Source organism: Calypte anna, chromosome 26, assembly GCF_003957555.1.
Source record: "Calypte anna isolate BGI_N300 chromosome 26, bCalAnn1_v1.p, whole genome shotgun sequence".
NCBI classification, from domain to species: domain Eukaryota; kingdom Metazoa; phylum Chordata; class Aves; order Apodiformes; family Trochilidae; genus Calypte; species Calypte anna.
The window spans coordinates 3741427-3809466 of record NC_044271.1 but is presented as its reverse complement, the minus strand read 5'-3'; the positions used below and the strand labels follow the sequence as shown (position 1 = coordinate 3809466).

The 68040-nt window shown below is 51.0% G+C and overlaps 4 protein-coding genes across 16 annotated transcripts in view; 1 reads left to right on the top strand and 3 right to left on the bottom strand.

Annotated features, from left to right (window-relative positions):
* Positions 1-20545, bottom strand: part of IGFN1 (immunoglobulin like and fibronectin type III domain containing 1) — a 30604-nt gene extending 10059 nt beyond the window's left edge. For 2 of the 9 annotated variants that reach the window (XM_030465685.1, XM_030465684.1), the window contains exons 1-13: positions 20198-20543; positions 10466-10532; positions 9747-9866; positions 9272-9411; positions 8937-9036; positions 8063-8110; positions 7472-7517; positions 7139-7313; positions 6441-6554; positions 5385-5556; positions 4219-4491; positions 1585-3393; positions 496-620 (exon numbers count right to left, since the gene is read on the bottom strand). In XM_030465685.1, the coding sequence (XP_030321545.1) occupies positions 496-620; positions 1585-3393; positions 4219-4491; positions 5385-5556; positions 6441-6554; positions 7139-7313; positions 7472-7517; positions 8063-8110; positions 8937-9036; positions 9272-9411; positions 9747-9866; positions 10466-10484 (3141 nt within the window). In that variant the 5' untranslated portion in view covers positions 10485-10532; positions 20198-20543. Of the gene's footprint in view, positions 1-495; positions 621-1584; positions 3394-4218; positions 4492-5384; positions 5557-6440; positions 6555-7138; positions 7314-7471; positions 7518-8062; positions 8111-8936; positions 9037-9271; positions 9412-9746; positions 9867-10465; positions 10533-15033; positions 15206-16294; positions 16381-18670; positions 18795-20197 lie in introns of all 9 variants that reach the window. The other 7 variants (XM_030465689.1, XM_030465686.1, XM_030465683.1 and 4 more) reach the window with 7 other exon arrangements.
* Positions 20546-36156: 15611 nt separating this feature from the next.
* TMEM9 (transmembrane protein 9) lies at positions 36157-42558 on the top strand. 3 transcript variants are annotated; one of them, XM_030465649.1, is made up of 6 exons: positions 36157-36202; positions 38060-38161; positions 38866-38957; positions 39398-39506; positions 39973-40104; positions 41385-42558. In XM_030465649.1, exons 2-6 carry the CDS (start codon positions 38066-38068, stop codon positions 41532-41534), a joined length of 579 nt encoding a protein of 192 aa, XP_030321509.1. In that variant the 5' UTR covers positions 36157-36202; positions 38060-38065; the 3' UTR covers positions 41535-42558. The 3 variants fall into 3 exon arrangements, with proteins under 3 accessions (XP_030321509.1, XP_030321511.1, XP_030321510.1); XM_030465651.1 differs by lacking the exon at positions 36157-36202 and adding an exon at positions 36337-36362 and having other exon boundaries at positions 41385-42292; XM_030465650.1 differs by lacking the exon at positions 36157-36202 and adding an exon at positions 36479-36556 and having other exon boundaries at positions 41385-42292.
* A 616-nt stretch (positions 42559-43174) lies between these two features.
* On the bottom strand, positions 43175-49718 carry LOC103533529 (alpha-1,6-mannosyl-glycoprotein 4-beta-N-acetylglucosaminyltransferase-like). 2 transcript variants are annotated; one of them, XM_030465675.1, is made up of 4 exons: positions 49392-49718; positions 46200-46330; positions 45804-45951; positions 43175-44954 (listed from the first exon to the last, which is right to left on the bottom strand). In XM_030465675.1, exons 1-4 carry the CDS (start codon positions 49426-49428, stop codon positions 43816-43818), a joined length of 1455 nt encoding a protein of 484 aa, XP_030321535.1. In that variant the 5' UTR covers positions 49429-49718; the 3' UTR covers positions 43175-43815. The 2 variants fall into 2 exon arrangements, with proteins under 2 accessions (XP_030321535.1, XP_008497614.1); XM_008499392.2 differs by lacking the exon at positions 49392-49718 and adding an exon at positions 48468-48577.
* A 2796-nt stretch (positions 49719-52514) lies between these two features.
* On the bottom strand, positions 52515-65642 carry TMEM183A (transmembrane protein 183A). Of its 2 annotated transcripts, XM_030465474.1 has the most exons (8): positions 65510-65642; positions 64684-64773; positions 62149-62304; positions 59732-59891; positions 58115-58295; positions 54434-54514; positions 53695-53850; positions 52515-52992 (listed from the first exon to the last, which is right to left on the bottom strand). In XM_030465474.1, the coding sequence occupies exons 1-8, from the start codon at positions 65604-65606 to the stop codon at positions 52807-52809; spliced, it is 1107 nt and encodes a 368-aa protein (XP_030321334.1). In that variant the 5' UTR covers positions 65607-65642; the 3' UTR covers positions 52515-52806. The 2 variants fall into 2 exon arrangements, with proteins under 2 accessions (XP_030321334.1, XP_030321335.1); XM_030465475.1 differs by lacking the exon at positions 62149-62304 and having other exon boundaries at positions 65510-65633.
* Positions 65643-68040: the final 2398 nt, after the last annotated feature.

The window sequence follows — 68040 nt, the reverse complement described above, 5'->3', positions numbered from 1 at the left end:
GCCCATGCTTGAATATGATACCTCAGAACTTCTCTAGTACCATCTGGATCCCCACAACTGGAATTACTCTTACATGTTGCTTTGGAACATAGAGTATATGTCTACACTTAAGCTTCAGCACTAATTAGAAAGGATACTCTTTGAGTTATGCCTTTTGAAGATTTTCCCTTGCTTTTTGTGTGTATCTCAGTCACTAAGGAGAAGAAGAGAAGAATTGCACTGCAAGGAGGAGATCCCCACCACCTCCACCCATGAAATAGAATGAAAAACACAAAGCCTCCTCTTGTCAGCAAGAATAGAAACATTTTGCAGCAGGAAGGAGAAGAAATCTTGCTGGGTTTCTATCAAGCATCCTTGATAGAATCATCCTGCAGAATCATCCCAGGTCCATACTCAGACCCGAGTAGGATAGGCAGAGGGAAGGACACCCTGACAGGCAGAACCAGAGAGCAGAGCATCACTAACCAAAGGGAAGAGGAGCTACTGGACACCTACCTTTAGTCCATCTTTATACCAGGTTCCTGTCACATCATGTTTACTGACAGTGAAGGAGAGCTCAGCAGACTCCCCCTTCAGGACAGTGATATCATGTAGACCTTTGCTGAGAAAACACCGTGGGGCTGAGCATGCAGAAAAGAAAACGTTGAGAAGACACTGAGTGTTATCAGAGAGAAATGCACTGATGGAAATGCATGTGCAGAGAAAAGACAGATTTTAAAAACCATACATACTGCAGCCACAGCAGGCTTTTGTACCACAAGACTGTGGGCCAGCTGGCACAAACCCATTGCACTGCAGGGACATGCCAACTGCTCTGCATACAGCATAGCATCAGCCTGATGGGCAGTGGATTCATCACAAATCACATTATCCAGCTACAGCTTTGCTATTTTAAGGCTATGCTAATTGTCCTGGCTTCCTCTACAGCCAGTGGGAAAAAATAGGCTACTCCTAGTGGGATGTGGATACACTACTCCATCATTCTCACCCTCTGCACTGCCCAGTCACTTCCCTCTAAACAGCCCCAAGTCACATTATTCTCTACTTCCATATTCCTCTTCCCTTTCCCAAGTTCTTCTCCATTAACAGCCTCATCCCTTCCCTAACACACACCCCACCTCCTTAAGCACTAACTCAAATTCTGTTGATTTTCTTTCTTATTTATATTTATGTTTTGGTTGCCTTGATAATTTCTGACCTGTCAGCAGTTCCCTGAGGCAAACATTCCCCTTTCATTATATTTATGAAGTTTCTAATTTCTACAATTTTCACACCATCATCTTGCTGGGGTAACCAAATGGCTGCACAGACTTTACTCTCCTTTTGCTATAGGCAACACCTTATTTCTGATGTTAGAAAAGAGACATCTAACAAAAGAACTTCTAAGGCAGTTTGATCTGAATGACTTGTGTAAGGTCAAACAGTAAATCAGTGGCAGAAATAGGAACAGGTCACAGTGAACCCAGACTTCTACACACAGCTGTATTTGACTGAGCCATAAAATTCAATTTCTCTCCAGGATTTATGATGTGAACATAAAAAAGCAAAGGTCAGCAATACAGAAGTCATCAATTAAACACATACCTTTCAAATTATCTAGGGTGTAATTTCTTCTTTTTCCAGTACTTTCTGTGTTCCTCAAGAAATCATTTGCTTTAATTTCAAGGTCAGATTCCTTTATTCTCTGGTTGATGGAAAGAGGGCCACCAAACAGACTTGATGTTTGACCTAAATGTGATGAACCCTGACCAAACCCACCTGAACTCCTCATGCCAGCAGATTTCCCTACTCTCCCAGAGGCAGAATGTTCGTCATAAAAGGAGCCCAACCCTCCTAAATCTCCATCCTTGCCCCTGGCATCTCCCTGACCTGAATGTGCATCTTTGTCCTGATTTTTTCCTGATCCTCCAAGATCACTGGCAGTGCCCTTTCCAGTTTCACCTTCAGCAGAAGCTTTGCCAGAATGTGAATCCAGCCCCCCTTGGCCAGCAGCACCTCCCACACCTTCTTTACCATAGACTGAACCTAACTCCTCGTCATCAGCTCCCAACCTTCCCCCAGCACCCACACCAGCCCTGGCTCCAGCTGAACCACCCTGAAATGCATCTCCTGACAAAAAGCCATCTCCTCCTGCTTCACCCTCAGCTCTGCCCAGCGAGGCATCCCTGCTGTTCTGGGATCCCATTCCTCCTTCTGCACCTCCCAGAGCACCTCCTGCCACACTCCCATCCTTTCCATATGGAGACCCAGCTGCTCCTGCACCAGCCACACCAGCTCCACCAGCACCAGCCCCAGCTGGGAGACCATCCTTTCCATATGGAGACCCAGCTGCTCCTGCACCAGCCACACCAGCTCCACCAGCACCAGCCCCAGCTGGGAGACCATCCTTTCCATATGGAGACCCAGCTGCTCCTGCACCAGCCACACCAGCTCCACCAGCACCAGCCCCAGCTGGGAGACCATCTTTTCCATAGGGAGATCCAGCTCCTCCTGCACCAGCCACACCATCTACACCAGCACCTGCTCCAATTGGGCGCCCATCTGGACCATACAAAGCCCCCATTTCCCCAGAACTGGCACCTGCACCAGCTATAGCCTGGTCTCCAGCTGGAAGACCATCTGGGCCATAGAGCAAGCCAGACTTTCCTGTCTGATCTAGATGACCACCAGAATGAAGTATCTGGCCATCCTTGCCAAACTGAGTCCCTTGTTGTCCTTCTCTGTTTATACCAGCTCCAGTTAGCAGATCATCCTTGCCAGAGGACTTCATTCCTCCTCCTACATCCATACCTGCAGCAGTATTTCCAGCTCCTGGGCCAGTCCTGCTGAACAGATCACCCTTACCAGCTCCCATTCCAGTCAGATCAGGATTGAGTTCACCTGAGACAGAACTTCCATCAGCAGGACCTGATCCCCCAGCACCCCCAACACCAGCTCTGTAACCACCTAATTTACCATCCTTGTCATACTGAGAGCCCATGCCTTCTCCATCCATATCAACATCAGCACCACCCAGCACACCCCCACCTCTGCCATCCACAGAACCTGCTCCTCCAAATTCACCACCAGTACCTGCTCTGTCTCCCACAGAATCCTTGCCATGGAAAGGCCCTAATCCACTTTTGTCCCCTAAGCCCAAGACACTACCATCATTTGTCACCAAGTGCCCTTCCTTTCCCAAAAATCCCTGGCTTCCATCAGCATCAATGGAGTGGCCTTCACTGCCACGTTGACCACTTCTGGCCCAGCCATCTCCTCCCATGCCAGTGTCCATAAGGTGATCATCACCAGCACGAGGTTTCTTGGCCCTGTCTTTATCTGGCAACGTTTCTTTCAGCCAGTTGGATTCCTCTCCTTCACCTTCTTCATCCTGTTTCCTCTTTCCTTTGGCATCTGTGTGGAAGATGAATTGGTTAATTGAAGGAGATACAATTTACATTGTTCACAGGAAAAGAGAAGGGGGAAAAAAAAGAACAAACAATAGTTCATATATTGCATCCAGAACCAAAGAAAATGTGTTAGCATTTGTTACCATTTGATTCTAGGGCATGGAAACATTTAAATTTTAATTTGGCTATAATCCCTATTTTTTTCAGTGGCATGTTCAGACATCATTATACATTTCTTAGCTAAAGAGAAAATTAGTTTTTGTGGAAACATGCTTATTAAAACGAACAAACCAAACCAAGTAGGAAAACAAGGCATATTTCCAGCATGACAGGTCTGAGAGGGGCTAAGCTTATGTTTGGGACTCATTAGTCCCAGACTTCTCTCTAGAGCCCTGAAGGAGTTACAGAATATCCCACAGATGTTTGGAAAGAAAACCACCAGCAAGTTAGTAGTGAATAGTACTGGCAACACAAGACTGAAGTCTCCTTAATCCCCTGCATGTTCACTGTGTTCACACAGCAACAGCTTCTTCAAATCCACACTTTGAGATGTGGAGTATTTTTCTCTAACAACCAGGGAATGGGCAACTTCATAGTAGCTGCAAACAATTCACTAGGACTTGTCAGTCCCTAATAAAAATTGCCTCATCTGATGAGGAAAGGGACTCTAACCAGACCTTCATTTTTCCAAATATAATTTAAGAACTCAAGGCTCTATAATAAACTGCTGAGGAAAGAACCATCCCAGTGAGCAACCAGGCAGTGATTGGAACATTATTTTGTTCACACACCTCAAGCCACCCCCCGGGCAGAGCCCAGTGTCACTTACACTCTACAAGAAGCCAGGCCTTGGAGGTGCAGGTCCCAGTGCTGAGCACATACATGCCATTGTCAGAGGTCTCGGTGTTTTTGACTGTCAGCTTGTGGGTCAGACCATCAGGTGACACAGAGATCTGGTGCTTGTCACTGTTCTGCAGGACCTGGGTTTTGTGCAGCCACACAGCATTGTGGCAGGGGGTGCGCAGGATGCACTCAAAGTGTGCATCTTCCTTCTCCAGACAACGCACGTCGCTGAGAGGCTGCTCAAACCTCACAGGGATGGCTGGGATGGAAAAGGCACAGAAGCATTCTGGTTGGAAAGGATCATTAAAATCATCAAGTTCAACCATTAAGCCAACACTGCTGACTCCAGAGCTAAACCATATTCCTCAGCACCACATCCAAATGTCTTCTAAACACCTCCAGAGAGGGGGATTCAACTACCACCCTTGGGCTCTCTGTTCCAGTGGTTAATAATCCCTTCAATGAAGAAATTTCGTTTAACATCCAACCTAACCCCCCCTGGCACAACTTGAGCCCAAAAGTTCCTCTTGTCTCATCCCTTGTTCCTTGGGAGCAGAGCCCGACCCCCCCTGGCTCCAACCTCCTCTCAGGGGGTTGCAGAGAGCCACAAGGTCTCCCCTCAGCCTCCTCTGCTCCAGGATCAACACCCCAGCTCCCTCAGCTGCTCCTGGGCAGAGCTGAGCTCCAAGACCCTTCCCCAGCTCCATTGCCCTTCTCTGGACACTCTCCAGCCCCTCAATGTCCTTCTTGGTGTGGGGATCAAGAACTGACCCCAGGATTTGAGGTGCAGCCTCACCAGTGCCCAGCTGAGGGGGATGATTCCTGCCCTGCTCCTGCTGGCCACACCAGAGCTGGTACATGCCAGGCTGCTCTCCATCCTCCCTTCTGGATTGTTGATAAAGATACTGAACAAGACTGAAGTCAGGGCCACACTGGGACTTAAACCCAGTCCTTGGGACTACAAATGCAAATCACCCTCCTGCTCTTTTTCACCTGGGTCTTAAAAGGAGTCCTTACATGACCACACACAGTCTTCCACAGTTATCAGGTTCTACTGCTGAGCTTTGCATACACTCCTAAATCAAATTTTCCAGCAAAAAAATAATTTCTTGTTACAGTTGCACACCACAGACATTTAACCAAGTTCCTTACCCTCAGGGTCCAGTGCAGTTGAGAAAACAGGAACATCCTCCACTCTGACTTGGTACACGCCTGCATCTTCAGGCCTCACATCATTGATAACAAAACAATATTTTTTTCCAATCTGCTTCATGTAGTGCTTTCTGTACTCATCCCCTGTTCCATATCTGAGTCTCTCACCATCCTAAGAAGAGAAAGAGCATATTCCTAAAGACAAGGCACAACTACTGCAAGGCATTTCAAACTAATCAGGCCAAATTTGTACTACTACAACAGCAGACTGTCTGATTGTCTGTGAATAGTTCTTTGCTGGTTTGTGTAAGGGTTTGAAGTGACTGTAACTTCACAAAGGATTTCCTTGGCTTAGATCTTAGCATCCTCACAGGTGGGTAAGCAGAGTTCACCACTTCTCTGTCTGTAAGGTGTTACCTTCCCCTGATCGAGGCTGTGGGGACTGCATGGCACCCCTTTGATTCAGGAGGTCATAGAGTTACTCTGACCTCCTCTTTAATGAGTTTCTGTTCCCCCTACCAGAGTTTGACTGAAACGTATCTTCTGGGATAAACACCCACAAAACTGATCACCTGGGGATCACAGGGGAGTTGGAATTAGAGGATCTTTAAGGTGCCTCCCAACAGAAACCATTCTGTGATTCTATGATAACTACAGAACTTTTTACTTCCTTGAGATTTTCTTCCACAGGAGTGAGTTATAGTGGAACAACACACTGAAGAAAGTGAATAAAATCAGTGTGGTTTTTCCTGTGATGCTGCAGAATTTCTGCAGCCTGAAAGTGACAGTTTCCTCTTACCAGGAAAGCTTTTGAAGTCAAAAGGATGTTTGGAACTGTTCCCCCTGTACCTGGATCTATAAATCCCAAGTGACACTCAGCACCAAAGACCACCTGGACCTCCCCATCATCACTTCTCCCTAACCAATCAAGGATTCTGCACTGGACAGACAACTTTAAGAACCTTATTTGCTCTTGGCCACTGCCCAGCAGATCAAGAATTCTCTATAGAATTCCAGTGGCTGCTATGAGCTGACCAACTTCTCTCCCCCTCTCACCTTGAGCAGATAAATTTTGCTGTTACTGTCCTTCAGGTCCATCTCCAGACTGAACGTGGCTTTTCCCTCATTGTCAACTCTGATGTGTTCAAAGTTTCTGACACTGTGTAGTAACTGCAAAGAAAGACACAACAACCTAGTGAATTGTATGACAGAAGTTCTTCAGCTGTTTTTATCTGCACAGTAAAGAGCTACCTTTAAGTATACATAAGAAACACCTGTATCTTTCCACATTTTCCTCCTGTAGGCAAATTATATTTTACATGTTACCTCCTGGTCATTCACTCACCATGCAGCCACTGTCTGCTCAGTGGCTATATCAGCCACTATCTGTCCCTGTATGTGAAGGAAAGTTTGGACTCTCAGGCTTATATCCTTTAACTTTGAGTTCCAAATTCTCATCAGGCAGCTGAATGTAGATTATAGACACCTAGGTTAGTAAAAGCAGTGCTCTACAGTCAGTTTCTCCTAAAAATTATGAAGTGAACTTCAGAAAAGTCAATGGCATTTTCATCTGTGTGACTACAGAAGTAGAAGTTCTATAAAACACTGTTATACATCATTCTCTGTCATACAATAAATTTTCCTCTGCAAAACCATTTAAGAAGGTTTAGCCTATTTTCAGAAGCTACTGCAGAACTACAGGACTCTGAAGTTTGTTAAAAATCATTTCTTTCCATGGTTTCAGTATAATTTACCTGTTCTTGTTCACTCTCTGTGTCCTTCCTTAACTCCTGCAGCTTTTTCAACATTCCACGGAAGTCAACAATTCCATATTTCAAGCAGATTTTCTCATAATCTCTTCTGTCTGCATGCAGCAACAGTTGCCAGACTTGTTCCTTGGTCAAGGCTTTTTGTTTTGGTGGTGGGGGCCTTAGAACCAAGGGAAAGAATAAGTCTAAACATTTTGACAGACAAGATGTCTTGTTTTTCTATACTTCAAGGGTTGCAACAAGAATTATTGCCTTGAAGGCTTCTGAAGCTGTCCCCTGTCATCAAGGAACAGGTAGGAGGTGTCCCAATGGCCTTACCTCCTCTTCAGCATCTTCCTGGATGCCTCAAGCTGCTGCTTTAACACTGTTAAAGTGAAGGGAAACAACAAACATTCAGATATCCAACACTGTAAGATACACCCCAAAAAAAGCAGATAATGCAGAACAACCACTAGCAGGCTGTTTATCTCCAGGGATTTTTTCACATTTTACAACAAAAATTTTCAAAATCCTGAAGCTTTGAGCCAGTTTTCTCTGCCATACTCAAGTCCTTTGAGGACACTGAATCTCATTGCTTCCTAGAAGGCTTTCCTCTCTTTCTTGAGAGGACACACTAGAAGCCCACTCTTTTCCAGTTAACATGTTGATCCAGCTGTATTTGACATCACAAAATCCTTTTCTAGCACAAAATATTCCAGAATCACTGATTAGAACAGCTCAAAGCCATGTCTAAGAGAGTGACCTTACTCAAAGAGAAATAGCAAGCAGAAAGAGATGACAGAATATTAAATTAATTAATCCTTCTCTTATTTTATTCTTTACAGGTTTGGGGTAGTAATAATGTGATAGAAAAAGGACTATTAATTATGCCCCACCTCCCCACAGAAAAATAATTTTGCCTTAACTTACCATCAGCAGGATGAACAGGAACATATTTCGTTTTCCTCTTAAAGCCAACTGATATTTTGTAAGAGAAAACAGGAAAAACAAGCCATAAGCTGAGCAAGACACCACCCAGGCTAACACCAGTAACCCAATGAACTATTAAAGCTCTGCATCTGTTAGCAATGCAAGAGGGTATCTGGATTTCCTTGTCTATTTAACATTGACTCCTAGCAATCTCAGTCTATAAATGCAATATTCCTATTGCAATCAACTCTGTCCTTATGGGATACTCCATGCAGTGGAGGAGACCATTTCTCATGGTTTCAGCAATGGGAGGAAATATGAACATCTTGGTTTGCAGATGGGGAGCCAAGGTGCAGGGATTATCTGGCCAGATGCAAATTGTTGCCTTCTAAACTTGAGAGGAACAGAGGAGAAATGGACAATTCCAACACAGCCCACCTCCTGCTCAAGTACATTCCAAGAACAGCTCAGTTATATTCTACCCACAAAGGGCCCTTTTCTGTCCACTGACAAGCAAGGGAAGCAGGAGACAAGTAAAGGGGACAGCACAGACACATGAAGTGTGATGGATCCCTCCCAGAAGATTGATTCATTCAACATCATAAAGAAAGGACCGAGCCAATTCAACACTAAATCCACAGTTCCTGGTCATGGCCCAGTGCAGTGACCACACCACCACTTCCTTCCCCCTTGCCCCACAGCTCCTACTGTCATGAAGCCACCAAAGAGGGGGGAATCACAGAAGATCTCCAGTCCTCAGTGAGGGGAAAACCAGACCTGCACACTAAGGATACTTGGACAATGTCCTGGGCACCCACCCCCAGAGGAGAGCAAAGCCTTGGGACCTTTGGGGCACAGAACCTCTCAGTCCTACCTTGTATGATCCTGAGGCCAACAGAGCACGAGGCCTCCCCGTATTCATTGACAGCACAGCAACGATACAAATCACTGTCAGATGCACTGAGGTTTTTGATCTTAAAAAGAAGAAGAGTAAGAGCTCACAGCTTCAGTTCACACACCTTCTGCTTTTAACAACACAGCTACTCCATGGCAGCTCAGATCTTTCTTCTGTTCCCAGAATGACTCTAAAAAGCTGTTTGCTTATCTTTGTGTTGTCTCTGATCTGGTGACATCTACAACCATCTCAGGTTTGCCCTTTTTAAAGCTTTCTCTGTCCCATGAGTCTTGTCTGAAAGATTTCATCTTTACCTGCAGAATGAATTCACTTGTGGCAGTATTGAAGAATGTTTCACATCTGGCAGGATCACCCATTTTTCCTTTTGTGCGTGTCCATTTCACCTCAGGGGCTGGGATACCTTTGACCACAGCTCTGAAAATAGCATTTTTACCTTTGAAAAGAGGCAAGAAATCAGTTGCTTAAGACAAGCTTTGACATGAGGACTCTTATGCCAGGTACCTTACATTATCAATGAAGTGATGCCCAGAGTGAGCCACCTCTGTGCTTTTAGGCAGACACATTCTCCAACAATATTGTTTTCTATTTGCTTTTCTCCAGAAAAGATGCCTAAATGACCAGTTTAAGTTGCATTAGATGCTAAAATGACTGCACGACATCTACTCTTTAGGAAGTAACTTGATTTAACTATGGTAATTTTTTCATGTAGGTGAGATGTGGAGCCAAGGCTCCAGGTCTGTGGCTGTGACTGCTTTTCAGGAATCTCACCTTCCTGCAGTGTCACAGAGACAGGTTTCTGCACAAAGTCAGGTGTGCTGCATCCTTTGGGAATCTCCTTGACAAACTGGGTGATAATAACACCTGGCACAGAAGATTTCTTGTATATTTCTGGAAAGGCAAGGAAAAAGACATTCAATTAAGAGAACATGTTTGTCCTTTAGAAATAAGCTCTCAATCTGCATGGCCACTCTGTAGAGCAGAAATGGTTCCTGCTCAGCTCCTCCTGGGCTACAAAGGACCCATCCATTTTAGTATTACAGGCTGTGAAAGCATTTCCAAAGCCTGGAGCATCAGGGACTGTGATTTTCTGATGATTTATAGCACAACAAGGGCCTGAGTGGGACAATCTGCTATGAGGATCACAATCCTGATTGTCTAGGTCTAGTGAGTATGTGGTCAGAGAATGTTTTATATCAGTTATCATTAAAAAACAAACAAAAACTCAAAACAAAACAAAAACAAAGGAAAAAACAAAGTAACAACAACAAAAAAAAAACAACAAACAAAAAAACCCCAAGCAAACAACAACCCAAAATCTGGCTTGAGAAGGACTGTTGCAGAGGTCAGCAGACCCTGATGGGCCAGGAGCTGGTGCCTCTCCCTGTGCTGGGGACAGCCAGATACCCAACTGCCAGACAAGAAAATCAGGTTGGGTTTAACCTCAGGGGCAGCCCAGGAGGTTTTCATTGCTGTTTCTGTTCTCTCACCTTCCCGATGGCCGCTCATGATGCTTCACTCAGCTTCCTATGGTCAGCACAAAGAGACTTCAGACTCCTGTGAAAACCAGAAATCATTTCATTATTTACAGTTCAGCAGGGAAAGGTCAGACCTTCATGCTACTCATTTCTATCATGCAGCCTTCCCATCCTCACTTGCCACATCCTTGCAGCCAAGTCAAGAAGGGCCTGCCAGCCAACACACCATGCATGTCTGTTTGAAACACATCATGTCATGGTTTGGAACCAACACAAACCAGGCAGGGTTTTTGGTTTTGGTTTGGTTCTTTGTTGTTTTGGTTTGGTTTTTTTTTTACCTGTAGCAGGGCTACATGGAAAATGTACACATCTACCAGAATCCCCTTCACCTCTTCCATTTCCATGTCATCTGGCTTTCCTCCAAAGACCTCCTCTCGTGTTTCAGGCAAACATGACACCACATGGCACTCACGTGGTGAGGCCTGATGGATGGCAAGAGCAGTTGCTGAGAAGAAAGACACGGTGATGGATGTCTAAACTGGGCACGAAGCAGAAGCACATCCTGATCTAAATTAGCTTGTCTAAATTAGCAACAGACCTGAGAGCAGACTATAAGCTACTACTTTAGAAGGAAATGGAAAAGTGTAAGCTTGGCATTAAGTCGTTATTGTTGTAGATCACTCGTGTGACCTTCTCCCAGAGGTGTCCCTGTATTTCGAAATTGGTCAACATGTAATGCAAAACATCACTGCCCTGCAAGCAAACTCTGGGGCAGATTCCTTGTCATATGAGAGATGCTCACAAACTATAGAGTTACTGAGGCTCTGAAAGAGCAATTAGATTAGATTCCCATGTGGAATTAACACTGTGTCTTGATTTACCCTCTGCACTCCTTCAGTCAACACAGTCACACAAGAACATGCAACTCTTTACAGTTTTAAAACAGACTTTGTCAGCTCCCTGATGATCTGAATTCTGTTCCCAATCCAGACATTCCTCCAGCCTAATGTTGTCACCCAACATCTGGTGAAACCTCTGGGGAGGACCTCAACATCTCCTCATGCCTCTGGCTGCATTATCAGTGTAATATTTTGTTTCAGCCAAGGGCAAAAGACAACTAAGCTAAAAAACCAGAATTTGTGCTGCACGTCCCATGGATAGGCCAAGGAAGGTGTAATTCACAGAACTTATGGGTCAGATTCTGAACCAAAAGGATAAACTTTGTTTTTCCATTAAGCAGCAGTTGCAAATAAGAGCACAGACATTTCAGCACAACATCATGGGCTGCACTGCTGACCTTAACACAAAGCTGATTTTAGGGCTCTGCACACTACAAAACTCATAAATAATTGATTACTTGGCAAATCATTCTCTCACCCTCACTGACTTCAGTGAAACAGCATGTGAAACAACAGAAATGAGGATTGACCCATGGGACTGCACGAGTGACAGCCAAGTCCCCACTTTCTGTCACCTCCCAGGTCTGGTGCGGGTGATTTTGTTGCTGTCCACCACAACAAAGGTTTTACATTTCAATGTGCCAGCTTTAGTGTGTTGATATTTTGGCATATTACATAGTTACTGCTGCAAACCCTTGGCAGATGTTTTAAGAACTGCAAATGAAGGGAATGAACAGCTGTGGGAGGGAGAAGACACAAAACTGAAGTGGAAAGAAGAGGATTCCAGGGTCAGCCTGGCCTGCAGCTGGCAGGGCACTGCACAGCAAACAGCAGAGACCTTCAGGGACACTTCATCATCCTCTGCTGATGGACTTCATTCGTCCTCCAAAGTACTGAACCTTATTAATAGCAAACGTTATAATCCTCTAGTGCCTTTCACAGCCTTCTGTCCTCCTAAACACGTCACCACTCCTGGAGCTGAAAGGTTTATTGCTCACAACTTCTGACAAACATGAGCACTTTGCACCCCAAGGCTCCAAGTTCTTTTCTGTTACACTCCCATCTCTTCTTTGCTGCTCCTGACTGATGCTGTGGGCAGCACTGAGGTGCATCCACACTGAAAGGGGAACGAGGTCCAAATTCTCAGCTCTAAAACCATTGACAAACTTTTTGGGGTTTTTTGTCCCCAAAGGTACCATGTGAGAGAGCTGTTCTCACCCTGGTGGGACTGGGGACAGGAGTTAACATAACTGCAGGCTCTGGAGAGATGGCCACGTTCAAATCCAGTTGTTAAAAAAACAAATACTGACAATATTTGTACAGGTCACAACAGGCCCCAGGAATGAAGCCTCATTCCACACAACATGCACCATGTGCACTGTGCAGAGCCTGCTGAGTTTACAGGGCCTTAAAGATTTCAGAAATTCACTTGGATTAAAGATAAGCTCCTGTGAGTCCTTAAACTCCTGTGAATTCTTGCCCTCTGAAGAGTGAAACAGAGTGTGCTAATGCCACACACTGACTGCACAGTGCCAGGATGTAGAAGAGAACATTCCTTCAATGTAATTAATCTGAGCACATCACATTTTCTAGTGTCTTCTGTGTTAAATAAGGACCAGAAAATAACACATCAGCTGTCAGAGTTATTCAGACCCTGCCCTGCTTACTTTTCAAATTTCTATTCCTTTGAGAGGTTAATAAGGACAGGTTTGCTTTGACTTCAGTTCAAACTTAGAAAAGGAAATCACAGCATTTTTTTTTTCATAAATGAAAGGCAGCACAAGCCTGCTAAAACTTTTCACAGTGCAATTTGTATCTTCACTCAGAGATGCTTGAAACATAGGTGTCCACAGTAGGATCAGTGAGGCTGCTGTTCATTCTACAGAGGCAGAGGATTCTTCCCAAAGGAAATCTCCTCCTCAGGTGGAATGCTGCAGACAGCTCCCCCCAGCACACCAGGGATAATGCTGGAAGCAGCTCAACACCCTCCCACCTCTGGAAAACACACCACTGCTCTGCATTTGCCTTATTCAAGCAACCAAGACCCAGCTATTTCCCCCCCAGGCAGAAATCTGCTGCTTTTCAGCTGCAGAGACATCCCCTTTGGAGAGCATGGCCAGGCTTCCAGAGCTTTGAATGCTGAGCATGAGAAAGCTCTTAACTCCTGACAATATTTTGAACCTTCCAAAATAAACCAGAGAGCCTGACGGCGTGGGAGGTCTGCCCTTCATCTTGTCTACCCATCAATCTGTCTGGATGAGACAGAGCAAGAGCTCAGTCCCTTTTGCAGTGATAGGGCCATAAATCAGCTAAGTGAATAAGTAAAACATTTGGGAGTCATAGGATTTGATGGTATTCGTGGTGTCACAAGTAGTTATTTACGAGGTTCAGACAGCAGAACACACAGAGGAGGTGTGTGAGAATTGCTGGCAGAGCCTGGTGAGCAAAATCAGCCAAAACTGCAGAGAAGTGACAGGCAGAGAGTGGTTCCTACAGAGGTGATGGGTCCAGGGGCATGGGGTGTGCCACAGACCCAGTAAACGTACAAATGTACAGACCACAGTAAAAAACTATTCTAATTATCATTAGTGTAATCAGCAACAGATACAGCATTCTATTTCTCTTTGTAATTCACAACAACCAGGACAGTCCCAGCACAGCAAATGTCATAAAAATACTGAGCTGTTGTGTGCTCAGCCTCAAATTTTAGCTCTGCTTTGCACCAGAGACACTCCCTGAGAAGGGGGATCTCTCACCTAAGATTCCTCTTGTGGCTTTGGGCTTCCTTTGTTTGTGTGTTAACTTTTAGTAGTATTTTGAGCTTGAATTATTTCAGAAGATTTTTTAAAGGAAAACACCAAAGACTTTGGTTGGAATAACAGCACAGAAGGCCAGAAGTGCAGCTGCATGAAAACTTCCTAGCAGGTGACAGAGGAGGAATGGCAGAAGCACCAGAGTGGTGAATGGAGTCTGGTGTAGAGTGGGGAAGAACAACCAAGGATCAGATTGTGTGGGACTTAACCCTTCAGTAAATCTACACCTGATTTCATCTCTTCTGCCTCAGGGACTGTGAATACAACACAAATGACTGCCCCTGCTGTCCTCAGTTTACATTCAGCTCTTAATTTATGAAACTGGCATTGAAAATGCCAAAAGGAGACACAGACCATCTCTATTCTGCGAGAACAAAACCAGTTCAGCCCCAGCTGCAGCAAAGGGGACAGGGAATTCATGTCACGTTGCAGAAGTAGGGGTGGGGTGACAACACAAGAACAGGTCAGGCTGTTCCTTCCTTCCCATGTCTACAACACTCCCGTGAAGTCTTCCATAACACAGACGTGTTTTCATACGGCAAATAAGTTCACTGAAGGTAGCACAGAGCAAATACAACAGAGTTTTGCTGAACGTCCATAAGAAAAAATAATGGATGTCTGCTTCGTGTCCCATGAACCAACGTGTCCAAGAGGAAATCCTCACAACCCATAGTCCCATGTCAGCTCCATGGGACAGAGAGCAGCCTGCCATCTTCCCAGGGCAATGGTGCACGCCAGAGGACACCAATCCTCCCAGAACATTTGTAACATTCAGACCTGCTGTAACACAACATCTACTGTGACACTTCCCACTCCCAGCCCTGTGTCACCCCCACACAAATCTCCGTGGTGACACAACCAAACTCACCACCTCACGGGTTCAGCTCTGGGATGATACTGATGGAAGTCTCTGTTGCCTCTCCTGGGACCAGGGGCTTTGCCTGGTGCCTCAGACCACAGAGCTCTCCATAGGTGTTCAGCGGGTCCCTCGCTCACAGGTCTCAGTGGTCGGGCTGAAAGAAGCTGTGCCCCTTATTAACCTGCTGAAAATGTCACCACGTGGCAAAAGAAATGGCAAATTCTGCTCCACCTGACACTTCTCCACCCTCCTAGAAGCTCAGGCTGTTCTCGGTAGCTGTCTGGCAGGACATCTCCACCCTGGGCTGTCTGCAGTTTTAGGGGGTCTTCTTATACACCCAACTCACCCCACAGCACCCGGGGAGGTGCAGGTGACCCCGGTGCCTTTGGCAGGCCCCAAAGGAGGCAAGGGGCCAATGTGGTCAGATGCCACCATCAGTCAAGGCAATGCTGGGTTTCCAAAGTATAAGCTGGGTCAAGACTTTGTGCCTCAAAAAGGACAAACATTTGTGTCCATTGATGGCTTGTCCAAGGGAGGGAAAAGCCACACATTCAAGTTTTGTAGGATGTCCCAGTAGACTGATTCTCAGAGGTTATGAAGCCTTAGGAGATCCCATATTGCCTTGGCAGAGAAGTAAAAACTGAATTTGTGTATGGGGCAACCGTGCCTGGGCTTGACCTTCATGAGTAGAGGCTTTCAATCTGGGATATTCTGGGAGGTCTTAAACAAATCCAGTTCCTCCTAAAACAGCCAAAATGGACACCTCAGGTCCCCATCTCTCCTGCCAAGGCTCAACACTGTCCCCATGAGCAGCCACAGACAGGTTTACCCTAGAATTGTAAGTGCAGCACATTTTGCCCCAAAATCTCTCACTTCCAGTCTGCTCTCACAACTTGTAATCCTCCCTTCCCCTACTCAGAAAGCTCCCTGAGAAGCAGAGGGACCTCTGTTTAGTTCCTGGTGTTCACAGAGATGGTCCCTCTGGGACCAGGACCAGAAGCTCTCTTCTCCCTGCAGCACTCCATGCAGGCACCAAACAAATCCTGCTCAGCCTGGGAGGCCACTTCCATCCACTTCTGCTTCAGGGCACACAGACTTTTTTTCCCTTTGCACTGCATGTCATTTATTTATATGAAATCCTCATGTTCAGCTCTGAGATGAAGGGCTGGCTCCAGAAGTTGGCATTAGAAGTATTTTTGTAATGGTGACCATGGCTCACATGACATCTGGGCTGACAGAACCAAAACAAGGCTTTCCTCTGGTTTCTTACCAGGAGATGAGAGTTCCAAAATCTGTGGTTAGTGAGGGAAGGAACACACAGCAAAAACTTGGTCCTGGAGCCAAGACTCATGCTACCTAGGACGAAGACAGAAGAACCATGAAGGCACCACCTCCACTGGTCCTGGAAAGTGATTTTCCAGTGGAAAAGACACTGATGGTAGCACTAGGATCCATCAGCTCTTCTGATCCAGACAGCAAAAACTTTTCTGCAGGGCTGAGAATCTCCATTTTAACCAACAACTTAAAAAACAAATGTGAAAATGAAAATCTGGAGTAATTTTTTTCATTCCTTCTTTCTATTTGACAGTTACTGATGGTCACAGTATGTAAACCCTCAGCATTCACAAGGAAACAATGTCAATAGAGAAAAAGGAGATTGCTCAAACTGATGCTTGGGCTACAAGCATTCAGTTCTCCATCCCTTCTTCCACTCACAGCAATAGAAAAGCAGAGGCAACCCCAAAGTCAAAGAGAAACAATTTGAAAGTTACCAAGCCAAGAAAATCAGGACTTTCCACCTGCTGCTGGAAAATCCTCTCACTCAGACAGAGTTTTCTAGCAGTGTCCCAGTGGGTTTCCCACAGCCCCTTCCTCCACCTCTTTAGGCCAGTGACCAACCCAGGGACACTTCTTAGGGATCTGTCTGACTGTCAGGTCACTTTGGTGATGAGATGCTGTAGCCTGGTGTTACTTAGCTGTAACACTAAATACCTTTAATAAAACCAGTTGCTACACAAGGACCTAAAGACAGTAACACTTCCTGTAAGCCATGGGATCACTCCCAGAGGAAGCATTTATCAGCTTCTCCTGAAACCTGAATTCAACTCCCATCAGCTGCAGCACTTGCACTTTGCAGCATGAGCCCAACCAAAGGGTTTGAGCTGCCCAGGACCATGGGGGCTGCTGCTCCCCTTCCCAGGAACATTCCCTTCCGTGTGATTTGCACCCCACTGAAAAGTGCACTTGGCCTCAAATAGTGTTTAACTGTTGGGTTCTGCTTGAAAAACTGAGGAATTCCTCCTTCAGTTGGGTATAGGAAGGACCAGGAGAGCCACAGTCCTGCCTGGCCCATTGAACACAGACCTGGGAGGGCTTTGTCTTCTTTCCAGCCCTGGTTTTGCAGTTTTCTTTTTGGGGAGAGGAACAGAGCTTTCTCCTGCAGATAGACTGATAACTTAAATCCATCTGTGACAGAACAAGCTCCTCCAAGAGACTGATCTCCTTCCATTTCACAGCTTGTTTTCCACCTGCACACCTAAAAGCCCCATTAACCCCCTCATGCTGGTGGATGAGCTCCTGCTTACCACTAAATATCATCAAGAAACCTGGTGCATTCAGCAGCAGTCACTGCCTTTCACTGCAAAGGGGACAGGTTTTTTCCTGGAAGCAAGTTCATTCCCCTAACCAAGGGCAGTGAAGAACTGTCAAGAGGCAACAGCTGCAGGACACAGTGCAAAACTGAGTTGAAAAGTACACTTTATCTTAAACTGAGACTTTTCTGATTTTCTGTCTCCCCTGTGATTTCCTTCTTTGGTGTCTGAGGATGAAGTCTGTGTTGTTATGACTGCTGACAATGTGCACAACACCACCTGAAGACTCCCAGTTCCCACCACACAGCTCCGAGGGAAAAATGAAGAAACCAAGATCTGATGGGCTCAAAGAGCTGACTGGATTCCCCAGTTCATGAACAAATGACCAGGGTCAAAAACTGTCTTGCACATGAGTCCCTTGGCTGAGCCACCTCATGTCCCTGCAGCAGAGGTGTCTGCTCAGTCACTGTGCTGAAGGCCAAGGTGATGTAGGGGAGGCTTTTGAGCAGAAACATTCAGAAATTCACAGTGTGTCACCATGCACAAGGCTCAGCAGGTTCAAAGGCTGCTTTAACATAAGAGCAGCAAGAACCCCATAAACTCCAGATCCCCCCCAAAAAAGCATTTATGGACATAGAAAATAAAAGTCCAAGTTCAGTGAAGACTTCCCAGAGCTCTACAACCACCCAACACGTTATATTGCATCAGGTGAGTCTGACTGTGCTCCTCTTGCTGGTGGTGACCAGGGCCACTCTTTTGCTCAGATCAGGCCATGGAGCTGGTGTGTCCCAGAACAGCATTTTGTTGTTACCAGGAGAATCCTCTGCTCCAGGATGAGGAATAGTCACACCGTGCATGTGGCTGCCCCACGCGAGACTCATGGACTCATCTTAAATAAATGTGAGGGACCAAATATCGAGCACTTGCAGCTTCCTTTGGTTACACTGGAAGATGTCCATGCTCAGCCCAGTCCCTCAACACCAGATCATTCATGTTTTACACTTCAGAAGAAATTTAAGCAACTATTTTAAGGCTCGCAGCCTTGGTTACTTTACCTCCCACACCCAAGGTGCCAGTCTGCCCCTTTGTCACCAGCAAGCTGAGTCTGTCATCACTGTTCACACCGAGCCATGATTAGACCTGCTGCACTTGGCTGGACTTTCTCACTCTGGGATGCAACTTAACATAAGGAAAAGATAAAAATGAGGGAAACAAACTCAAGAAGCAGCAGTTCTCTGCTTTCATGCCCTCCTTCCCACATTGTACAGAATTCCTTTTGTTACCTTGTTCAAGGCTGACTTAATCTGTATCCATGACCAACTGGAGGGGTTTGCTAGGACCATCAGTAGTTTAGATGGAACCTGACTGCCCCTAGACCTGACATTCCCACTTTCCCCTGGTGATAGCTGCTCCCATGACTCTTTTCTGAATGTTCTAATGCCTGGGCTGGCCAGTGTTGGAATTTACTTATCCTTTTCCATTAGGAAAAACAAACCAGCAGGCAAGGGATGTTTAATATGCTCACCAAAGATGTGAGCAAACATTGACATACTACCGGACACACCAACCCCTCAAGGACTTTTCACCCCTTCTGGAGACACTGGAGAAAACAATATTTTAACCCATCATGTGCTTTAATGCATGCAGAGAGCAAGGCAAACCTGCACTGCTTCTGTTTGGCCCTGTGTGGCCACTGGACCTTGCTAAATGTCTTCTGCTCCAGCTAAAATTAATTATGTATGTTTGAACAACACTGGCTACACCACCCCTTGGGCACGCAGAGGGTTAATAAAGATCACTGCATGCAGTAAAAAAAAATAAAGTTTTGCCACTTGGACACCACAGGAGATTCAAATTCTAAGTTTTTTTTTTCCTCATTTCCCACCCTCCAGCCCCCCTCAAACCAGAGCACACAACGAATACCCCTGCTCCGATTTGTTTCCCCAGCCTGCCAGTGACACAGATGAAGGAAGCCCAGTCCTCGTGAGATGAGCTATTTTAAAATTCCATGCCCTAATGTGCCAGGAAGTTTGCTACCGAAACAAAGAGTAAGAAAATCTGAAACTCCCAGAGGCCACAAGCATGCACCAACTTCCCACTTTCTTTGTGGGATGCCTGAACATTATTTTCAACGTTGTTCTAGTGCTGCCCTGCACAGGTTCATGGTTGGCACCTACAAAGGTGCCAGAGGACTCCTGTTGCTGGGAATGCTGTCCCGTTCCTTCTCAGGCTTGTCCTCTGTCCAAGTTTCACCTTACCTACCACTAAATTATCAGAATAAAATAAGCACCATCCAGTGCCAGCAAATTACAACAACATCCAGTGGTGAAAAAAACCACACCAGGAATCATTATGGTGGGGAGTGAGGGTATCTCTCCCTTTTCACTCCGATTTGCTGTCAGGATCATGGAGTCTCACAGAAATGTCACCGAATTCCCCTTCATGCAGGCACGAAAGGAGCAGGGTCTGCCCCTTCCCAGCTGTCCCCTTGCTCTGCCTGGTGAAGGTGATCACAAGGAGTTCAAGCACACTGGAGTTCACAGCAAACACAGCTTCTTAGCAAACAGAAACACAGCACTCACCTGCGTGGGTCACCTCTGCTGTCCTGGCTGCTGTCAGAGCCGGGGCTCCCCCGTGTCCCCTCTGCTCAGTTGGAGGATCAGAACTGGGTCCCTCGGATCCTTCTCAGCTGCTCCCTCTGTCTCCCTTCTGCCTCCTCTCACACTTGATCTCTCTCTCGCCCTCTCCCTCTGGTAGGTGAAGCTGTCACAGGGCTGTTAGCCTGTGAGACATCCAGATGATTTTTTTTTTATGGGAACCCTTTGCACCTGCCTCCTATTCGTTATGATTTCAGTCCATACCAATAACAGTGCTGGGCAAACCTCAGATTAATGTAATCCTTCAGCATTTCCCAAGTCAGTTGCAGTGGGGCTTTTTCTGCAGCTTGATTCCTCCTTACAGTGACTGATAAAAGAAAAACTTTCATCCAGCCAAACAGCTCGGGATGTTTCAGAGGAAACTGCAGCTTAATTGGCTTGAAATCAAGCTCAGAAATAAGGAGATTTACTGATTGCTCAGGTTGATTAAATGTCAGTCAAAAGGGAGTAGCCAAGCAGATTTAAAGCCAAGGCTTCTCCAAATACTCTCCTTTTTAAAATAACTCTTTGAGGAGTTAGAATTACGAAGAGAGGAGGGGCAGAGCCCCCCAGAGCACCTGCTCCCAGTGCTAATGTGAATTTTATTAGCACGCAGTGGCAAAGCATGAGCCTGTTACCAGTCAGCCAGCTGAGAGCAGCCTAGGAAACATTAGGTCAGGCTGGAACTGGAGCTCAGCTCGCTTGCAGGAGGGTTCTACTTATCAGTAAAAGCTTCCTCTGCTAGGAAACATTTATCCAGGGTCACCTGGAGCTGATCCAGATAAATCTTGAGAGAAACAAGACAGTGACAAAATAAAAAAGCCTGAGGCAGGGGATGAAGAGGTTTATAGAGTTTCCTCAGCTTGCAGAGGGTAATGAACACCCATGGACCACCCAAAGCTCTCCTTGTTCCCAGCCCTTCCCAGATCTGCACCTTGCAGACATTTCTGGTATTTCATTGCACAGATTGCTCACCACAGGGACAGGCACATCCTGGGTGGCAATGTCACATTCAGTAATTTCAAAGGCAGTGCTGCAGTGAAGGCAGACATGGGCACAGCAGTGCTTCTAAAGGGTTGAGGGGTGAAGCTCAGCAGTTTGTCTTCTTCCAGGAAGAAAATGTGCTGGTAGCACAGGCTGTCCATGAAGCACCTCAAGACTTGGAATCTCAGTTCCTTTACATCTCTGTGGCCAGCTGAAGCCTACTGAGGATTGGCCTTGCCCCTCAATAGCCAAGCATCCTTCCTGTGGATGGGAGAACCTGAGCTGCCACACAATCTGCTAAGGTTCTCCTGTAACAGGTTTATGCCATAAAGTGCAGGTAGCACATCCCTATTCACTCATCCTCACACACATTTACAGTCAGCAAAACAGAGAAAGTTCCCATTTAGTGTTGTAAAGGAGCACAAACATCTTCTGTCTCAAAAAGTAGAGAAAGACTAACAACCCAAGGGATACAAAAATCAGTGTGATAGCCTTGAAAATATGTCCCAGTGTCCCCAGGAAACCCAAAGGGCAGCAGTAGGTAATGTGCTTTTCTTAGAAATCCTCTGACACATCCCTTTCCAATAATTTGTAATGATTTGTAAGCATGGGCATTCCCTCCCCTCTGACAGCCCTCATAAAGATTATTTCTTATCAGACATGTGAGAGGACTCTACTGGAAACCCACCAAATGCTACACTTGAGCTGACCTGAAGATGTCATATTCCAATTCTAATTTCATCCCAAATTAGCAAGTGATTTTTGGTTGTCTTAAAATTGCATTTGTCAGGAAGGAAAATTCTTTGCCAAAAGAAGCCATTCAGGTATATTTATGACACAGACAGATTTTATTACTCTCCCACAGAGTATCATCCTAAAGCAGTGTCAGCTCAGCCAGCCCTGGCCTTCTCCCCTTTCATGTTCTATGATTCTATGATTCTATGTTTGCAACCCAATCATTAAATTGTCTGAGGGCACAAAAATCTTCTGATTTCTACATCAAATGAGGATAAAGCAAAGAAGCAAACTACTCATGCACTAAGTCCTAGAACCCTGAACGTTTCTTGTGACAGACAACAATCCATTTTGTGCTCTTCTCCAGCTTTGTGCTCAAGGAGCACGGAGTCTCATGAAAGTGGGCATGGACACAAGGGACAGTTGTGCAAATTGTCACATCTCAGCCAGTTTTCAGCAGGTAGTCCTGGGAAGTGTCCTCCAGTGAGGCATCACAGCACTGCTTCAGCTCCAAAGCATGAGCTCCATACCAAACCAGAAGACAGCCTGGGGCCAAAAATCTATTTTCATCATGTTTGCCACCTCTCAGACATCCAGACAGAACGAGGTATCAGTGCCTTCAGGCACCTGAGCCTCTCCAATTCACTAATGCCTTCAAAGGCCATGGTGCTTCAGGAGTCAGTGCAAGGCTTGCCTGTGGGGAGGCTGATGTCTCATACCTAGATTTGCTGACAACCAACTCATTAGCTGAATGACCTACCCAATAGGCAGGACCAAACCCAGCCAATAGCTCAGTGTATGCACCCAGACACAAAGTGGAGAACAACCCTATCAGGAAGGTGCTGGGGATCCCCTCCAGCACCCCCACCCAGGGAATAAAGCCAGGGACTAAAAGCCAAACTCTCCTCTTAGTTGTCCTTAGTTGTCCCTTCTGCCAAAGGGGTTGTGAGCACCTGTGAGATGGAGAAACCAATTTATTGAAGAATCCAAATGCCATCAGAGCCTTCCAGGGGCTTCAGCTACATGACAAACTAAGGGCCAGTGCCACCAGGGCTTCATTTGCAACTCTTGCACATTCCCTTCCCTCACCCACATCCACCAGACCAAGAGTTGCATCTTCAGGACAGCAGTGGGAGGACATGAGTTTGCTCCATGTCACAGAAAGATGGGCAACACCCTGAGCACCCTGATAACCAAACTGGGTTTCTGATTCACCTCTTCCAGTCTCCTTCAAATGCCACCAGTATGTGCCTAAGGAGGTTCAGGGGAGCCCACCTGACCCAGCAGAACCACCAGAGTCTGTCCTTGTGAGCTCTGACTGTTCTCTGGGTAACCTGAGCTCCTGCCTGTGGGCACAGGACAGACCAGATGACTCTGGTGGTGGATGGTGAGTGTCCAGCCTACAAATGCCTGCCTTGGGTCCCCGCCCAAAGCAGGTCCCAGATCACCCTGTCACTCTGTCCTGGTTGAGAGCTGCAGGGTTCCTGATGGTCCTGTGAGGGCTTTTACCACTTCATGAAGGCAGCTGAGCATTTTTCCCCCAAAACACATCACAACAGCCAGTTCCTCACCCATTCCCCCCGTGTGACAGTGGCCCAGTGCATGTGACAGACACAGGACATCACTGCTCACTGCTCACAAGGACAGGCCAGGAACTTCAGCAGGGAATTCCTGTAAGAGTTGGGTGTTGGGGAGCAGGAAGAGCTGGGCTGGTCCCTGATGAAGAGACAGGGCTAGCAAGGGATAAGCTTAAGATCAAAACTGTAACTAACTCTTATGAGAAGTTCTCAGCAGTCTTTAGAGGAGTTTCTTGCCAGGTTTCAATTCCTTGTGCTGTGAAGTTGTGCAAACTCAACCACATGGGTCTTTTTTGCCAGTTATTTCAGTGACCCAGGGAAGGGACAAACATAGAGCTGGAGATGCTTAGTACAGAGCACCAAAGAATGATGGTCAGACTGGAAGTGTTAGGTGATGAAGTCATGGGAGTGCTTCAAGGCTCCTAAAGGTGCAAAACATCATTTTTAAAATAATTTCAGGTTGAACCATCCTGACCTGACTAATGGGTGCTGAGTAACTGGAGCCTTTCCCTGATGCCACTGGGATCACCTGGATGCACGTGTCTTGGTGCCCACGTGCTGGGAAGACCACTGGGATATAAGTATCTTGGTTCTTATGGGCACAGACCTGAGTGTGTGCAGATGAAACCACATTCCTCTCCTTTAAGGTCTCACACTGAGCTCTGGCACCTCATTCCAACATTACTCCCTGCAACACAGCAAACTTTGCAACTGCCTGGGAAAGGCAGAGTTGCTCTGACCAGGAACTGGGGGATGAGACTGACATCCTGCAGCCCAATTCACAACTTGCTCTCTACCAGTCCCCAGGAGCAACTTTGTATGTCTTGCCTCTGGTGACACCCAGTCCCACGCACTCTGTGTTTTCCAGCCCGGAGCATGTCCTGTGGTCAGACAGACAGACATGCAGGCTGTGTCCTGTGGTCAGACAGACATAGACATGCAGGCTCCTGCCTGACTGAGGGTGGGGGGACATAGTGAGCAGGTCACTTTTCCAGGCAGAGGGATGGATAGATCCATCACTGAAAGGGGCAGGATAATGTCAGGGGTGCTGATACCTCATGGCCAGACTGGGAGAAGGGACGAAGGGAGGAGTGGGTGTCAGAGCCAGCTCCAGAGGGGTGATGGATGGGGAGGGTGTCTGGGACAGACACCAGCAGTGCCAGGAGCTGAGCAGGAGGAAACAAGACCCAGGCAAAGGCCCTGATTAACCCTGCATTGAGACAGAACTCCTGCCCTGAGGCAATCTGAATGGCAAGCAAATTGCTTGCAGTCTGAGCCTGGTCCCACACGTCCTTGTCAATCTCTTAATGGACAGACTGAGCCCCAGATGTTTCAGTCTGTGACCAGAGCAGTGAATGGAACATCCTCTCAGCAATTCATGTGCTTTTCAGCCAGGCGTATCTCATTTTACACTCACCACTTCATCCTTCCCACTCAGTGGGTGTCTCCAAAAGTGGGTTGTAAGCAAAACAAAGGTATCACTCCTGCCACAGCAACCATACAGGGACAGAGCTCCTCTGCTGCCCACTGTAGAGGGGAAAAAAGGGAGAAATCTCATGCTCAGCATCCAGGAATGCAGGAGTGCTCTGGTGAGATGCTTCTCCTGGCCATCCTTACCATTCCTTTCATGGCAATATTAAGGAACTTGGGTTCCACCCAAGATTGGCAGCACCAGCAGAGTGGGAGGCTGCTGATGCAGGAGGTCAATCCAGCAGATCACAGGACTCCCACTAGCCCAGAATGATACAGAGAAAAACTCTAAAGAGTGCTGAAAAGCAGGGAGAAACCAAATGATGTGATGCTGCTCATCTTCAAGAATATGAAGACAAAATTTCTGGGTTTCCTGTTGATTAAGACTACATGCCTGTCTTTCAACATGTAATTCTAGTTCTCCATCCTATAAATCTACACTCAAAGTTCACCTTTTTCCTCCTGCTGTAGTATTTTCCTATCTATCCAGCATCTTCTAAGGGTCTATCTCAGCTGCCTTCCTTTTCTCTGCCCTCTCTTTATTCTATAGTACAATCTGTATCTTCTTCAGATATTATAAACTTACATCTCATTGATAAGAACATAGAGATCTGCAGTTTGTCATCTCTGAAAGGGCTTTGGCCTCCTTCCTGACTCTCTAGGTATGTCTGCAAAAATAGAACCTGCACATTGCTGACTTATGACCATACCCTTGAGAAATAAACTTCCTTAAACAAGAAGCCACAGCCGTCTGAGGCAGAAGCCAAGACACACTGGCCTTGCCACATGCCACAAAGGTCAACAGACCCAAACTGCCAGGTCTGACAGGGGGACAGAATGACTGAAGGAAAGGGCATATAAATCTACTGACTCTCAGCTTAACTATGTCAGCTGATTGCTGAGCTCACTCAGAAGGTGAAAGGAGAAAGATGGTCCCAGTTTACCTTTAGGAGTCTCAATGAACTGAAGCCTCTTTCAAACCCAAGCAGTTACATGGGTTCATCAGCCTGGAGGGATGGGAGAGGAGGGAAGGGTTTCAGTTTGATAGAGTGGAGGTTTAGGTGAGACATTAGGAAGAAATTGTTTGGTGTGAGGGTGCTGAGCCCCAGGTTGCCCCCAGAAGCTGTGGCTGCTCCATCTCTGGCAGTGTTGAAGGTTGGATGGGGCTTGGAGCCCCCTGGGCTGGGGGAGGTGTCCCTGCCCACGGGAGGGGACACCTTTGTGACCACCCCTTGCTGTCCTGCCCATACAGCTTTTGTTTTAGCCCAGGATGCAGTCAGCTTTACAACAAGCACACAAAGATGGTTCATATTCAACTTAGCATCCACCACAACATCTGTGTCCTTCCCTAGAGGAGACCAGGTCCTCACCCCAGCAGACACACTGGAGTGAGTTCATCACCTTCTGTGGCCTCCACCAGAACAGAGGCAACACTGCTCTTTGTCCTCATTAAAGAACAATGTCTTCAAGTTAGGAAGATGTATGGAGGCTGCCATGGCAGCTGGCATCATGGGCTGATGGCAAGGAGTATTAAAAAAAGAGTGAAGAAGGTTAGTTTGCTCAGGCCACAGGTAAGAAGCAAAAGGGAGGACAAGGTGACAGAAAGACAAACGGAAATAACTGACCATAAAGAGGAATCAGATCTGGCTAACGGAGCCTCCTTGTTGGAATATTAAGGTGGAGAATTCAGTAGATTTAATCTGTATTTATTTTATAATGGGTGACAGAGCTTTCTGCCACTCAAATTCAGAGGTCTTTTCCAAGGTCGGGAATGAAATCTGGGAGGAGAAATGTGCAGGAGACACTGAACTCAGAAGTTCTTGGCTGCTGTAAATGCCACTTCAGTGACTTGCTGTCAGTTATTTTGGCAATTTATTGGCCCTGCCCTTGGGCATTCTCTTTCAGTAGCCAAACTACAGTGAACTTTTGAGCACTGCATGATAGGGCACCCATGTGTCGGGCCAGCAGTCAGAACTGAAGAAAGATTTAAGACACTGCACTCATATGAACTGACAAGGCCACATTACACAAGCTTTAAACATCCCTGACAGTGAAGTCATTAGAACAGGAGGTCCCAGTTTTTACCTGCTCCAAGACCTCCCCATCCTTTAGGTAGAAATCACAGATTTCCTCCAGACAGCAATACCACTGTTGTGTGCCTGTCACCTTTGCCAGTCACCGTGATGATTCTTCCATCTGATGTGTCCACGGGTATGAACTTGTGGACCTGTCTGTGTGAGAAGCATTTTGCTGGGACCTGCACACAGAATCCCAGCAGTTGCTTCAGGGTCCATGACTCGGCTGAGCTGTAAGGAAGAGCGTGGAAAGCTGTGATCAGGGAGTTTCCACTCCACCTCCTCTGGCATCTGCTGACAATTGAGCTGAGAGCAGAGCTAATGCTCCAGCACGCTGTTTAGTGTGCTGAGTCCCCTGCCCAGACTATAAATCAGACATGGATGGGTTTAACACCTCTTGGTAGAGTTAAGCATTGGGTCCTGGTGGCTCTGTAAGTGGTCGGTGCATCTGCTGCTCCCAACAGGTGTCAATAATAAGGAAATAATCCCCTGGTGAGAGGGGGTTTAGGAGCTATGAGGAGAGGGCACAGCTGCAGGGAGGACAGTGTCAATGGGGCTGTATGCACCTACTGACACCCCTGGGCTCTTGGCTTCAAGGGCAGGAGCTGCCTCTGCAAATAGATCACCCCAGGAGGGGCCTGTGCCAAAAACAACTGCTACAACAACAGCTCTTGGACCGTGCCTCTTGGTTAAGAACATTTTGCTGGAGCATGAGTCCCCAGATCACTTCCTGCAGAGGTGGGAGACACAGAGCTACTCAAATAATCATAGTATGTCAGGTTGGAAGGGAGCTCAAGGATCCTCTGGTCCAACCCTTCTGAGAGGGTTTTTGTCTCCACTGACAAGGCCATAGCATGCTTTCCAGCCCCCTATTCCAACAGTGACAGACAGTGGAACTCCATATTAAAGCTATTGGCACTGTAGAGGAAGAACTGGGAAGTTATGATCCCATCACAGCCTTTCAGAACATTTCACCCAAAGAGGTCCCTGTTCCTCTGCCCTAGAGCCTGTGTGGTGGATGGCTCCTTTCACCCATCAATTACAACGTGGAAGTAGCTCCACTAAGAGAGTGTCACAGCACAGTCCTGGTAAATGTCCCTTCCTCCCACTTCTCCTTCATTAGGCTGCTCCTCTCTTTCTAACTCTTTAATTACCTTGTCCTCATCAATTTGGCCTGGACTGAATACCTGCAGTCTCCCCAGATGGGGCACAGATGGAACACCCAAAGGAGAAGGTGAGTGGGGTGAGAAGACATGAGAAGTGATCAGTATTTGCCTGTGACCTCAGGGACAGGCTGGCCAGGGGCAGCAGTAAGAGTTCAACTGGCTTGGACAAACTGGAGATGTACAAAACGTAGCCTGGCTGAGACCCAGCAACCTCATTTCAGCAAACCTACCAGGGGCCAGCAGAAGATAAAACCCAGCAGAACCATTAGCCCTGAGGAATCAAGTTCTTTCCTATGCCATGGGAGTGAAGAGCACAGCCCCAGCCAGTCTGCCATTCAGCTTGGAGCAGTTGCACAAGAAAGTTTTGTTTACATCTCGCAGGACTCCAATGCTCTTGCTAATTCAGAAGCCAACACTTGGCCTCAAATCACCTTTTCCCTGAATTCTGGGCCTGTGTTCCCCCCTGTCTGCCACCCACTGAGCCCTGCAGATGCCCCATGACATCGCTGCAAAACATTGAGCCAGCACATGGACTGAGGGGAGGGCACAGGGTGGGGAGGGCAGCCCCTGAAATACACACCTGTTGTCAAACAGAAGCCAAGGCTTATGACAGCCTGCTGCAAATATTTTCCCTTCCACCTCGGTGACCTTTTCAATCGTACTTCATGAGGGAGACTGCTCCCATTAAGTGCTACTTGATCCTCTGCTAATGCAGCAGTTATGAAAGGACCACAGCACTTGTCAGTAGGATAAACACCTCAGCAGCAGAAGGCAGCAGAGAAGGGGCACACTCCACCTCCCTCCTCAGCTTCCTCAGGGCCCCCTCCCTCTCTCTGCCCATCACTGCTGGTACCACCTCACATCTGGAGGGGGAAAGCTGAGCCTGGGTGAAGCAGTAACCACTGCCATCCCCTGTCCCTGCAGGCTGAGCTGCCAGCACCCAAACAGAGCCTGATTTTCTGCTCAGTTACACGTCCCACTGCAAGAGAGAGATTCAGGACAAAGAGCTGGGTGTACCCTGTCCCTTCAGCACTGGATCACCCGGGCTCAGCTCACTTTTAATGAAGACATCTCCTCCTGCAGCCATACATGGTCCAGTCTGAGGCAGGGGTCTGAGAGCCCAGGGGAGCTTTCAGCTTTAGGGTGCTCAGAACAGAAGGAGCAGCATGGACCTGCTGTCCCTGCTGTACCACTCCATGGCAATGATCTCAAAACCCCACAGCTGTGACTGCAGCTTTTGGCAGCCTGGTTGGGTGGCACACAGAAGGTGACCTGAAGAGGATCCCCAAAGGGCTGGGACTAAGGGGTGGGTGGGGATTACAGCCCTGCAGGATCTGCCCTGGGGAAATGAAGAGTTTGGAGGTCAGGGCAGCCTCTCCTCCAGGAGCATGCAGGGTTATGGCCACCACTGGGTACTGGGAGAGGTGAGATCCTGGAGGCCAGGGATCCCTGGTTTGATCTGCTGCCATGTTCCCCTGGCCTCTTCAAAACAAGAAGTAGTGTTGCCATCAATGTCCTGCCAGCTGGCTCCTTCCAGCTCCTGAGCAGCAAGGTATTTCACCAGCTCTTTGAGGAGGGTGAATAAATTCATCTCTGCCCCAGAACTGGCCTGGACACAGACAGAATCCAGCTCTTCAGCACTGCAGAGACACCTAAGGACTCCCAAAAAGAAACCGACTTCAGGAGGAATGGCACACAAAGACAAATTTACCTTAGCTAAAAGGCATCCAGCATCTGCACTGAAATATTTGTGAAAGGAGAAAAAAAGGCAATGCAGTGCAGTCCCTTTCTTTGCTAGCTGCACTGTTGTTGAAGTCTTGGATTTCTAAATTGTGCTGGAGGTCTCAGGGAGCAAGAGAACAGGGACGGTGGCAGCAGTCTGGGGCCACCTGGGCTGTGAGCATTCAAGGTGTGTGTGACTGCATTCCCAGGAGCTGCCTGGCACAAGGGGAACGAGATAAGAGGCAGAACACTTCAGTATTGGCTGAACACTTCAGCATCAGCTGCCTGGGGTTTGAAATAAATCCCTTTTGGGAAAGACATCTCCAGAGTGGTGCTATGGTGGTCACTGGCCCCTCTGCAAGGCCTTGAGTCATTTCTGTTTCATAAAACACAAATCACAGAAGGGAAGGGACTTCAGGAGTCTCCAGACCAAGCCAAGATTGTCCTAGGGCTGTACTTGCTGAGGTGTTAGAGGAAAAAAAGAAAAAAAAAAAAAAAAAAAAGGCAGCAGTTTATATGTTCTCTGCAGCAGAACAAGCTGTGAACACAGGGGCAGTGCCTGCCTGGCATCAGACCTGACCACCACGGGGACTCTCCAACCACCCCTGTCTTACCTGTCATGAGTACTGCCCAACAAGGAAAGACTCAGCAAGGCTGGGAAGGGAGCCTGAAATCTGCCCAGCACAGCAAGGTCTGGTTTTAGGAGAATTCTCCCTATTTCTGTGGAGATCTAAAGGGGTCTCACAGCACACCAGAGCCCTCCCCCAAGTGTCTGGAGGAGCCCAGCACTGAACCAAAGGTTTCTGCTGGGCAGCTGTGCATCCCCAGCAGTGTCTTCCTGTAGATGCAACAAAAGAAGGGATGGGGACAATAATGGAGACACTTTCCACTGGCTTTAAATCACCAGGGAGAGACCTCAGCCCATGTCCCATGCAGCTGAGGTCCCAGCTCCCCCCTGTGCACAGGCAGGACAAGTGATACTGTTCTGGGAGATCAGACTGTTGAGATATAAAAGGGGAGATGTTATTTTAGCCCTCAGGAGAAATCTCCTGACGTGTGCCTGTCATCCAGGTGGTGATAACTGGGTATAATTTATTCAGGTAGAAATCCCTCTTCCCACTCTAACAATGTTTTGTTTGCTGAATAACAAGCCCACCAATGTGCTGGAAATGATGATCCCCAACACATGTGCAGAGTTCCTAACACTTCATTGACAAGAAGTTTCATCAACTCAGATAAATATCCCTGCCCTCTCAGTGACAGTCCCTCATTCCTCAAATGCCTCACTTCCCCTACCTGCCAACATTGGAAATCTATAAATAGGGCCAACAGGGAGAGGAACAGGGGATGTGCACTGCCACCCACCAGCTCTCTGTTAGGGGAAGGCATAACCTCTGGAGGGAGTTAAGGAAACAACATGGCACAAGGCAGCAGAGGACTGGCCCTGTAAGGTTGGGGCAGTCTGGCAGATCACAGATGGATCCAGAGCTCACTCCAGAGCAGACTGGCTCTGGGAGTTTCCCCATCTGTCCCCTCACTCCCAAAGCACAGGTCCCTGCTGCTCCTGTGCCTGCAGCAAGGCTCCATCAGAGAGTAAGAGTTCAACTGGCTTGGACAAACTGGAGATGTTCAAAACGGAGATTGGCTGAGAGCCAGCAACCTCATTTCTGCAAAGCTCCATCAGGAGATGGTGATGAGCTGATGGTGAGGGTCAGGAGATGACTGGGGTGGCCATTGCAGAGCTCAGGGGCTGTGGTGTCAGCCTGATCATCACTGCCAGTGAGTTCTGCAGCAGGACAGCCCCACCTGCCTTCCACCAGCACCTTCCAGTATCCACCCATTACCTCCCAGAGCTGCACCAAACACCTCCTGACACAGCAGCCCCATCCCTGTCTCTCTGCTCCTGGCTCTCCCACTGGCTGCTCCCAGAGGTTAGCAAGTCCCAGCAGTGCAGATCACTCATGTTCCCACACCAGGGGCAAGTACTCCCCTCCACAGAGGTTCTTAACTCTTTACACAGAGGCAGAATCTTGCTCTGCACTGCACACCACTTTGGGGTTTGGTGTTTTTTTGCTCACTGGTACTGCTCATGAGACCATTTTGTTACACAGAGCCAGAAGCCCAGAAGAATCCAGCACAGGTCTCAGTGATGTGGGAGTGTTCAGTGCTGGTGTAGCACATTTGCACAGCCCAATCCTGACAGAAGTACCACTGGAAGAAGTCCTGACCAGGCAGAAAGGGGGGGAAAAAAAACCAAAGATAAAAATCCCCACCCAGCAGAGCAGCTTCTTTTTATCCAGGCCCTCTTTTGTCTTCCCTTCCAAGCAGAAGGCTCTTTGTGGACTACATAACCCCATTCCAATCAGTGCCTAATTGCTGGTAAAAGCTGTTAATTGCCTCTTCTGTCAGCAACATTGTCCCCTCCTGTCCCGCAGAGACTGAGACAAGGGATTGTCCTGTTCAGTGGCTGCAGTGGGACATGGAGAGGGGGAAGGTGAAATATGAGAAATCATAGCTAGGGTAGCAAGCAAGGCTAAACCAAAAAGATGTAAGGGAAGTAGGATTCCAAGGGGAGAGGAATCCTGGGGGAGGAAAAGCATGGAGCTCTCTTGACAAAGGTCCAGGATCCTTTTAAAAGGGCCCAAGAAATTATTTTTTAAAGTCTATTTTTAATGCAACCTATATGAGTGATGACAGCACAGCTCTGCCTGCCACACCGTTCTCTGATTACCTCTAAGATTAGCAACAAAAAGATTAATTTCTAAGAAAAGTGTCACTGCCTTCTGGGGAGCAAGATCTGACCTGAAAAGATCACGTACAGGGAAACCCCACATCACTGGCAATCCCCCACGGACAGGAGTCTCCAGCTGGAAACACAAGGGTTTGGGTTAACTTCAGCACAGTCCCTGCAATATGTCACTATAACTGATCACAAATACCTGGACTGCTGATAACAGAAGCTGCAGAGACAGCAGGGGGTTAGGCCTACACTGCTCTGAGGAAAGGCCATCAAGACCTCCTGAGTGCTGACCTGAGCCCTTGGTCTTTGGTTCAGGTTCCTAAGACAGACAGATGGAGCTGAGAGGCAAACCAGGCTGGGAATCCTCCAAGTACCACGGTAGTAAAAGGCTTATAATCACTCCCAGTCCCTTTTCCAAGAGCTCCAAAACCCAGTGAGAAACCCTCTCAGCCCTCTCTAGTCCTGGTCCATGCAGAAGATGAAAAGCTGATGACAAGCTGGAGCCTCTGTTGTTCTTCTCCTTGAGGCTCAGCCCTGCATTGAGAGGTAAAACTCCCACCCCTCTGATGGACACACAGGAACAGCCTCTCTGAGGGCTCAGATTAAAACCTGAGGGCACAGCATTTGGGTTGTTCTGAGGGAACTTGCCCACCCATTGACATGTTTGCATTCTCTTCTCTGCCAGAGAAACTGAGACCTGAGAAGTCCCCCCTCCAGACACAACTGAACCATTCATCCAACTTGTCACTGACATTTCTGGAGAGCACTCTGCTTCACGGGAGCCAAATCCAGACCAGACCTTATAACCAGAACCCCCTCCCATCCCAGCAGTCCCTTTCACACGCTGCCAATTTTTCCTGGTTGGAGCTCCCTACAGAAATCCCTTCACCCTTTCCAAAGCTGTATGGCAGGTCAGAAGTTGATGAATCCCATATCCTGTTGAAACTTGGGAAATTTTTAGGGAAATAAAACCTCAGCTGTGTAAGATGAGAGCTGAGAAACCTCATCCAATATTGCTGCTCCAAACCCAGCACCAAGTAACCCTTCCAAACCACAGGGACTTGGGTTTAAACTGCTCCCAAGGCAGCAAAAAACTTCCTTGGTCTCACCTGAAGTATTTTCCACCACTCTGAACCTGAAGGAGGGATCCCTGACCATCAGCCCAGCTCAGTAGCTCTTAGCTGATGAAGCTTCAGGAGCAGATCACAGCTTGAGGTGGGGCTGGGATGGCTGCAGCCCAGCAGGAGCATGACCTTAGAAGGGAAAACTGAGCTTCATTAGGCCTGATGCCAGTCATACACTTAGGTCTACATCTTCCAGTGTTTGATGCCACTCCATCAAAAATCTCAGAGAAACTTATTTCTGGCTGAACCAGGTGTCACAGAAAAGAGTGCCAACTCCATGGCTTCTCTGCCAAGTCAGGAGGAGGCTTAGGGGGAAGCCCTGTGCAGAGCAGAAATGGGTGCAAAGCAACCAAGCAGCAGGGTACTGTCACCAGAGGCTGCAGCCACTCAGTCCCACAAACAGGATCTGTCACCCCCAGCCTGATTTTATTCCTTCCTGTCTTCCCCACACAGCTCACACCTCCGTGGGAGGATAGCAGGAGACTGTTACTGATGCTTCACAGACAGACATCTGTACACCCAAACGTGCTGGAAGTGCTGCCACTGGGGACAGTGCTCTCCACTGCTGTCTTAGCAGATATAAAAACAGGGACATGTCCTGCTCTGCAAGGTCTGCTCCTGCCCCAGCCCCACAGGATCACGTTCACTTACCCCTCAGATGGCAGCTACAGCAGAGGCAGCTCCTGTGCAGGACATTGCTCCTGAGGTGACTCTGCCCATGGCAAAAGGTTTAAAGCTTTAAGCTCCCTTCCAACCCAAACAAGTCTGTGATTCTATGACAAACATTTCTGGCAGCAGAGAATTCCCTCTTCTCTCAAGCAAGGCCTCTGTTGTTGACTTGGAACCCCCCTGAGCTCAGAGGGGAGCAGTGGGGGTCAGTGGGTGCCCCCTGCCCTCGGGTGCAGCACTGCCAGAGCCTTGGGTGAACTTGGAGACCTCTCCTCCCTGTCCTCTTTGTGAACCTTAAATATTTTGACTGGAAATGATTTCCAATTTAGGGACAGAAGCAGCCTAGGAAATGGTTAAATGCAACCAAGGCTGAGAAGAAGCCTGGGTCAGGCCCTCTGGGACATGAGGCACTGCCTGGGGTGTTTCCCCCTTGTGCTGCCAGCCCTGGGGAAGCCTCCTCACCACCACTGCCAGGGTGGAACCTACAGAAAACAGAAAGCCCATGGCACTGCTGTGTACTGTGTGACTGGGGAAACTGAGGCACATCCCCAAAAGCCAGGTCCTGGGAGCTGTGAGGGAGCTGACAGCAGAAAGAGAGAATAATTCCTATTCCTTGGTGTAAAAAACCATCCTCACAGGGCTGGGAGCTCAAGGAGCCTGGCCCAGTGCCCAAGCACCCTCACATCCTCCCTGGGCAGTTCACAATTTCGAAGCATTTTGTGAGCAAATTCCATTTCCTGCTGAACACCCAGACCAGATCTTTCTGATGCAGGTGGAGAACGAAGTGTTTTCTCCCTGAATGATAGGATGTCTTTTCTAATGGTAGGATGTATCCCCAGGATATTTACAAGTCTCTCTGTTTAAAATTTAAAGTAAATTGCCCTTTAAATACCTGACAGCTGATGTGACCCCATCATGTGCTGGAGGCTTACAGGGTAGTTGCTAACACCCATTTCCAGAAAGAACAAGGACGAGCTGTTCTTGTGTATCCTTAGCCACTTGTCACATTAACAAAAATGCCACCTGTCCTTCAAAAGCTGACACCAGTAACACCAGTAAGAACTAATTACACTGGTAAGGGGAGAGTTCAGGGTATACCAGATGCATTTCCCCCTCTTTGCACAGCTTTGTGTCTTTGTTTCCTCTGCTGATCTCCAGTTCCCCCTCCCTCCACGCCAGATGAACTCCACGTGGCCTTTATTCCCAGGACATTGCCCATGGAAGGCTCCTCCGAGGCATCCCTCGTCCCTGCTTGCTGCCAGCAAAATGAGAGGCAGGGCCTGGGACTGAGCAGCCCTACAGAGCCACTGCTAATCCTGAGGTCTCCAGAGGATGATGAAGCCTCTTGCCAGACCCCTCTCGGGGCTCAGAACCAGGACGGGGTGACCTGCCCTGCCGGGGGGAGCTGTGCCAGGCCAGGGCCGCCTAACACGGCCGAACAACGCCCAGAGCCCCCTGGCACCCCCGGACCCTCCCGAGCCCCCTCGCCCGCGGCCCCGTCCCCTCAGCACTGAGAGAGACGAAGGGTGGGGACCTGCTCCTCAGGAGCGACCTGCCTTGCGATTGGTCGAGAGCACTGCCTGTCACCGGGCATCGCCCTTCTCAGCCAATGGCCGTTCAGGGATGGGGCCGGGGCGGGACTTGCAGGGGCCGGGGGTGGCGAGCGTCCCTCACCGGCGCCGTCTGCAGGTAGGGCCCGGGCGGGCTGAGGGGAGGCGGCCGCGCCGTGCCCGTGCCCGTTCCCGTTTTTGTTCCCTTCCTTCCTCCGCTCCCGTTCCCATCCTTCCTCCTCGCCCGTTCCCGTCCTTCCTCCGCTCCTCACCGCTTCCCGCCCCTCGGGGCCCGCGCCGTGAGGGGCCTGGGCGGGGCGGGGCTGTGATCGGTTGCTCTGTGCGTGGGAGCGGCCTCGGTTACCGGCGGAGCCCCGGCACGGGCTGGGGCTGGGGCTGGGCTGTGAAAACCCCCGCAGGGCCGAGCAGCTGCCAGCATCCAGCGGGAAGGGAGGGGGGGCTGCCGGGGAAAGCCCCTGCGCCAGGACCGGGGGTCGGTTCGGTGTCGGGGGTGGTTGGGGCAGAGGTGCCGGGTGAGGAGGGGGGGGTGGGCACCGGGTCGGAACCGCCGTGCATTTAGTCTGAGAAAGGCTCCGGGTGATGTTAAAGGCCAAGAGAGAGGGGACACAGGGCGATGCGGGAGGTTGTGCTTGGGTCTCCTTTTGGGGAGGGGGTTTGGTGCCTGGGAGCTGCCCCCTCCTCAGTCACGACCTCTGAGGCTGTAACCAGGTGTTGGTCACATTCCTGCTCCCCTCTCATCCACAGCCCTGCGGGGTTTGGGGCCAGACACAGATGCTCACAGACACTGTGAGCTTGGCTGATTGTCTGGAAGATAAATATCTGTAAGGCATGTTTGGAAGTGCCCCTTGGAACATCCCCTGCCCAGCTCGGGAAGAACCACACATAAATTGTCCTTCGTGTGGCTCCTGGTGTTGTACAGCCCTGGTGTTTGTTGTGCAGCCCTGGTGCTGTACAGCCCTGGTGTTGTACAGCCCTGGTGCTGTACAGCCCTGGTGTTGTACAGCCCTGGTGCTGTACAGCCCTGGTGCTGTACAGCCCTGGTGTTTGTTGTACAGCCCTGGTGATGTACAGCCCTGGTGATGTGCAGTCCTGGTGATGTGCAGTCCTGGTGATGTACAGCCCTGGTGATGTACAGCCCTGGTGATGTACAGCCCTGGTGATGTGCAGTCCTGGTGATGTGCAGTCCTGGTGATGTACAGCCCTGGTGATGTACAGCCCTGGTGATGTACAGCCCTGGTGATGTGCAGTCCTGGTGATGTGCAGTCCTGGTGATGTACAGCCCTGGTGTTGTACAGCCCTGGTGATGTACAGCCCTGGTGATGTGCAGCCCTGGTGATGTGCAGCCCTGGTGATGTACAGCCCTGGTGATGTGCAGCCCTGGTGATGTACAGCCCTGGTGATGTACAGCCCTGGTGATGTACAGCCCTGGTGATGTGCAGCCCTGGTGATGTGCAGTCCTGGTGTTGTACAGCCCTGGTGATGTACAGCCCTGGTGATGTACAGCCCTGGTGATGTACAGCCCTGGTGTTTGTTGTACAGTCCTGGTGTTGTACAGCTGTACAAATGAGGCTGCAGTGGACTCCATGGACCAACAGTGACAGATTTTCCTGATTCTGTATCTTCCTGGGCAAAACAATCAGCAGTTGCAGAGCTCCAGGGTAGTAAGGCAGTAACAGGCAGTTATGTGGCATTGCAGAAGTCAAATTGTAAGGAACTCAGCAGTCTTTTTTGCAGGACTGTGGCAGTTTGGATGTGTGACTCTAGATGGGGGAAGGTTTTTTCATAGGAGTGTTTCTTGGGATCTGTTTGAAATATTTCCAGGGGTTTCTAATTGGCATCAGCCTTGAGTCAGGGATAAGTTTCTACTTCCTGGGCTAAATTGGGGCAAGTGAACCAAAAAAGGAATCTCACACTAAGTTGTTCTGGCTGCATTCAGCTGAAAATCTCTGTCCAAGTGTGAATTTTGTTTCCTCAGGCTTCCATGATGTTTGCCCCCTGCACCTGGCCATGTGCAAGTTCCCTGCTGCTGATCACACTGCTCTGCTGCATCCTTTCTCCTCCAGCACAAGCCAGCAAGGTGAGAGAACAGCCTCAGGCACAAGCACTGTGTGTAGCACACCAGAGAAGCAACTGTTTTTCTCTGGAATTTTGCAGAAAGAAGGAATGCTGTAGCAGATGTATGTTTATTGTATGTAAAGCTATGAATGTCTGTGACAGTGGCCTCTGCCTTTCCTCCTTCTGCTGTGTTTTAGACTGCATTTTAAAATTTATTTACAAGTACCTGGTGTTTGGAGCTGAAATGCTCAAGGCATTGTAAAACAGTGAAGTTGTTGATGTGACAGAAGCAGCACAGGAAGGAGAGATGTGGTGTGAAGTCCTCTCCTCCTCTCAGGGGACATTTTCATAGAATCATAGAATGGGCTGGGTTGGAAGGGACCTCAGGGATCATCAAGTCCAACCCTTGATCCACTCCCCCCGTGGTTCCCAGCCCATGGCACTCAGTGCCACATCCAGGCTCTTTGGAAAGATCTCCAGACACGGAGAATCCACTCCTTCCCTGGGCAGCCCATTCCAATGCCTGATCACCCTCTCCAGAAAGAAATTCTTTCTCATCCCCAACCTAAACCTCCCCTGGCACAACTTGAGACCCTGCCCTCTTGTCTTGCTGAGAGTTGCCTGGGAAAAGAGCCCAACCCCCCCCCTGGCTATTTTGCCTTTTCCCTGGGTGGTTGGGCAGCAGGACTTGTTCCTCAGTGCTGCCTCCTCCTCCTGTCTCTGCAGAGCTCAGAGGACATTCGCTGCAAGTGCATCTGCCCCCCGTACAGGAACATCAGTGGGCACATTTACAACAAGAATGTGTTGCAGAAGGACTGGTGAGTTGTGGGCTGAAGCCTTTCGGGGGTTGGTCTGTGAAAACCAACACTCCAGAGTTTCCAGCTGGTGCTAAGAAAGTGAATTCCTTGCTTGTGCATTTGCAGCAGCAGCTGGTTTGGTAGGTGGTGTTCAGGCGTGGTGGGAGGTGTATTTTGAACAGAGATCCAGCCTCTGGGGGGTGTGATTTCTGAGGGCATGGCTCTCAGCAGATGCAGGGTCTGCTCTGCAGTCCCTTTCACCTGGACCAGATCCCTACAAGAGATGCTTGAACTGCCCATCCCAGGAACCTGGGACTCTCTGAGCTGTGAGGGGAACTCCTCAAACCTGATCAGTCAGCCTGGAGGGAAAGCTGAGAGACAGCAAAATTACCCCAGCATTCTCCCAGAGAGCTTTTGCTTCCCCACATCCTGGGGCTGATCCTGGTTTCTCTGTCTTGCAGCAACTGCCTGCACGTTGTGGAGCCCATGCCAGTGCCAGGGAATGATGTGGAAGCTTACTGCCTGCTCTGCGAGTGCAAGTACGAGGAACGCAGCACCACCACCATCAAGGTGACTGCAGGGCTGCTCCCTGGCCATGGCTGCTCCTTGCCATCCCACCCCACACTGCCAGCCTGCTGGCTTCCCAGAGCAGAGCCCAGAAAGGACAAAAGCCATCACAGTTCCTGTGAGGTGGTGTCAGGGGCACCGTGACTGAGTCAGGAGGGCTCTGGCAGTGAGGAGGAGGCTGTGGGGGAGCCCAGACTCCCTGCTGGGGATGTGTGACCCATCTTGTTGGTGTCCTTTCACACAAAGCACATGTCCTGCACTGGCAGAGCAAGGAGGTCAGCATGGTTTAGGCAGGGACTGCACATACATCCCAGTGGCCTCTCCAAGTGCAAGAGACCTTTTAGTGAGGAAAATCAGAATGAGGGGAGAGATCACACATGGAGGCAGCTGGGGAGGGAGCCTCCTGGCCAGTGTGGGGGTGCTCACATACACCACTGATGCTGTTCCACTCTGCTGCCCATACCTGCAGGTGATCATCATCATTTACCTGGCTGTGGTGGGGGCTCTGCTGCTGTACATGGCTTTCCTGGTGCTGGTGGACCCTCTGCTCCGCAAGCCTGATGCTTACACCCAGCCCCTGCACAATGAGGAGGAAAATGAGGTGAGGCTGCACTGCTGGTGTGTGCAGGGGGTATGGGTGGCTGCAGACAGGGCAGTAGAGTGACAAGAGAATGGCAGGAAAAGAGTCTGACCTCATGCTTGTCCCCTTTGGTCCACTCTGGGACCAGCACTGCTCCCTTTTGGGCACTTTGCCCAGGTAAACATTGAGACTCAAATCTGTGCAGAGCATGGGAATATTTAAGCTCTGTATTATGAGCCCAGGACAAGACCTGTCCCCTCTGCTGAAAAAAGTAGGTCCTGCAGGGGGCTGGATCCTAAAAGCATGCTTTTGCTCCACAGGAATAATTCAGATTTACACCTAGGTGCACACTGCAGATGCCTGATATTAGGTGAGGTTTATCTCACTCCCACGTGCAAAATCCCTGCAGCACCATCCAGCTGAGCAGCTGCTTTGTAAGCTGGTGGCCTGAGGACAGTGGAAGGTGTTGGCTGAGGATCAGTGGGATGATGCAGATTGCTGGAGCAGTGCAGCTCCTTGCAGTCTCCTCACAGTGAATTCCAGCAGAGGGTTTGGACTGAGTGCAGTTCCTCTCCTGGAGAACTTTCATTTGAAGCCTGTGACTTCACCATGGGTGATCTCCAAGAGCAAACTTTCCAGCTGGAGTAGGGGGCCTGGTGTTGAGGAGCTCTGAAAATTAGGTCCTCCTTCAGGACAAAGAAGGTGGAGATTCCCAATTGACAAGGAGTCCCATGGACAGGACAAGGGGAATGGGCACAAGTTGATCCTGGGGAGATTCTGATCAGACACAAGAGGAAAATTTCTCCCCATGAGGACAGTCAGAGATTGGAATGATCTCCAGGGGAAGGGGTGGATTCCCCCACTTTGGGAAGTTCTAACTCTCAGCTCGATGGGTGCTGAGACATCTCAGATCAACAATAATATCAGAAGGGTTGGAGCAGAGGATCCCTGAGGTCCCTTCCCAGCTGCCACTCTGTGATTCTCTGATTCCCAGCCAGCCTGCTCTGGTTCCTGGTGCTGTTAACACCCACCCTGTGCCCAGGAGTCCTCACAGATTTAAGAAAGCTTTGGGTACCACCAAGTGCACTTGGCAGCTGCCTCAGAGCAGGATCAGCCCCAAACCAAGCCAGTGGGGATGGAAAAGGGCAACGAGGGGACCATGAAGGTCCCAGCTGCCCCAGGGAGTGGTTGACCTGCTGAGACACCTCACAGAAACCCTAATATCAGAAGGGTTGGAGCAGAGGATCCCCCTGCCATTCTGTGGTTCTCTGCTCCTCTGTCACTGTCTCTTTCCCTTGCAGGATGCCCCTGCCTTGGCTGCAGCCCCCAGCCCAGCTGGAGCTCGGGCCCACACGGTGCTGGGGCGGGTGGAGGGGGCGCAGCAGCGCTGGAAGCGTCAGGTGCAGGAGCAGAGGAGGACGGTGTTTGACCGACACAAGATGCTGAGCTAGGTCTCTGGGCAGCTCTGCTGCTGGAGCTGGACACCCTCAGGACATCCGTGGGGTTGGACTGACAGCTCGAGCCCTCTCTGATCAAGGTCTTCCTGGAGAGGCACCCAAATGCTCACCTCTGGTTTTGTCCCCTTGCCCTCTACCTCTCAGCCCAGAGGCTCCTCAACCCTTGCCCAGTGGGATCCATGCTGGCCACTGGCCCTGGGGTGGGCAGCACAGCTGCCAGGGTCAGGGGCTGGCTTTAGGAGGGGCTGCAGCCCCCCTGGTGCTGGGCTCAGCTGGACCCCCACCTCAAAGAAAGAGGTCTCAGTGCACTGTTGGAAACTGCCTGGGTCCTTCTCTTCTGGTATAAAAATAGTGGGATCATTTTTGTGGGGGATAAATTATGTAGCACTCCTCCAGGATGAAGCAGCCTCCTCCTCCTCCCCCAGTCTGCACTGCTGGTAACCAAGTGTTGTGGTCCCAAGACAAGTGCATTGCCCTGGAAAAGGAGTAGAGGGCTCCCTGCCAGGGCTCAGCTGCTGCTTGCTTCTACCCTGGTGTAAACTGAGCGAGTTTCCACTCTTCAGTGGAGTCTGCTCAGGTTTACACCAGCAAAACCGAGACTGCAGCTGCGTCCTGTGCAGGTGAGTATCACAGAACTGATGAGAACACTCACAAGAGACCAACAGGTAAAAGGTTGGTTGACATCTTTTCCTGCTTTAGCAGTGGATAAAAGCAAACTGGGGGGAAAGCTTTCTGTCTGTACCCACCTAGGTGACCTTTGATGCTCCCACCCTGCAGTCAGGGGCGTTTGTGTTCAAGAACTGGGCTTTTTCTGTAAACACTTCTCTGGGTCTTGGGGTCTTGAAAGGGGACACTTGTGCTCCTCAGAACACTCCAAGAGCTCTGGCTGTGTTTGGGCTGCATGAAGGGAAACTGAAATTATTCTACAATGTGTATATTGATCCCACTGAGAACACTGATAATGCCAGGAAGATGCTGGAGTTTATCATGTAGCATCTCTGTATTAAATGCAGACAAATCTATCCCATGCTGGCTTTTTATCAGGGAAAAGTCCCATCATGCCAGGTCTGGGGCTCTCAGCACTGAGTGGCTGCAAGCCAGACATGTTACTGAGCCCAGCTCACCCTTAGTGGCACTGGAGAGCCAAGCCAGGCAGTGCCTGTGGCTGAACCAGCTGAGCCCTCTCTGCAGCTTCTGCTGCCCTCAGTGTCCCCATCTGTCCCTGTCACCTTCTCTCCATGCTCAAGCTGAAGTGGGACCCGTGGGGGTCAGCACTGCCCACACCAGGTGACAGTTCCACCATCAGAGGGCATTGTCTGATCAATTTTTGTCCCAGCTGAAGGTCAGGTTGGTCAATTGACTCCCTGCAGCCCCCTGAGAGGAGGTTGGAGCCAGGGGGGGTCGGGCTCTGCTCCCAAGGAACAAGGGATGGGACAAGAGGAACTTTGGGCACAACTCAAGTTGTGCCAGGGGAGGTTTAGGTTGGAGCTGGGGAAGAATTTCTGCCTGGAAAGGGTTGTCAGGGCCTGGCCCAGGCTGCCCAGGGCAGGGCTGGAGTCCCCATCATCCCTGGAGGGGTTTCAGAGCCCTGGGGATGTGGGGATGAGGGACATGGGGTGGGGGTGGCCTGGGCAGGGATGAGGGAAGGGTTGGACTGGATGATCTTGGAAGTCTTGTCCAACCAAAATGATTCAGTGACCATGAAATCAGTTGGAAGGGTCTGAACACAACCGGTGGCTGCAGGAGGTGCTGCTGGTCAGGGACTGGGCAGGTGTGAGGGGTCCATCTGGTGGTACAGCCCTGAGTGCCAGCAGTGAAGGTCCCGTTCCCAGCTCCCAGCACCCCCTTCCCTTCCCCTGGCCCCTCCCAAGAACAGCTTGAAAACGTGACAGAAAAGGAAAAAATCTGGGAGTGGATTAAGAAACTCAGAGGGGGCAGGGATGGGGTGGAGAAGTTGCAGAAAACGCCGCTGCCTGATTAATCGTTTAGCTTGTTAATTCCCTAATTAGCTCTGTCCTGTGCACCATCCTCCCTGGGAGGAGATGTTTGCTGCTGCCCAGCCTGCAATTCCCAAGCCTCTGCTCCTCCTTGGCTGCCAGTGTTGCTCCCTGGAACATCCCCCCCTTCAGGCACAGCCCCATCCCTGTTCCTGCCATCCCTCCGGAGTCAGGCAGGGAGTCAATAATTTAATTCCTCATCAAAAAAGGGAGTGAGAAAAATAATGCACCTCTTGGTAGGAAATCCAAGTGCTTTGGCCACCCCACCACACCCCTGCTCAGGTGCTCTCCGTGGTCCAGATGTCGATGCTCTGGATGATGAGCCACTCGCTTTGGTCCCGGGTCACCCGGATCCTCACGCACTCCACAGGGCTGAGCACACCTCTCTCCAGACCCCGTTCCTCCAACACCCCCTTCTCAAAGGTGCCCACCGGGCTGTACCTGGAGCAGTCCTGCCCATCCACCTGCCAGCCCAGCTCCAGCACCCCTGCCTGCAGGAAATCTCCCCGGTGCTCCTCGGAGCCCGTGCGCACCCGGACGCGACTGACCCGGGCTGGCTGCTGGAAGATGATGGAGAAGGTGCTGCCAGCTCGTGGGTCTCTGCCCCAAAAATACCCCTCTGCTGAGCTGTAAGCATTGACGGGCTCGTGGTTCTCAAAGATGGACATGGTGGTGAACAAGGCTGCCGGGGGGTTGTCCGGGAGGTCCAAGGCATCGGCTTGGAACTCGTCGTCCTCCAGCCGGTTGATGGTGCCCTGGAAGGAGGAGTAGAGGCCCATGTGCTGGAAGAGGGAGGGCCTGAAGCGGATGACGTCCTTCTGGGTGAGCAGGAGGCGGAAATGGGTCAGCAGCCAGTCACAGGGCATCTCCTGGTAGAAGAGGAGGAGGAAGCGAGCCAGGCGGGGAAGGTCGCTGGAGTGGTAGAGTTTGCCAATGTAACCCAGCTTGGAGAACTCAAGAGTGGCCCAGCTGGAGCCTTCCCGGGACGCCAGCGCCTTGCGGATGGCTGTGAAGAAGGACTTGGAGCACCACACATCATCCTCGATCATCAGGTAGTAGGAGGAGAGGTTGGCAGCAAAGGAGAGGAGGAAGGCGTAGTCCACGTTCTGCTTGGACCTGAACCTCACCCTCTCTTCTGGGTCGTTGTAGTTCCTCTTCAGGCCCTCCAGGCTGGGGTAAAACTCCTGGGGAGCGTGGATGAGCAGGAGTCTGCCCAGGAGGATCTGGTGAGCGAATTTCCGGGCGATGTCCGCGGCCACGCGCACGTTCCAGCTCGGGTCTGCGTCAGCCAGGTGCACCACCACCACCATCTCCTGCAGCTCCTCCTCTGTGGACTGCTTGAAGAGGGACTGGAGGGTGGCAGGCAGGTAGTAGCCCCGCGGCCGCCGCACCGACGCCAATCCCACTGCCAAGAACTCTGCAAGGTCAAAGGAAAGGAGTTAGCAGGCTGAGGGCTGACCCAGGAGGCACCGTGGGGGGGTCTTTCCCTGGGAGGCACGAGGAGGGGGCTGCAGTTGGCTTCACGTGGCCACCCTGCTCACTTATGGTCCCATAGCCAAGGCTGGTCGGGCTTTTTTGAAGCTGAAGCCCCCAGCATCTCAGGAGGTGCCCAAAACTGGGCCAAATGGCAAGAGGAAAGGATGAGAACTTGAGGAATATTTGGGAAAAGCCAACCCTGGGGCAGGAACAGTTTCCTGGCATGGCTGCACATCCTTGAAGCATGCCCCTGCCTACTCCAACCCTCTTGGAGATGCAACCACATCAGTATTCTTCTGACTTCCCAAAAAACTCAGCTGTGGTTGTTCTTGTTCAGCTTTGCTGCAGCTTCTCTTGGTGCTGGTGTGTGCAGCACTGTGCATGTGCAGCACCTCTGGTTGTGCTCACGTGGGGCTGTCCTGAGCTCCTTCCCGTGGTGCTTGCATGGGAACTGCTTTTTGTGCTTCTCTCTGAGGTCTGACCCACATCCCTTGCACTATGCAGATCTCCAGCCCCACCATCTCCACCTTCCTGACAGGAGAGCTGGAAACTCAGCCCCAGGGATGTGGGATCTCAGGCACCCTCCCCACAGAGATCTGTGAAAGTCACAATGTCTGTGGTCACCCCAGTCCCAAGGTGCAGCAGAAGCAGGGAGCACACTGGGAGCACAACTGGGAGCACACTGGGAGCACACTGGGAGCACAACTGGGAGCACACCTGGAGCACACTGGGACCTTCCTCCATTTGGCTTCTCACTCCACAGCCCTGCCCAGGTCCCAGACCCACTCACTTTTTTGGGGTAAGAGGGATCCAGCGAGGATGTTGTAGGAGATGTTGTGAAGTGCAGAGAGGTCATCAGTGTCCCTGAGGATGTGCAGGGCTCCTTCTGGCTGCAGCACCTGTAGGACTGGGTATGGGGCCAAGCCCCCAGGTTCCACCTGGATGGGAGTCACAAACAGCAGGGTCAGATCCCAAGAGCACCATGGATTCACGTGAGTAAGTGGAGAGGGCCCGGAAATTAAGGGGAACCCCTGTCCTGCCAGCTCCTGGTTCCAGGGTGCAGGGGGCAGAAAGGCAGAGATGGGGTTTGGGGTGATATGGGACAGGGAAGGGAGAAGAGCTGGGGTGTGTGGGGCAGGTGGGGATGGAAGGTGGTCCAGGGGGATGTCACTGGTGGGGGACTCACCTCCAGGGGCTCCTGTTCCTGCTGGATGTCTCCATGGAGGAGGAGGAGGAGGAGGAGGAAGGAGGCTGTGAGCACAGCAGTGAGAGAACGTTTCAGGGAGCATCGCATAGCCCGGGGCCAGCACACTGAGGCTGAGGGAGGAAGGGACACATCAGGACAGGGCACAGCCCGGGAAGGGACCCCCATCCCCTGGACAAGGCTGTGGGACAGCCCCTGGATGCACCCTTGGGGCTGATCCCTCTGCCCAGAGCACCCAGGGGTGGCCATGGCTCTGGAGTCCCGGCTGCTCTCCCAGCACTCCTGGGATGGAGCTGCTGCCCCTGCCCCCCTTCCCTCCCCCAGGCAGCCACCGGCAGCCACCCCCCTTGCTGGGTAGGAGATGAAATCTGTCCTCGAGGGTCAGAGTGTCACCTTCAAGGAATTTGTGCTGCCCTTGAGATAGTTTGCCCAGTAGCCGAGGTGTGGCAGGAGGCTCAAGGGCTCCTGTGTTTGTCTGGGGTTTTTCCATTATAAACATAAGTGGGTCTGGGAGGGGAGAAACTGGAGCTGGAACCAGTGCCCGGCCTGGGGGGACAGGTCCAGTCAGCCCCATCCCTGCTGCTCACAGCTTTGGTTTCTTTGGGTCACAGCACCTTTGAATGCAGCCGTGGAGGAAAAGCCCCTCAGGTGAGCTGCCAGCTCTCCCAGGGCTTCGCCCAGGACCTCTCCCAGAACACATCCCTGCATTCCAGCCCACCCACTGTCCCCAGCCAGCTGCTGCCCCCCAGCATGTTCTGGGATTTTTTAAAAGAAGAAACTCCCTGTTTTCCTGGCCTAAAGACCTTTTGGGGGTTGTTTGGGGTGCAGGTTCCCCCAGAAGGAGCTGTGCTGACCTGGCCCAGGCCCAGGGCTCCTTACCCAGAGAGGAGCAGCCACAGCAGAGCTCACTGCTCACCCCATGGCTGGGCTGAGCCACGGCCTTGGGGAGCCCCATCTTGGCCAAGGAGAGAGGAGCCACCCCCTCTGGGGTGACCACAGCCCAGCTCTGCTTATCACTGGGTCTTCAAAACATTGTGAGAGTCCACGAGTGTCTGGAGCTGCTTAAAAAATCTTTGTCCTGATCACAGCAGGGAGTGGGAAGGATTGGGGGTGCTCACTGCCACGGGCCAGCCCAGAGCCCCCCAGCTTCTCCTTTCCCTGATGGTGACACAGGCAGCTCAGCAGCCTTAGGGACAGAAAGTAAAGAGCACTGCCCCTCGTCAGCCCCTAAATGGGAATTTGGGTTTTGCCTCCATGGAGGAACCAGGCAGCTGAGCCAGATGGGCACCACCAGGGCCCAGGCTACTGTAGGCACAACACGGGCAGCATCCTCCCAGCTCCTGCTCCAGGAGCCTCCACGGAGCAGCCCCATCCCCATCCCCATCCCCATCCCCAGTCCTCACGCACCCTGCTGGGGATGTTCCCAAATGTCACCCCCAGAGGTGCAGCTGCCTGCAGAGCCCCGTTCCCCCGGAGCCAGAGGAACTCCACTGGGTTAGGAAACTCCCGGGCTGCCTGAGCAGCAGCCGTGACTCAGTGCAACAGCAAAGGGAAGGAGAAGGAGCAAGTACAGAGACACAAGTCCCAGCAGGGCTCTGGGGACGGGCCGGATGCTCCCCACAGCTGCTTCCTCTCGGGAGAAGGGGCTGTGCACAGGCAGGGGGGGAACAACCGGGGCTCAGCGTCCCCTCACTAGCCCACACCTTCCCATGCTGGGGGAAACCGAGGCACGGAACAAGGCCGTGCATCACCCAGGGGGTTTCCTGTGCCACAGGTGCCCCTCACCCCCTCCCAGTGAGGGTCGCCGGGATGGAGAGGGGCAGGGGGGAACCCAGCACCAGAAATCACTGCTGACTCGAGAGGAGGAGGTGGGAAATCGTGGCAGAACGATGTCCCCGATGGGCAGACAGTGCTCCTGGGTCCCCTGACAGCCACCCGGGGCCTGTCCCCACGCTCCACGGGAGCCTCTGCTCCAAGGGTCACCACGCAGGGAGGAAGAGGGGGAAAGCTGCGTTTCGGGCAGGCAGGACTCTGGGAAGCCAGAGCTTCAGGTCAGCCCAGGTGCCCTCCAGCCCTGCAGCTCAGGGTGGGCCCCGCAGGCAGCTCGGGATGCAGACACTTGGACCTCATCAGCGTGGGGACCCCCAACCCACCCCTGGCCACCCCTTCCCTGTGCAGCCCCCTGACCCCAGAGCTTTGGGTGGTGCCCAGCACAGCTCCAGAGGCACCCCCGAGGCAGCGGACACTTACGGGGTGAGCGGCAGCCCGAGGGGTGGGTGCAGGGCGGCGGCTGCCTCGTCTCCTGGCCGGGGTGCTGGGTCCTGGCAGCCTCCCCAGGGCAGGATGGGCTCCGGTTTCTCGCTCGGCAAAGCCCCACCCCGAGGCCTCGCCTGCCTCCCGCAGAGGAGGAGCGTCCGCAGGCGGCCTCTGTCCCACGCCACGGACCGGGGGAGTGGGGGGGACCCCGGCTGGGAGGGGGCGGAAGGTCCCCAACCCCACTGCTGGGATCGGGGCAGCCTCAGCCTCCCCCTCGGACCGGGCACCCCACACTGGCACCATCTGTCACCCACCCACCCAGCGCCTCGATTGACCCCCGAGGTCAGACCCCAGCACCCCAAACCCTGGCACTTTGGTGGCACCAGGATGCAAACCGGGGACACGGACCCGTCACATCTTTCTGCCCCTGTTTATTTTCCAGCCCTTGTGCTGAGATGGCAGAAACCTCCAGGGCTGTGGGACCCCCCCGGCACCCCGGGCCAGGGCAGAGCCAGGATCCCACCTGGGAGGAGCCCCCACGGTTCAGCCCAAGACCTCAACTCCTGGCTGGAGCCTTGGGTGTTGCAGCCCTGCCTGGGGATGAAGAAGACTTTTCCCTCCCCCTGAGATGAAGGGAGCTGTGCTTCCCATGGCACATTTTGTCCCAGCTCCTCTGACCTCCCAGCTTCATTTCTCCCCCCTCACATCCCTCCTCCAGACCGCCAGGAGGCAACCAGCCCTGGAGCACCCACAGGTCACCCCACAGCATCACTGGCACCCAGCCAGGCACTCCTCATCTCCCTCTGACATGGCAACTCACCCAAAGACTCTTTCCCTTCCTCTCCATCCCACCCTCCTCATTTCTCTGCACATGAGGCCTGGTGCCTTCCTCTCCTCCCTGGCCTGTACCTCTCCTACCTTCAGGAAGCTCCCAATGTCTCCTCCCAGGCTCCATCTGCCACAAATCCTGGGTGACACTTCCAGCCCCCACTGCTGACTGTGGGTTCAGGTGGAAGTGCTGAGCTTTATCTCATCTGCGAAGACAAAGGTGGCCATGGAGAGATGAGGTGGAGCAGGGACCAGGCACTGGTGGGGAACAGGAACAGACTCTGGCAGGCACCCAGATCCATGTTTTTTTCCAGCTTCCAGGATTATAAGGATTTTTAAATCCTTATCTTCCCATCACAGGATGCCAGGGGCTCTGTCCCTGCGGTGTCCCAGGGTGCTCAGTGGAGACACCCTGGGGGCATCAGGGCAGTCGGTGGCTACACCCAGGCAGGGGCTGGAAGCTGCCAGGATTTGGAACAGAGGGACCTAGGGCTGCAGGATGGGGAGGGCTTCTCCCCCCACAGCTGCCTCCTGATCCCCATCCCTGCACAGGAAGGAACCAGGGCTTGGTCCTTCCTGCCCTGGTGGAAAGGAAGAGGAGGGGGTGGGGACCACGGTGCTCAGTGAGGCTTTGGGGTCCCCAATACTCCTGGGTGCAACAGGAACTGGAGGTGTCCTTGGGGAACACCCAGCACTGCTGTGGGGTGCAGCAGAGCCACCCAAATCCCCTCAGAGCCCCCATGGCCCTCTCGGGGTGCAGAGCTAAGGCAGGATCTGACCCTCTCCCAGCACATCCCGGAGCCTGCGTGGAGCAGGAAAAGAATCCAGGACACAATCCACCCCCTGTGCACACCACAACGGGGCCCTGGCTCCTCTCACCCTCCAGGCAACTCCCACGAGCACAGTGTGAGCCATTCCCTCCCATCCCCATAGAATGGGACAACAACCCCATGGGGAGCTCCAGGCTGGGCACAGAGTGGTTGGAGAGCAGCCAGACAGAGAGGGACCTGGGAGTTTGGGTTGCCAGGAAGCTGAAGAGGAGCCAGCAGTGTGCCCAGGTGGCCAAGAAAGCCAATGGCATCCTGGGCTGGCTCAGGAACAGCGTGGCCAGCAGGTCCAGAGGTCATTTGAACAGGTCTAACAGGCACATTTTTCTCCCTTCTAGCTGAAATATTTCATTCTGGTTTTGCTTGTTCTTGGAATAAACTGGAGAGGAGAGAGAAGCCCTGGGTGCAAGGCTGCTTTGAGAGGGCCACAGAGCACAGGCACAGCCCCAGCGTGGGGGCTGGGGAGGACCAGTCCTCCCAGTTGGGGCTGGAGCTGAGCACTGGGATGGGACAGGCACAGGGGGACCCAGAGTGGTCCCAGCCACCCTTCCCCAGCTGCCACTGACACCTGAGCCTGGCCCGAGCCCCAAAGCTTCCCCTGGGGAAAGCAGAGCGGGGCCTGATCTCCTTACAGCCCTTCCATTATTCAGGAGCTGGGAGGCAAACCCGGCCCCAGGCAGCAGGGACAGCATCAGGGCTCAGGCTGTCACCCTGCCAGCTCAGGGCTCCATTTCCACACCACTGGGGACCCTTCCTAGTCACATCCTACAAGAAAGGGTGACTGCCTTACACCAGACAGCAGTCTCTGGCCCAAAGCCCTGGAAGGGACAACAGAGACAGCTGTGTTGTGGCATCACCACATCCCACCTGTGGGGATTTTTCTTTTCAGCAAGCAACCTTCCAGAGAGGTTGCACTTGGGGGGCCAGGGGGTTGAAACCCCCCTGCTTGGGGCTGAGGTCTGGCTGGGAGTCATTCCCATGACTGAGCAAACCTCACAGGGTTCCAGGTAGGGGAGGAAGGGGAAAGCACCCCCAGATCTGAGCTCTGCAGCATCCCTGCCACCTTCCTGCCCATCCTGCATGGAGCACACAGGTCCCTGATCCCTCCCAGCACTGCTGATCCACACAGCTCCAGCACTGGAGTCACCAGGTTTGCTGCTGGCAAAGACTTAAAGTCATTCTCCTACATTCTAATTTTTGCAGCTTTGAAACAGGGCAGCACAGGAGAGGCATTTCTTGGAGTTAGGGGCATTTCCCTAGATTTAAATACCTTTATTTCACCCTGCAAACCCATTGGTAGCAGGAAACATCTGCTGGCAGGATATCTCTGGTACCTGCCTCCTGCTGCCCCAGCTCATGCACCCAGGGCCCAAATCCACTCACCTGGGGGTGGGTGCTGCTGGAGCACCCCTGGACATGAAGGTCCCCAGCACATGAAGCACACCCTGGACACACCACACACCCCCTCAGAGTGTCACAAACACACAGCCCCCAGGTTTGTTCTCTTATTTTTTCAGAGAAGGAAGAGCAAAGCCCAGGGCTCCCGTTCCAGAGCTTCAGGCAGCCCCCAGCCTGCTCCATCCTCCCCTGGGCTGGGAATCTGAGACCTCTGCTCCCACCCGTGTCCACCCCTTCTGTACAGCTCAGGCAGCAATCACCCAGCACGTGGTGAGGGCATCGTGGCCTCCAACAGAGGAGCTGCCAGGGGATGTGGTGGAAAACACCTTGACGCTTCTCAAAGGACCTTGGGTCCAGCAGAAAAGAGGCTGCAGCTGAACCAACACCTCCCCAGGGGAGTGCACACACACACACTGGAGCTCCTGCCCCAGAGAAGAGGGAGCTCCAAGCTGAGCAGGTTTTTTGGGGCTGCCTCTTCCTCAAAGAAATTGATTTCTTTAGTCAAGGGCCAGATCACCAATTGCTTCTGGGCTTTCCAGTGCCAGGAGGCCAACACTGCTCCACTGCTCTTAGGGAAGACACCAAGTCCTTCATCCCCTCCATGTCCTCTCCCTCCCTCTCTTTATCTTCTCTGAAAAGCACCTCCTGGTTTTCAAGGTTTAGATCTTCTTTTCAAAGGGGAAACATCAGTGTGAGAACTCGGAGAATCTTTAGGTCCAGGACAGACTTTTGCCTCCTCGAAACAATTCCTTTGTTTGATCATTTATGCTTTTTTCTCTCCTTAAACTCAGATCTGTTGGACTGTGAATTAGTGCTACTGTTGATCACTGTTGCTTCTCAGACTCTGACATATCACTGTGTTTGAACACCACCATGCTGCAGTGAAACAAACATGGATTTTAGTTTGTAAATAGTTTCTGGTCACATCAAAGCTGGAAAGCAAAACCTCTTGCTTCTTCCTGAACAACAGAAGACAGGACCACACTCATTAGCACCAAAAGGATTTTAAATGAACAGTTCCAGGGAGCTCCTTTCAAATCATAAAACATGGATTTTACATAAAAGTGTGTTTACAAATAGTTTCTGCTTTACACTCAGCTCTGCCCATCACTGACCAGAAGTTATATACATACAACTACCTCAGCAGCTTCAGCCACTCGCAAGGAGATCGCAGAATTTATTTCAGAAATAAAAATCAAGATTTCCTGGTTCCTAGAGATTCTCTTCAGCCCGACAGATTCCGTCCCCCCGCCGGCTGCTGCGGACTCATCGGGAGGGCACTAAGCTTTTGGAGAGAAGGGGTACTGTGGGTGCCACCAATCCAGGAGCCTCACGCTGTGCACGGGGTCCAGCACCACCTGCACCCCCTGCTCCAGCCGAGGTTTCTTCCCGTTGCAGACGGGGGCGTCCTGGAAGACCAAGCGCACGCGGTGGTGCCTCATGTCTGTGCTGACATTGATGGTGAACTGCAGGAGAGACAGAGGGGTGCCTCAGAAACACAACGTGGTGTCTGAAACCCAGACACCTTCCAGAAATCCCAAAGGGAGGTGGTGTGAAGGCTACTGAACTCTGCTGGGTGTTTCAGGGCTTCAGCACTGGATTCGGAGCGGTTCTGGTGGGCTGGCAGAGACCTGAACCTGGCAGCAAGAGGCTGCCCGAGGAGGGTTGGAACTCTCTGCCCTCCAACCTCTCCAGAAGCCCTGATTTGCCCTGATTTTACCACTGCTCCTGCCTAAGCACAGCTACTCGGAGCTGAGTTGGGGGAAGCTGGTTCAAAAGTTCTCTTTATCCCAGCAACTGGGGACCACACAGACATGGAAAGAATTTCCTCATCTAAGTTTTGGCATAAGGTAAGGAGGGATTTTCTTGAGGAGGGAAGGCCACCCCTTTCTGCATCCCCACCTCTTCTGCCCTGCTGCAGAACTGACAACTCATCTGCTCCTTGCATGTTCTCTACACATTTGCTGCACCAGACAGGGAAGAGCTGATGGAAATGCAGCAGCTAAACTGAGGAGATCCTCAGCATTTCCTCTCATGGGTAACCCTACCATCCCAGAAGTGGTTTGCTGATGGAGCAGTGTGATTTACACACCACAGAAGTGTCCTCCTCATCTCCTTACAGGAACTGCCCTTGAAATGTTGGCCTGGCAGGTTCCCCCAACACTCACCAAGGTAAATGTCATTCCCATGACAATTGGTACGAAGATGAAGTTGAAGGTGGTGATCTGCAGCAGACAGCAATCCTGATCCGGATTGGTATGGACTTCTTCATACTGAATGGGTGGCTGAAGACCTTTGCAACATTTGCTCTTGAATCTGGGAGACTTGAAAGACAGAGAGAGTTGAGCAGCTCCCAGCAGTGCTGACTGGCAGGCAGAGCACTGCACTGACAAAAAGCCATGGCTCAGGACAGGCAATCTGCAGGAACACCTCTGGAGAGGGGAAAGCTGCAGAATTCCCCAGGTTTCCTGATCCTATTTGCTTCTCCTGAGAGCCACTACAGGGGGTTTTCACTGGCAGTGTTGCCTTTCTTCACTTCTCTGGGAAATCTTTGCAATGGTAAAACAAGAGGTTTCAGATTTTGGTCTACATTTTAAGCCCTAAAGAAGCCAAACACCCTAACAAGCCTAATAAACTTGTTCTGGTAGGAATCAGTAGCAATGACCCAAAGATTAGATTATTTGGGGTAAGAAATGATGCATATCTTACAGGGGGGGGAAGGAAACCCAACAAGGAACTAAAAAATCCAGGATTTTAAAATATCTTGGTAACAGCCCAAAAACTTGGGCTTTAGTTCATCATGGGAGTCAGAGTCATGTTTTGACTGCATAAACATTTCCACCTTCCACCCAGAAAAACCACTGCTCGTTCAAAACAGTCACAGCCACTTTGGTTCTTTTTTCATACCTGCTTTTTGAACTTGAAGTTGAATTCCCACATTGCTTCTTGTCTGTTCCCTTCAATCTTTTTGCACCAGAAAAGCAGACACTGAGTTTAAAAAAAAAAAAAGAAAAAAAAAAAAGAAACACAAAATTATGAAACCCTTCGGGGTATATCCTTTTAAATACATCTTAGCAGAGCACAAAGACTTCCAATTACACAGGAGCAGTTAGGAGCCATTTATTCAAATTAATTATGTTCAAAGAACATAATTTAAGTTCAGGTCTCCCAGTTTCAAGTTGGCCAACTCATCCTGCCACTGGATGATCCAACCTGCAGCCACTGATGTGCTGAACAGAAAAATCCCATGGCACCACCTGTTCCTGCTGTAAGGTGAGTGGTTCCACTTCACCCCTTTCCCTCCCCACCAAGAACTCCCAATCAAGTGAACTCCAAACAGCACTAAAGTGAGAAAAAATTGAAAACCGAAGAAGAATCAAGGAGAGAACCCAGAGGGAAACTCCAAAGTCAATGCATCAGCTATGAGGTGTTAGATGAGAAAGTTCCTGAGCCACTGTGGTGTCAAGAGGTCTCAGTTTAAGGAGAAGGAAGAAGGTTTGGAACACAGCCTTCCAGGGTCTGCAGGGGTCTACAAGAAAGCTGGGGAGGGATTTTTTAGGATGTCAGGGAGTGACAGGACAGGGAGGAATGGATTCAAACTGGAGGAGGGGAGATTTAGATGAGATGTTAGGAAGAAGTTCTTCACCACGAGGGTGGTGAGACCCTGGCACAGGCTGCTCAGACAGGTGGTGGAAGCTCCATCCATCCCTGGAAGGTTTTAAGGCCAGGCTGGATGGGGCTCTGAGCAACCTGATCTGGTGGGAGGCAGGCAGGGGGATTGGACCTGGATGATCTTAAAGGTCCTTTCCAACCCTGAAAATTCATTGATTCTGTGACTGACATCACTGTGCACTGACCAATGTACTGAGAGCACAACCACCACTGCCAGGGTAGCACAGGCTGATCAACACCCTGTCTCTTTTAAAAAGAAAATGAGAAAAGGGCCTCAGACCACATCAGAGGTAACCAGCACTGCTCTCCCATGCACACAAACACAAGGAGTCATCTAAAGTAACCCAGTTCTGACTGTGTGGGCCACAGGATTCACCCCAGCATGCAGCACCTGTTCCAGAGCAGGAGTCTCAGCAGAACTCCTGTATTACACTAGAGCAGGAGGGAAATACCCAGACTAGCAGTGAGTAGAAGCAGGCTGCCTTTAAAGGCCAAGAAAAGAACCCAGCAAGTCAGTCCAGTCACCACTGGACCTGTTTCCATAACACAACTGCCAGCCCACAGCTGGTCTTATCTTATAGAAGTGTCAGCAGGAAAAAGAAGACTCATACAGGTAAAGAAACTCCTCCTGATCTACACACAGTCTCTCCTACACCAAGAGAAGCTCTGACTGGGCTGCAGGGTGAAGCACACATTTAATTTCATAGTGTGGCCCCACAAGAAGCAAAGCCAGAGGCAGCTTCTGCCCTGGGGACCCTGTGATTAGAGACTAAAGGTGACACAAGACCCTTCACTTCAACTCTAAGTCATGTCCACAAACCAGAGTCCTTCAAGGACCTTTATCTCCATAATTTTCATGAGGTGAACAGCAAAGCCACGAGGAGTCAAGCTCAGAAACATGCACCAAGTAACCACCACCTGGGAGAAGGTGCTTCTCAGATTTATTTCCTAATCAAAACCTCCTGCAGATCTTTTGTCACTCAGGAGAGCAGCAGATGCTGCTGAGCTGAACTCCCCAGCAGTGGCATTTGCAGTTCAGCTGCAGAGACAGCTCCAGAGCTGCCTGTCTGCTCATGGCAAGTAGTGAAGCACAAAATGGTCAGTACCTCCTAAGGGGCAGAGGGTGTCGTCCACGGGTCAGGCGTCCTGCCCTTCAGCCGTGCCGCTCCACCAAAAAAATGGGGGTGTCTTAAAGGGCAAACACTTCTGCTGACACCATAACAGCTCCAGTGTCCCACACAAGCTAGGCTAGGGAAAGAAAAAAGGAAATTAAAGAGGAAAAGCTAGATTGGATAACACCTGGCTCTGGGCTCTCTCGCCACATGCAGTTTTTGGAGGCGTTTTGCTGAGTTTCAACGACCCCTGAAGGTAAAACCAAAGCAAAACCAAAACCATGAGAGCAAAAATGTGGGGGGGCAACGTCAGAGCCTCCTCCCTACCCCCTGTGCAGAGACACAGGCAGAGCTCAGGGCCTTGCAATGCAGTAGTACAGCAAGACCAGACTCAGGAGAAGCTCTGGTGTTAGGTCAAACCTCTGCCATTCTAACAAAGCCTCATCACCATTTAATTTCCTTTTTAAAAAAAAAAAAAAATCAGCCTCAAACTGTTAGTACAGGAGGAGCACTAGCAGTGGGCACCAAAGCCGTTATGATGTCAGTGGGAATGCTTCCAAAATGCTGACCCTGCCAGCAACACCTCAGGGCTCCCAGCTCTGACAGTCAGGCTACCAGAGCTGAGCAGCTGTAGGATGTTAAGACTCAGAAGAACTAAGATTAAGTTGGAATTTTCTAAAAATGTTTTGCTCTTTGTTTTTTTTTTTTAAAGGGAGATGACACCCAAAGGGGGGACTCAGGATGAGGATGAGGAGCTCTGGATGCAGAGCTGAGACTCTACACAGAACTGTTTGCTCTTCCCCTGCTCTGCAGCACCACCTGCTTGTGTTACTGCTGGATGCTCCCTAGTGCATGACTCCTTTTTTCCAGTACCCACCCAGGGAAAGGAAGGAAGAAAGTAGGAATGTGACATACAGGTAGATGGGGTTGCTCTTATTTTGCATGGAGAAGAAAGCACAACTGCTGAACCAAAGCCACTTCATGGCTCCAAAAACCTCATTCAACAGGTTTCTGACTTTGGAAGGTGGAGAATTCCCATTGCTGCTGAAGCTGCTCACAGAGTATCAGCCAGTTGTAAGTTCAAACCAGAGACATGGAGACACTTCAGAGTTAATGGTCAAAAGCAATTAAAGAGGAATGGATATGCAAGTGCTCCAAGCTGGGACAGCACAGGGCACTGCCTGCCCGCACCAGAGACCTTCACAGCCCCAGGCAGCTGCAGCCCCAGTCCCACATTTTGCTCTGCACAGTGGCCATGCTCACAACCTCACTGCCCTCCCTTGCCCAGACACCAAAGATGATGGGTGACCTGCAGAAGGTAGGATGAAAGGAGTCCCTTCCAGGGGCTACCAGTGTCACTTTTCATCTCCAGCTTCCTGCTATAGAGAAAAGATGTATCCAGGCTGACAGCCTCAGAATAAAGCACAAGATTCAAAAGTTGATCCTACTGCAACCTCTGTTTAGCAACGAATTTGCAACAGAGGGGAGAGTGGCAAATACCCCTGGCAGCTCTGTTACTCTGTGAAGCAAGTGCCTTTCTACTGTCTAGAAAGATGCTGTGGTAGGTCTTTGGCAGAAGTTAACCAGAAGAATAACTAGAATCCTCTGTAGTAGCAAGGATACAGATAGAAATAACAGCATACTTGTACAAAACAAGTCACTGTTCAGTTACTAATCACTCTACACCCAAACTTCAGTGGAGGCCACCTGAACATCATTCTAAAAGGAGAACAAACAACCAAAAGAAAAACCTACAGAGAGACAGACCTCAGACACAGCCAACCTCCCTAGTGGTTCCACTTACTCTGGAATTTTTTAAAGTGCTAGGAGTACTGTCTGGAATAGCTGGGTTCCTGGAGACTCGGGATGCAAAGGGCTCATACATGTGGTAGAGGGAGCGGATGACGCAGGCCCGCAGGCAGTGCAGCTTCTCCATGGACTCGGGGCGCAGGCGCAGGGGCAGGCAGGCATCCAGGCTGTAGTGTCTGCAGGGAAACAACACACCAGCCCAGGCTGCAGGCTCAGAATGCCAGAGGGGTGGGGAAAAGGACCTGGGGAGGGCTCAGAGCTGAGAGAAAACCAAACATCTGGTTGAATCAGAGAATCCCAGAGTGTCAGCTTGGAAGGGACCTCAGGGGTCACCCTCTGCTCCAGCCCTCCTGGTATTATGTGAGATGTCTCAGATGAGACTCTCCAAAGGCCACCCCTTCCCCTGGGACACCATTCCAATGTCTGAATGGCCTCACGGGGTAAAATTGTCCTTTTCTGTTCAAATGGAATCTCCACAGGAGCAACTTGTGGCCATTCCCCTTGTCCTGTCCATGGGACTCCTTGTCAACCAGGAGTCTCCATCTTCTCTGCAGCCCCTTTAACATCATTATAAGGTCTCCCCTGAGCCTTCTCCTCTCCAGGCTGAACAGACCCAGGTTTCTCAGCCTCTCCTCATGTGGCAGATGCTCTACTCCTCTGACCATCAGAGGATCTCTTGCCAACTCTGCATGCTTCAAGTACAGCTCTATATGGAATCACAGGACAGTCTCAAAGACTCTACCCACATACACACAAGTGTATCATGCTACAATGTCCCCAGAATTCCTTGCAGAGTTTGCCCACAGAGACCAGATGGTGTTTTAGCTGCAGGATGTGCAAAGGTCTGCAGATTCCTGCAGATTCCCATCGACTTGCTGCAGCTGAAGTGCCTGAGCAGCTGGAATTCCAGCACTCTGGGGTCATTCTGTGATCAGGAGCCTTCACCTGGGAATTAACAAACAGGGCTGAGGATGACCAGGCCTGCTCTTTGCTCTGTACTTCTGCCTGCACCTCCTGGGCAACAGATATGGAAATGGAAAGCCAATGCTCTGTCCTAAACTAAAGGCAAGTCCAAGTGCCATGTGGTAGGACAGAAGGATTTGTTTCAGGTTTTCGAGACCATCTCTTTGTTCTTCTTCCCTTACTTTATTTATAACTTAATTTTATTAAGTTATTATTATTATTATTAACATCTTCTCTGACTTTATTAATAAATTTAATTCACCCCTGAGACAGCTCCAAAATGCCTTTATCTCTTTCTGGGCACCCTAATTACACGAAGGTGGCCATGATCAAAGCTTGAGGCAGGGCAAGTTTTCCATCAGTCCCTTCTGCTGGTGACCTCTCTGTAAGCACTTGGAGAGCTCTCCACACCAAGCACTGTGACAAACAGAGTGTGTGGGCCATAGCAAGCAGAAACCACCCAATGCTTTGAGGTTTTATACAGAAATATGCCACACAGATCCAGCTTTCCAGATCCAAAGCACATGCAGTGCACCACAACCCCTTGCCAAACGAGGCCCCTGTCACCACACCAACACACAAACACTGCAGGACCCACAGGGAATCACTCCCTTATTTACAGAGCTGGTCACTGCTGAATAATTCTCACCTTCTGTAGAGCCTGGTCCAGAAGGCAGCAGTGCAAGTAACAGTCCAGGCTTTCTTGCAAATCAAAGAGAACCGGACAATGTCCTCGGGGCGGATGTAGGAAGCCAAGAGCAGCCAGATATCAATGGGGTATTCTTCTCCTCCACCTCCCTCAAGGTTTTCTGGAGGCAATGAAAGGATGTTAGTGTAGTAAATAACCTCTTTATCAGCTCATATCTGCTTCCCCACTGGGCAGAGGATAAGCAGCTGAAATCTGTCAGCCAAAGCAGCCCAAGTTGGTCCAACTCTGTTATCCTGCTTTCCAGCAGCAGGCACCTGCCCACCCAGGCAGCCACCACCACCCCCCTGTGTCCTCCCTTTGGAGTGGCAGCTCTAAAGAATGATTCAGGATGAAAAGGGATCTCTGGAAACCTCTATTCCAAAGAGCCCAGCTCAAAAGAGGCTGAATTAGATTGTTTTTTCCAGGATTTTGTCCAATCAAGAGCTGACTGTATCCAAGGATGGAAACCCCACAGCCTTTCCAGACCCCATTTCAATGCTTGACCCCTGAACAGCTAAAATCCAACATGTGAGTGGAGAAATGAAAATTGGGTGGCAAATACTTTACACACAGGAGGACTGAGCTCAGGTGTTTTTATCAAAAAAGAAAAAAAAAAGGGCAATGTGCAACTTGTTCACAGTTTTAACAGAAAAGAACTGCTAGGAGATTTGTGAATACGTGGCATAAAGGAGGTCTTTAAGAACTTGAGGGTGCCAGAGGTAATCCTAAGAGAGCAGGTTGATAACAAAGGGCTGTTTTATCCTCCTGTGATGACTGCAAAGTCCAGTGCCAAGCAAAGCTCTGGATGTCATCACCTCCCTACACCACCACAGCCTGATGGCAGGCACACCCAGAGTGGGCTGTGACACCCACTCTGCCCTTTCAGTGACTCCAGAAGCCATCAGAGCATAAAGCTGCTGAGCTGCAGAGTGCAGCCAGAGCCAGCACTGGGCTACCACCATTTTTTCTTTCCTAAACACATAAGAGAAGCAAGACAAGGTTGTGCTAGAACAGAATCACAGAACTGTCACAGCTGGAAAAGATCTCCCAAGATCACTGCATCCAGACATCAACATCCCCCCAGTAAAACACATAAAACACAGGTATCAGTGTCTGGATCACCCACAGCTACAGGGTTTTTAAACACCTCCAGGGATGGGGACTCCAGCACCTCCTGGACAGCCCATTCCAACCCCTGACTGCTCTCTCACTAAAGAAATTCTTCCTCAGACCTGGTCTAAACCTCCCCTGGGCCAACTTCAGGCCACCTCCTCTGGTCCTCTCATTGTTCACTTGAGAGAAGAGGCAGCACCCCCCTCCCTGCAACCTCCTTCCAGGGAGCTGTAGAGAGCAAGAAGGTCTCCCCTCAGCCTCCTCTTCTCCAAACTCAACATTCCCAATTCCCTCAGCTCTCACAGGACTGGTTCTCCAGACCCTTCCCCAGCTTGGTTGCCCTTCTCTGACCTTGCTCCAGAATGTCTTTCTGGTAGTGAGGGGCCCGGTACTCAAGGTGTGGTGTCACCAATGCAGTGGCAGAAACAGTTTTGTATCCAGATGTGTAACTCCCATCACTTTAGCCACTTGGATGTTCTTATTTCCCCTGAATTCCCAAGGACACCCTAATAATTAAAACTCCTACCCCAGAGGAGCACTGGGCACCTGCAGTCTGTGGTGGAGGTTCATGTGTTAAAGAAATCAGTATGAATGAAGTTCATTTTTTCCTGAAGTTCAAGAAACCAAGTTAAAATTTGTTTCTCAACCTGAAAACAACCTGTTACTAAAACTCCTGCAGGATTCCACAGTGCAGCAGCAGTTCACTGCTCACACCATGCTGCAAACTGCTTTCTGTGGAGCTGCACAAATGCAGGATACACCTCCCTGGTTACTATGATGCCAACTAGAGCCAAATTCACTTGCTTGCTGGAAGAAGAGCCCTCAGCTCACTTGTAACAAACCCCAAGCTTTAAAACATCCTGAAGGCAGAGAATGGATTTGCCAGCAAACCCAGCCTGGACAGCAGCATTGCTTTTCCCCAGAGCAAACCCTGCCTCCAACACGTGCTGAGGGCAGTGACAGCTCCAGTGGCAAAGGTTCACAACTCTTTAGAAGAGCAGCTTTGGTTTTCCAATACTGAGGGAAGTTTCCTGAAAACAAGGAGCTCCCCAGGCTTCGATTTCACACCCAAAGCTCTGCCTTTGTGAAGAGACAACACCTCTGTGGACCTCAGCAGGTTTAAGAGTGAGCAAACCCTTGGCATTTCTTTGTTCACATTTAAGTCCCACAACAGCCCAAGGAGCCCCATGAGGAGCCTGTAGAGAGCCATCAGTGTCAGTGCCACCACAGGCACAGGGGTGCAGAACAGCCCCCACCCCTCTTACCTTTGTGCCTTTTGCTCTTCTTTTTCCTAGAGGCAGCTCGCCCACTGATGCCCTCCTTTGTGTCCATCTCATCACTGCTCTCACAAGATTCTCCTGACACAGAGAGAACTTCCTCAGCAGGAACACAAGAAGCTTCCAGCCCACAGAGGGATTTTACTAGAGAGACAAGAAATGACACTTTAGGCAGAGCAGCAGAGAGGAAAAGGTGATCTAAGTTCAGGAGGTACTGCAGTGGAACCTGTGCCAGAGCCACTGTGAAGCAGCAGCACATGAACTGCACTACAGCTTCCTGGAGAGTGAAGCAAATCCTGGGGCTGAGGATTACTGTGTCAGAGCAAGATTAGTGGTGAGTGCATTGGAAACACAATTATTCAGCTTCATGTTTTAAAGAATGAACAATGAGGATGACTGCTGTCACATTATGCAGATGATCCCCCTGGTTTACTGGAAGCTGTTTACAACTCTGAATAAAGCAACAGGTCTTTTTGCTACAGTGCTACCTGCCTCCCCTGCACCCTGGAGCTTCCTCCCATGAGCACTGCTCAGCCTCTCCAGAGCCAGCTCCCACTCCCTAACTGTTGTGTGAAGATCCACTCCCTCCTCAGCTGGATAAAGGGATCCTGTGGCTGATGCCACACAATCCATCAGCAGCATCACTCAGTGCCAGGCACACAGGAGCCCCATGTCCCCTGCAGCCTCTGGCCTGACCAGGAGAGCAGCTACCTCTGGGGAGATGTCCAGACACATCCCTGTTAGGAAATCTCCTTTTTAAACCTTATCTATAAACTCAGGGCTTGTCAGGGCAGAAAGAGCCCCCCTGACAAACCCAACTGCCCTCCCCACCTGACCTTCCATAGCACAGAGAAATCAGTGGCAAGAGGCCTGGCAGCAAGTTGTGACATCAAATGCAGAGAGAGACCAACAACTGCCAGAGCCTCAGAGAGGGGCTGAGAAAAAGCAACTGTCACACTCTGCTGAGGGCAGATCAACACCTGAGGCACCAGCCCGGGCTCAGTCACACAGGGAATCAGGCTTTATTGCAACCCCTCAGGGAGGAACCTTCTCTCCATCTCCTGGGGTGAGGATGGGGAGGAAAAAGCTCAGAAAAATTCCACCCTGAAGCTCCCTGCTGGCTGGCAGTGAAAGGCAGCAGGATGTTTACCTGGAGCCAAGAGACAGGAGCTGAGTGAAGCCAAAGGCTAAAGATCCTGGGCAGAGGCTGCTGTCCCCACAGCTCCCTGATGTCCCCACAGCTCCCTGCTGTCCCCACTCTGTGTCACCCTGGGACAGATAAGGTGCCCCAGGCACCATGACCCCTCCAGATAAGGCTGCAGCAGGGCCCTGGGGCTGGGGAGGAGGATCCCGAAGGGAGGGGAAAGCCCAGGACTGGACAGAGCTGAGGAAGGGGTGGGCAGGGCCCTGCTGTGACCTGGGGCCATCTAGAGAGGAGGAGAGGCAGAGCAGGGCAGGGTGCAGCAGGGGTGAAGCTGTCCAGAGCTGGTGCTGCTGGATGTGTTTGGGGTGGGGCTGGGACACAGCAGAAAACAGGGATTATGTGAGAAGCACTGGGAGGCAGAGCCTCAAAGAGAGGTTCTAGAAGGGGGAGTAGGAGAGGGGTGGGAAAGGGAGGCCCCCAGCCTACTCCAAAGGATGCAACAAAAAGGAGGTGTCCTGATCTTAAAACTTTGAGAAGCAGCAGGTGAAGAGGGTGTTCAGCAGCATCACCCCCTTGTACAGCCTCCCTGGGAGGGACACAGAGGCAAAGAACTTGTTTTTCTTTCAATGTGTAAGATTTCAGCAACATAACAAGAGTTTTCCTCTATGAAGGGTTCAGCCATCACAGTCACCTCCAGGGATGCTGCTGGTGCCCTCCCTGGCAGTGCTGAAGGCCCCAGGTTGGGAGCTGCCCCTGCCCGTGCAGGGGATTTGATGACCCAAACCATTCCATGATTCTGTGATTCCAGCCTGTCTGACAGTCAGGAGCTGAGGCCCAAACACTTCTCAAGCAAACAGGGTGTGTGCTATTTCAGACTGCTCCCAGCAGCTCAGAGCCAAGGAGGAAGTAGATAACAAAATATTGCAACACCTTTCCAGGAAACTGCTTGTTTATACAGCTCACCAAGGAAAAACAACACCCCCAAAAGACCTCCTTGCCCCACAGAGGGGGAACACATTCATAGAACTGTCACAACTTATTCCCACTGCACAGAGTTGCACCTGATAATGGTGTTCTCCACAGTTTTGTATGAGGTAACAGAGTAATAAGGACTCTGTCACATTATTTTCTGCTTCAGGCAGGAGATAACACCCATTAGTTAATAGAACGAGGCCTTCCAGGGACTGCCAAAGATTCAGCAATTTTTACTCGACTTCCAACAGGTTTTCTGCAGAGATCCCAAACCCCTGATTCTGCAGAGGCACAGGGGCTCATTTCCAGGCATGAAAGGGGGAGTTTCCCACATCATGCAGAGCCCAGCAAAAGGGGTGTGGGTGCTGAGCAGCCTGGGGGTGCCAGGCTCCCCAGGGCAGACTCACCTTCCTGCTGAACTGCATTTGCCACAGCTTTTTTCACCCGTCCAGATTTCACGACAGCTGGGTCTGAGTTGGCATAATCTGCTACTGTCACTGCAGAACAGCCAGGAAAAAGGGTGTCAGTGGGATTATGGATTACAGGGGAGGAGGTAGAAGGCCCGAGAGCCACCATCCCTCAAGGAGACACTTCCCACAGGAGCAGAGGCGTGAGCAGGAGGTGCACAAGCAGGAAAAGAAGCCTCAGCAGAGAGGTGCAGGCCAGGAGCCCCGGGAAGCCTCTGCCCCAGCCCCTCAGCCTGACAGGCCCAGGGGATCCACACCCTGCCCGGGACTTCCTCCACCACCACTGAACCCCGTGCCCTCCTCCCCCTGCAGCCTAACTCAATCCCGGTTGATCCTCCAGGCCCAGCCTCTTCCTTCCCTGGGAGCCCAGGGCTGCTCATTACCCCACACCAAACCCCCCACCTCCCCTCCTCCTTCCCCAGCTCCCCTCACCCTGACCGAGCCCAGGCCCTCCTAGGCCCGCGGCCGAGCCCACTTTGTCCCTCAGGCCCCAAGCCAGCCTCAGCCTCTCCTCTCCAGCCCGTCCAGGCCCGCTCCCCGCGGTAGGGCCGGGCCCTGCTCCCCTCAGGCCCTGGATCACCCCTAAAGGCCCTGGGTCCCCCCCGCCCCGCTCCCCTCAGGCCCCGAATCCTCCCTGGTCCCGGATCCTCTCAGGCCCCGGATCCCCCTCTCCCCGCTCCCCTCAGCTCCCGGATCCCCTCAGGCCCCGGATCCCCTCAGCCCCCGGATCCCCGCCCCGCTCCCCTCAGGCCGCCCCGTTCCTCACCGCGCTCGGAGCAGACATCGTCAGCCCGGAACTTGAGGCGTTTTCGGGCGCCCCTCCTGGGCATGGCGGCGGCGGCGGGGCGGCAGCGCGGGGCCATGTCCCGCCCGGGCCGCAGCGGGGCCGCGGGGACAGCGGGGACAGCGGGGACAGCGCCAGCCCCGCCCGCCCCGCGACAGGCCATGGCGTCACCGGCTATGGCGTCATCGGCTATGGCGTCACCCGCCCGCGACCCGGCCGGCGCCATGCTCTGACGTCAGAGCAGCGAGGAAGAGGAGGGTCCCCCTGGATGTCACCAACCCCCACCCGCCTCACAGTCACCTCAGGGAGGGCAGAGCCTGTGCCTGGGGGCTGCACCGGCACCGAGGGACCCCGGGGAGAGAGCCCCCAGATTAAATTAGATTAAATTAATTAAATTAATTAAATAAAATAAAATAAATTAAATTAATGCCGCCTCTGAGGGAATTAATTGTGTGTGCCCCCCCCCCCCAGTCAGGGAGCCCCTGAGGCGATGTCCCCCCTGCAGCAGTGAGGGCTCTGAGGCCATTTCCTGCTCCCCCCCAGGCATGGGGGAACTGAAGGGGAGATTTACTGCCCCCCAGTAATGACTCCTCAGTTCTCTCCCAGTTCTACCAGTAACTGAGGTGATTGTCCCACAGTTCTTCCAGTAACAGGGATCTCTGAGGTAACGGTCCCCCAGTTGTCCCAGAAGTAGAGATCTCTGAGGTAATTCTCCCCCAGTACTCCCAGTAACAAGGATCTCTGAGGTAACTGTCCCCCAGTTCTCCCAGTAACGGATCTCTGAGGTAATTCTCCCCCAGTACTCCCAGTAACACAGATCTCTGGTAATTCTCCCCCAGTTCTCCCAGTAACAGGGATCTCTGAGGTAATTCTCCCCCAGTACTCCCAGTAACAAGGATCTGTGGTAATTCTCCCCCGGTTCTCCCAGTAAAGGGGATCTCTGAAGTAATTCTCTCCCAGTTCTCCCAGTAACAGGGATCTCTGAGGTAACTGTCCCCCAGTTCTCCCAGTAACAGGGATCTCTGAGGTAACTGTCTCCCAGTTCTCCCAGTAACAGGGATCTCTGAGGTAATACTCCCCCAGTTCTCCCAGTAACAAGGATCTGTGGTAATTCTCCCCCAGTACTCCCAGTAACAAGGACCTCTGAGGTAATTCTCCCCCAGTTCTCCCAGTAACACAGATCTCTGGTAATTCTCCCCCAGTACTACCAGTAACAAGGATCTCTGAGGTAATTCTCCCCCAGTTCTCCCAGTAACAAGGATCTCTGAGGTAATTGTCCCCTCACAGTCACAAGGACACTTGAGGTCATTGTCTCCCCAGTTCTCCCAGTAAGTCTGCCCCCAGTCCTCACTCTGATGGAGGCCCCTGAGGCAATTCCTGCCCCACTTCCCAGTCCTCCCAGTAACCCGGGTGTCCTGGTTTGGGCTGGTGGATTCCCCATCCCTGGAGGTTTTTAAGCAGAGCCCGAATGTGGCGCTGGGTGGGAGCCACGGGGGGAGCGGATCAGGGGTTGGATTGAGGATCCCAGAGGGGCCCTTCCCAGCCCGGATGGTTCTGGGATTCTGTGGGTCCTCACTCAGAGGCTCTGCACAGGCAAAGCAGGAGCAGCAGCACAAACTCTGGGCTTGATTTCCAGGCTGCTGCTCCCCCTCCCCAAATTCCTGCTGAAATGGGGAGTCTGCCCAGAGCAGGAGCTGGGGGGATTCCTGGTGGGGTCCTGCTGCCTTCCTTTGGGATTTACCCCACAGCAGAGGAGCACAAGCCCTGTCCTGCTCTCCCTCCCTCCACAGGCACCCAACACCCCCCAGAACGTTGGGGTTTTTCCACCACTGCTCCTTTTCCCTCCTCTGCTCCTTTGCTGCCCCGGGAGGCTGAGGCCACGGGGAGATGTTCCCAGCTCTCATCCCTCCCCAGAGCCAGGCAACGCTCGTGCTACAGAGAATTCCACGTTTCTCCCGAGTTCCAGCAGCTAATGGTTTATATAACTGCACAGTCCTGGCCGTGTTTCCTTCTTTCAACATTTCTTTTAAAAAAACGTTAAGTGCATTTTATCAGCAAAGAATTTATCTCAGAGCTGAGAGGAGTTTTGGTCAGCCCGGACCACAAAGGCCATTCCCAGACAGAAATGGTTTTTTTTCTAATTCCTCTGTTTTTAAGACAATTGATATGAATTGAGGGGGATGGTGGTTCATACAACCAGATCCCGGTGCTGATGGCTTTACCCACTTCTTTGGTACCCGAAAATGTTTTTCTGGGACTAAGCAGTTCATCAACAGAACTGCAGAACCGAAATAATACATTTCTGGGCTCAGGAAACTGGCACATGGAAAACAGGAGAAATTTTACCAGGATGTGACAAAAGCAGCATGAAGGCAGCTGTTCCCCAGCCTGACCAGTGCTCAGATCCAGCACACCCACTCCTCCAGTGGGTTGGGGGAATTTATCTGAATCCTCCCCAAAATCCTCCAGCAGCAAAAACACCTCGGGAGGAGCTCGCGGGCCCTGAGCCAGCC

Coding starts and splice junctions, on each gene's coding strand:
- TMEM9 (XM_030465649.1), top strand. CDS start 38,066: ATGATGTTTGCCCCCTGCACCTGGCCATGTGCAAGTTCCCTGCTGCTG. Junction 38,958..39,397: donor AATGTGTTGCAGAAGGACTG/GTGAGTTGTGGG, acceptor TCTGTCTTGCAG/CAACTGCCTGCACGTTGTGG. Junction 40,105..41,384: donor ACAATGAGGAGGAAAATGAG/GTGAGGCTGCAC, acceptor TTTCCCTTGCAG/GATGCCCCTGCCTTGGCTGC.
- LOC103533529 (XM_030465675.1), bottom strand. CDS start 49,428: ATGGAGCCTGGGAGGAGACATTGGGAGCTTCCTGAAG. Junction 46,331..49,391: donor ACATTGGGAGCTTCCTGAAG/GTAGGAGAGGTA, acceptor TTCCTCCCTCAG/CCTCAGTGTGCTGGCCCCGG. Junction 45,952..46,199: donor AGGAACAGGAGCCCCTGGAG/GTGAGTCCCCCA, acceptor ACTCCCATCCAG/GTGGAACCTGGGGGCTTGGC.
- TMEM183A (XM_030465474.1), bottom strand. CDS start 65,606: ATGGCCCCGCGCTGCCGCCCCGCCGCCGCCGCCATGCCCAGGAGGGGC. Junction 64,774..65,509: donor CGATGTCTGCTCCGAGCGCG/GTGAGGAACGGG, acceptor GCTGTTCTGCAG/TGACAGTAGCAGATTATGCC. Junction 58,296..59,731: donor TGGACCAGGCTCTACAGAAG/GTGAGAATTATT, acceptor GTTTCCCTGCAG/ACACTACAGCCTGGATGCCT.